Genomic DNA, 66,424 nt, shown 5'->3' with positions numbered 1-66,424 from the left:
ATGCAAAAATTTGTCCCTCAAATGACACCACATCTGCATTTGTCTTGGTTGAAGCTACTATGGAAACAGAGAAGAACAAAGGTGGGAGACCACCATTACAAACAGCATGGGTAGTTGCTGAGAGAAAGAAGAAGGAACAGAGAGCTGTTAGGAAGGTGGGATTCCTTCTTTTATTATTCATTTTTCATGCTCATCTAAACTACTCTAAACTAACACAAAGTTCCTTTGTTTCCATTCACAGAAAGCAGTAGGAGCTGGCCCATCTAGCATAGCAAACAAGAGCTTCCCTCAAGAACAAGCTAAGTCAGCACCTCCACCTCCTACAGCAAATACTCCTACACCAACAGCTGCAACAACATCAAAACCTACCTCAAGATCATCTCAGCAAAGGGCAAAAAGCCAAGCATCAACTGCACAAACTGCTGGACCAAGAACCAGATCAACTCAGAATAGAGAGAAGCTGAAACCAATTAGAGGACTGTAGTGATTTATTCAAAGAATGGTTTTGTAATTCTGTCATTTTAAAAACAGTAGCATTAAGTTTGTGTACCTAGATTTTGCACATTTTGGACAACAATTACCAATGCAATATGACAGATTTATGGCAAAATGTATTCCATTTCATTCCAAACTTCAAGGTTTACATTACTAACCATTAATAACCATAGTGTATTAATGTCTTAACCATTAATAACCTAATTCGTGACTACATTTTTCTGAAAAATACAATCATTCCTAGCAGCATCAACATAAAACAAAGCAGAGCAACAATTAGGAAGTAGTTTGAAGTTGGAGTAGGGTTCAATTGCTGACAATTGTTGCTCATTTTCTTCCTATCACCACTTAAAGCCTTGCACTTTAACTTCAAGTTGTCAATTTCATTCAACAAGCATCTTCTCTGTCCACTAATGTCCTCCACCTCTCTTTGTAGTAAGTTAACCTCAGCCTTCATCAGCTTCTTGTCAAGCAACAATTGGTTAATAACATCCTTTTGCCATTCTATTTCGTCTTCTTCATCGACCCATTCAAAGCATTTACAGCCCCTACTTTCAGTTGTAGGATCATAAAACTTACAAGCCTTAAACTTCCTTCCTGGATTCTCTCGAGTCCATGAAGTTAACCTTGCAAAGGGCACACCACAGTCACATCTCTTTTGTTTTGATGGAGATGCTCGTAAGATGGACATAATGTCTGCACATACCATGGAAACCAACTCCCTAAGTAATTTACTAATAGCATACATGAACCCTAACTACATCCCCAATTTCATAAACATGAACCATTACTTACCCAACTATTGCAATTACCTACCCCTAGTAACAACAATTAAGTAATTACGTACTCCAATTAACAATAATTCAAGTATGACTTCATGAATTTACTGCAATTTACGAAATTATTTGCCCACAAATTGGCAAATAATTGCCCAATTTCAACAACAATATGAATCGAAGAAAAAGGGTTTTGAATCGCATTTGCAATTGACTTACCTGGCTATCAATTCAATTGAAGAGCAATTTAATGGGTTCCCTGCAGAGGAATTCGAATTTTAACACAAACTTTGGGGAAAAAATTGGGACTCAGAAGGTTTTTTGGATGAAAGAGAATAAAAAATCGAGGGCAGGAGTTTTTAACAGCAAAGTATAGCCGTTATTAAGGGCCCACAATCGGAAAAATGGCCGGAAACAGGCTATAGGTGGTGATATCAATATTTTTAGCCTTTTACAGGTGGTTATTTAAAATTATGAAAAAATAGGTGGTAAAATCAATTTTAGGTGCTTTGACAGGTGGTTATTTACAATTTTTCCTTTTTTTTTTACATATTTACATACGTTTATCGAATTTATTGTGTGACCCCAGTTAATAGTGCTTTATTATTAATTTTGATGTTTTGTTAAGCAATGTGGGGTTGAGTTGAGTTAGTAGTTGTTGAGATTAGCTAGTATGTTAGTTGGCTCCACCTTGTTGAGTGTTTTGATGTGGGAGACTTTCATGAGTTGCAAGTTAATCTGGAACATGCATATGGTGCTCCTATAATTAATTAGTCATGTTTTATCTGAAATTCTGAATTAATATGTATTATACTCAGTTTGACCATTGCTTGAGAACAGAATTATAGTAATTTGTGAATAGGTCCGCTAGTTAGAGCCTCGTTAATTTTGTTGAAGCTAGCTTACCGGTAATTGATATGTTTATGACCTTTTCTATATTGCTTTAACCTAAAATCTCACCCATTATAGTAATTTATGAATATGTACTCTAAATGTATTCTCATTTTTTTACTGTCTACAGCTGTATATCATATAGCTCGCTTGAATATGTTTCGACTAATATGCATGGTAATGATTGAGAATGTTCAGTCTCGACTCTCTCGAGACTCGATTATTATTGATACGAAAGTTTCTTAAACTTATGTTTTCCTTTACAGGGCTTTAGAACTTAAATTTGTCACGAGAGAATATTTCACTTGAATAAGTTTTTTTTTTAGTTTTGATTTTTTTTTCTCTCAACCCACAATTACATTCTATATTTGCATTTTTTACCCCATCATGACTTCACGAGAAAACCATGCCTAGCTTTTACCTACTTACTTCTGCCATTTTATTGTTCCATTGATACATTGTGTTTTATTATGGAATTTGTTATATGTACTATCCTTCATAGCATGTTTATTTAGCGTTTATCTGACCTTTGGAGTATGAGCTAAGTTTTATCTTGTGTATTTTCATATTAGTTTGACTCTATAAAGGAGTTTAGAGTTATTAGTTTTAATTCTTGTGAACTTACCCTTTTATTGAACTTGAAATGTATATAATAGCTAGAGGTGTAGCATTTAAGCTTTTAGCTGCTGGTCTAGATGAAACCGATATTTTTCATATGCTTGCAGAAGTGAAAGATAGGCTTAGAAATGGAGCAATAACGTTGTACAAAGTCAAATGTGAGTGTACTCCACACGAGGTAAGGATGAGATTTTAGATTTCATGTCTTAAATATTTTGTTGTTCATGCAGATAATATGTTCACCCAAGTTGTTAGAATGAGTCTGTCATATTTATTCCCCTGTAGTATATATATGATGTGGGGATTTTAACTATGAAAAAACAAATTCATTTTCTATAAGTGTCTCACGTAAGGCATAAAGGCATGTAGAGCTATGGGTGACATATGTGATGAATTACTACTAAGTTCTACGTGAATGACCTTGATAAGTTGAATCATGTGAAGTATTGTAAGAATGATTTTTCCGCTGACATGACTTGTAAGTAACCTTATAAGTAGATTATATATTATAAAACATACTGACATGATTTCAATGTTGGAATATTGATTGATGTATGACTTAAATAGATTATATTTGATATTATATATCTACATAAAGTTGGTTTACAATAATGATGAGTAAATTAAACATGAAATACTCATACATGTGGACTAGTAGTTCTTATTTTATAAAGGGCCAGAAACCTTCAAAAAAATAATAATAATATGAAGATACATATTAAGATACATACATGACAATTTCTATTAGTTTTTAAGATATGTTTCTTATTTAGTCTACCATTCACAATACTAATGTTATTTTATAAGCACTATATGGCATGAATAAGAGAATATACAAAATATTCTGAATATATTCTGAATAGTGCAAGTAAGAGTTTTAAGAATAATTTTACTTTGCTTGATACATTACATTGCCATAAGAATTAATGGCTTAAAATGTGCAAAGGGATTTTAAAGATTGTTGGATTTCTTCCATACCCCCATATGCAAGGATTAGAGGGAGATAATATTTATATCATTATTATATGCAATCCTTGCACATGAATAATAAAATGCATTGATGATGGTCAGTTTGATACATACATTAGCTTTAATATCAATGATTAATTTAATAGATGCGCCACTTAATTATTAAATATATTTACAATGACACCATCCTAGAGATGGATATGAATAATTGTCATTGACTATATACCAACTATATATAAATGCTCCTATTAAATTTGATGTCCCGGAATGACAACATTAGTTGTTAATGAATCTATAAGCTAAAGCATGCTTGAAGCGTGATAGTCTAATAGGTTCCAAAGATAACAAACTTCTATCGGGAAAAGAACAATAATTGACAATAGCATATTTAAGAAAGTGATACATTGTGATAGATCTCTATAAGAGATTATGTTTAGTAAAATTAATATGTACCATGATTATATAAAATACTCCACAAGTGTATAAAATGTTCAACAAGCTTAACATGTCACTACTACATTTTTGACCTATTGCAACCCCTAATTCCGTTGCATTAGGTGTCAAAATCCGTGGCATTAGGCCTATTGCAACGGCCATGTACCGTGGCATCTGCTGGCGTTGCAGTAGGTCTAATGCCACGGCATATGACACCTAATGCCACGGTATCTATGTTCCGTTGCATTAGCTCAACACCTAATGCAACGACATAAATTATCCGTGGCAATAGATTACCGACTAATAATTATGATGAAATTGGTACCTATTGCAACGGTTGTTGTATACAACGATATATGGAGAGTGTATCTATTACAACGGCATTATTATTATTATTATTATTATTATTATTATTATTATTATTATATTATATTATTATTATTTTTTTTTTTTTTAATGGAACGCTAAAATAATATTATATGAGTTAGTTAAATTAGTTGTAAATTAAATCACTAATTATATATATTAGTCACTACAAATCTAAATATACTAACAAGCTAAGAGAAACAAAAATTCATTAAATTTATATACAATAATTATAATGCTAAATACGTACATTACAAAAAATTACTTACTTGTTTTCGGTATGACACCCTTCTAATAAACTAAAGTTATATAATTAATTTGATCGTCCAAAATACAAATTCCAACATATATATAAGCCGGATTTTTCAATTCTTCACAACTTGAACTAATATATAGGAGTAGCCAAAATATTTGCACCATTTGTTAGATGACTAGCTAGTCATGTAGTCACTATACTTCATCTCCATTTTGCTCACCATGCACCTACACGTAAAAAAGAATAAAATAATAGAACTAAACAATAGAAAAATAATGTGACTAAATAATTTAACTAAATAATAGAACCGAATTAAGGAAACTCATAAAAGCACAACAAAATTGTAGTATTCATAAAGCACAACAATAAAAATAAACAACTATAGCTTTTGACATATTATTATAAGAAAGTGGTGTAATGAATCAAGAGCACAGACCCACCATTGGGTTCAAAAGTGGACAATTTCTGTCCAGAAACTATGCAAAAATCCTACTATTTTAATTTACTTGGTACTATCATTTCTTTGGAAAGAAAATGAGCTTTCATAACTCAAAATCAGCAAAATCTGAGGTTTTTACATAACTCAAAATCTGAGGTTTTTGCAGACTCTGGGAGCTCTGAGTCAGATCAGGTCCTCCGGGGTTTGAGCAAGAACAGGACAATCAGCAGGCCTTTAATTCAGATATATGCAATGTTGTCAACACATAGACAATATACAATTGGTTACAGGAGCTGGGGTTTGTAGCACTATCACATTAGGTATTTCTCACAATCGAAGGAATGGGAAGAAAAGAAAATGGGACTGGCTCCTGAATTCTGATGGTGTCACTTTAGGGGAAAGTCAGCAGCAACAACTGAACTGTGAAGCTGAAATTTTGAGTGTGATTCTCAGAGGCCTAGAAGAAGCTCAAAGACTGCAGCTTTTATGTGATAACTACTTAACTTTGGGTTATTTCCATTGTTGAGTCATGTTGGCTAGGGAGGTATTTGTGATGTTTCACAGAACAATGTTTAATTATGAGAATTTTTATGAATATTGGAATAATAAGAGGTTGCAGACAGGAGACTTCTCAAGTGGGTGCAAAGTGATCATATTAGTATGCTAGGGGATAGGATGATAAAAAAAAAAAATTGATGACATTGTACCCTATTTTCATTGTATATTTCTGTTAGATTCACTAAGTTTAGGGATTAACCTTCCTTTTCTAGTTGTAAAGAAAAAAAAAATTCTTGGTACAAATAAATCATCAAGAATTATTAGAGATTACAACAGGTTTACAACACTCAACACCAACTGATGATATAAGAGATTCAGTATCAGCATCATCAACACCAAAAAAAATAATATATGGTTGTACACTTGACAGATCAACACCAAAAAAATAATAAATGCTTATGCTTATGATCGTGCAGCCTATATATTCTGAGGCGAGTGAAGAAAAATACACCACTAAGGGGGTGAGCATGAACATCAACAACAGCAACAGAAACATACATGAACAACAACAATATTTCAGCAGTAAAGTGTACAACCATATAAGTGAAAAAAGGGGGGAAACGTAAGGCAGACAAAACCAACCAAAAGCAATAAAGGAATAAAGCAAAAGCGTGCATCAGAAAAATACTGAACAACAACAATATTTCAGCAGTAGCTATGGCAGAATCAGGTCAATAGCATAAACTAAATTTAGACAGAAGCAATAGAAAATAATATATGTTACCTGATTGATTGTGGCTCCAGATTTAGAAGATTGCCCATTTTGGTCAGCGAGAAGATGTGGCGCACTAGATGCATCCTTTGGAGCCGATGGAATTACAAAATCAGGAATGACAAGATTGATCCCGGGGTTAGCATCCCGAATTTGAGTCAAAACTGCAGTTGTTACACTTGGTGCAAGTTGTTGTACTAATTGAGCTTGCATGTTTTCTAAGAATTCCGTCGGGAATATGAAATCTGACTTGTTTTCCTTTTTCTTCAAATCTGACTTTTTCACACCTTTTCCTAGTAGGCGTACACGGCTTTTGCGCTTAGGTTCTGGAATCACTTCGGAATATGGGTCCTTAGAGTTACTACCATCTTCATGTTGGGAAGACTCCAAAGCATCCATTTTAGCCTATATTAGGAAAATAAAGCCACCTACTTATTATTTATCAAAACTAAACAAATATAACATAAATCTAACACGTTAACTCACAATATTCTCTGCTACTTTTTCATGGTTGGTAAGGTATGTCCTTCCCTCTGTTCTCTTTCTTGACTCCTTATAGACCCTTGCTTGAGAAGGCTCTTTCTTATCAGGATCTTGTTGTTGCTGTGAAACATTATACATAAAATAGAAGTGATTACAAATAATTAAAGGCCAGAGGTGAAAGCCTCATGTAGTACATGTAATGATTGTGAAATAAAGATTATAATGATAATAAAATTGTCTAGAAATGAGATGAATTATTTTACCAACTCATGGCGTAAAATTGCATAAGAGTTACAGCCTATAGTGTGCATATCATCTAAAATTAGGCGATTGTCTTTGTTGATCTTACTGATTTCCTATGCGACAACACAATCAAGATTTATAAATTTGAACCAAGTAAGTAATTCATAAAAACAGTAAAATGAAAGAGGTTATTTAGTTCATGAAACTATGTAAATATTGTACAAATCAATTCAAAACCATATACATAATACCTCGGCCTCTTTAGAATGCCAATATTGCAAAAGCTCTCTGAATTGAGGTTTTGAAATTGTGTCTGGCTTATGAAACCATCTTAAAGCATCAGTGGGATATGCATAGAAGTAGTTCTTCTTAGTCAAGCATTTATGAGCTTTCCAGCTTCCATTGATAGCCTGCATCACCCATTCTCTTCCAGCTTCAGGAACCATATACTTTTCCTAAACAAATCATGAATATATAATTAATTAATGGTCTAGTAACAAAATATGAAGCATTTTTTTAAAATGAAATCAAACAAACTGAAGCTAAAGAATTATATAACTACATACTTGGAAATATATATTTAATTTGAAAATAAAAATATATCATAAATCGTCAACAAATTACCAATATACCCCAACAAACAAAGCTGCCAGAACCAACAACTGACAGAAACCTTTCATTATCAGAACCAGCAACAAAGTACCTAAGAGTCCTTCATGTACATAATCAATTCCAAAGTTCGAAAGAAATTGATACCTTTCTTTATTCAGCAATATATATTAAATAGATTTGTATCCTTAGTGTATAATAATAATCAAAATTAGTGGCTTTATTTTAAAATCAGAATATCTAATTCAGATCATGGATCAAGTGAACTAAAAATGCATAGAATGTAGGATATTAACCAGAATATTCTTTCATAATATTTTCCAAATCAGAAACATATATAAACAAATGAACAGGACTCTGTTCAGATTAGAAACATATATAAACGGATATCTGCAACTATAGTTACCAACTGTTCTAATGATATGCTAATAGATGAGTATTTATGTGCGTATTTTTTAATCTTAATGTGACTCACATCAGTATCTTATCAATATATTTTAAACACTGATGTGAACTAGTGTTATAAGTGTTATAATTCGTATACTGCAATTTCAAGTTAGGCTTTGGAAAGGCTCATGAAAAAAAAGGGTCAGTTCTCTCTTAAGTTTTTAGATAGGATGTTTTTCTTCTTGAATGAATTGCTTGATGTCATCCTTTGTTTTGCCTCATTTCATGTCAGCAATAACAGTCATCCTAAGTAGTTGTTCAGAGTAATTAATTATGCTATATAATACAGTCAGACTTTACAGGCAGATTAAAAAGAAAAGCAGAGAACTTAACAATGAAATTGATAATTAATTATACTCATTTCACCAAACAATGAAAATGAAACAAATCACCAACTTCTCCTAGTAACAAAATTACTCGTGATTTTTCTATTTAAAGGAATATTTTAGCTCAACAAAATTAAAATACCCTATTCAAACCACCTTTCAGACAAGTGAAGACAATGAAATTCAACCAGATTTCTCATCAATTTCAGAAATTCAGCTAAATTTAAAGATACCCAAAAAAATCATCAAAAACCCAATTCATATTACTCTCCAATGAATTCAAATATCAAAGATTAACAATGAAAACCTGACATACCCACAATTGAATAAAGAAAAAGTAGACGAAATAGAAAACCCCAGGAACAAACTAGAGCAATATTCGGTTTTAATTATCCATTTATATGAAATTCCCCCAAAAAAAAATCCATTACACTCAAAAACAAAAACGTAAAATTCAATTAAGAATCTTAAAAACGAAAATTTGTTGTATACCTTAAACAGATTTTCGACCAATCAGTTCAAAGAAGGGACATGCAAGAAGAAATTCGACCGCCTAAGTGCCTCTGTCAGCCACCACTGTCGTCTGAGTGCCGTTATCAGCCACCACCGTCGTCTGAGTGCCGCCTTAATCTACTTCTTGAGTGCCGCCTTAATCTACTTCCTGAGTGCCGATTTCTTTGCTTTTTTCTTGTTAGAATTTTTGAGTATTTTTTTTTTAGTAATTTTCCTCTCACAATTTGGTGGTAATATGGAGAATTAGGGAAAAATGAAGAATTGGGGAAAACATGAAGAATTGGGGAAAATGGGTGTGAGAAAATGGGTGTACACTGTACATACAGAATTCTACTTTTCCATTTTTCTTTTCATTTTTTTTTAATTTTAAGGGTTTAAATTCTTCAAAATATTTGGGCAAAAAGAAATAGAGGGAACTCCTGAAATTTTCCGCGCCCTTCTAAATTTTTCATTATACCGTTGCATCAGCTCCCTTGTTTTATTAAAACAGCTAGGCTATTGCAACGGTTCTTTAAAGCCGTGGCATTAGCTCTACCTTTAAGAACATTAGTGTTAAATCCGTGGCATTAGCCTAATCTATTGCAACGGAAATTAAAATACCGTTGTAATAGCCTATAATAAGCCGTTACATTAAGTAAAAAATGTAGTAGTGTGTATCAAGATTAGAGTCAAAACTTCAGCATAGCATGAGGAATTATTGGATAAAATATTAGTTTATTGTCTTGCTAATTGTATAAAGAAACACATGTTGTTGTTCTAATATCACATCATATTCATGGCCATGCATAAAATAAATTTAATAAAGTGATCACTAGTGTTGGAAAACTGACCATAATTTAAAGTTAGATAAAAGATTGGATGTGATAATTAAATTAGGCCATCCGGATTTAATAATTAACCGTTATGAAAACCTGAAGTTTCATTTGATAATGTGTTGACACTCTCTCAATGTTAGAGATATGAAATAAATTGAATGGCAAGACATAACATTGAGATTGAGCAATAATTATTTGTGTTGATGAAAATTTCAAGAGTTAATAGGTTTTGATTTTTATATATACGAAAAAGTAATAGGTGATCAAAAGTTCACCAGGATAACTTATATTATTGTCAAGTGTTACGTGACTAGAAGCACACCAAATGCACTATTTAAGTTTTCAAAGATCCAGAAGATCACCACCTAGTAGAATTACAAGCAAGTGATATACGCTTGAATACCAATTCGTTTAATTAGGGCTATTATATGTCAGCACATAAGAAATAGGAGAAGGAAAAACGTATAACTACACAACACAAGTCTCTCCATTGACATTGATCTGATCTCCAAAAGAGAACATATTATGGATAATGTAATAATAAATACATATGCAATGTAAAGTTAATGAAGAAATGATTCTTCATTGAAATTCCTCTCCGGAAGAGATGGAACTTGTTTGATACAAATCTTTTGAGAAACAAACTTTGATTGTGATCCTCCTAATGAAGTGAATTTTATTAATGCAAATTTGTCTACTAAGTTGGTATAACCCCTATAAATGAGATATTTTACCAACTTAGGGGGAGAAGAACGAATTAACAAAAGTTGGAAAAACAAAATAAATAAATAAATAAATAAATAATAATTATGATCCCTATAATGGTAGTTTGAAAGTTATATGCCAACTTTTGTCCATATATTATCAAGATATGCTGCACATTTATGATGTGATTTGTATTCAGTTATGACTCATGTTGCATAGCGTTGAAGATACATTTTGGTCATATTAATTATGTGTATACATTGAGATAAAATCTTGCCAATTATACTTGAATCACTACACCTGAAGTGTAGGTTGTATGATCGGTTCCAAAATAAAGATATGTCTAATAAATATGATATATGGCAAGATAATGCAGTTAACACTAATAGTGTAATAGTATATAAATACCATATTGTATGAAATACCCTAAAAGTGGTACAGATATCTGAATTATTTCAATAGATGGTCTATGATGTAAGAAAGTTATGATGGTACCAATAAGAAATGTATTCAGATATCATAGTGTAGGGAATATTTCAAGCATTACCCCAAACTTGAACCCCACTGTGATCATACACTTAAGCATGGTGGCGTCCAAAGGGAGGAAGCTAGAGCAAAAGACTCGCCAACAAGTTTTAGGAACTTGTAAACCGTTCACAAGGTGAAGATTACACCCCTTAACGATCCAGGAGATCGTCAACTCCAAAAGGTCTTGAACCAAATAGGGTTCGGGGATGAAGGTACAAATCCAACCTAAAAGAGACTGAACCTGCCCTAAAAATAGGCCTCTACTTCATTCTTCTCGTATTCATGTGCGCTTTCTGACTAACATGCAAACAATAGATTTACCCTAAACCTGTTTATCTATGTTGGTTGAATTTAATGCACAAGCAAAACTATTATTGGCGATCACTTGAATTATAATCATATTAGCCTAAACAAGATTATTAATTATCTTATTAAGCGTGATTACAAGTACAAATTCCCTTTAAACATGCATAAAATGTGTGATCAAGCAATAACAATAATAAAATATATCAAGCAACATAATAATAATCATCATAATAATAATCATTATAACAATCATAATAATCATAATTATCATAATCATGTTAATAATAAAGCTTAAATATAATAGCAAGATTCTAAGCATGATACTAACAAGATTAATAACAAACCCTAGCATGTCACTAAGCAATAAAAATCAAAGCTTTGGACCTAACATGATATTAATATGCTATTGATATGATATTAGAAAGCATAGAAAGCACCCTAAACATGATACTAGAAAGCAATAATAACATCCTAACATGATACTAGGAATTAAACAAATTTAAACATGTTTTCTACAAGAATAGAGCAATAAGATTACATACTTTGATGCCTCATACCTCTTTCTAATAACAAAATACACGCATTAGTAACTTCAAGGAAAATATAAAATCAAAACAATCAAATCAAATAATTGAAATAGAGATTAGGGACCAAACCCTCAGAAATTATAACCTTTCACGTCTAGGGCGAAGACAAATTCGAACTTGGCTAGGTGTTTCTAGATCTCGTGAATGCGGAATTTTGTTTGTGAAAAGCTAGAGAGATGAGAGCATAGAGAGAATAGACTAATTGTAGATAATTGATGATTGTGAATTGTTGATTGATTGTGAATGAATAAAAACGGAGGTTTAGGACCCTATTTATAAGAAAACAGTCCGGAAATAGGTAGAATTTGATAAGGAATAAAACTCCACTCTGTCGCTGCAAAACCGACTTTATCGCTAGGCGACAGGGTCTGTCGTTTGGCGACAAGGCTTGTCGTTTGGCGACAGGCCTGTCGTTTGGCGACAACCTGGATTTCTACGCGCTTTCAACCACGGAGTCAACATATGAATCAAAATTGATTTGTAAAGTCCGTATGAAAATCGAAATCGTATTTTTCATAAAATAATATTTTATTCCAAATAAAACTTATCAAAATATAATTATTAATTCTAATTCTATTAGGATTAAAGAGAACCTTCTAAAGAATTCTAGAAGACTATCATTAATTCCAATAACTTTAGGAATAATAATTAACATTGGGCCCTCCCCTAGATCATTGGGCCGCATGTAAAGATCAAACCGGGCCCAGTTTAGTATTTTGGTCATAACTTCCTCATTATTCATCGGAATTGGGCTTATAATATATCGTTGGAAAGCTCTTTGCAAGCCTCATCCAACTACACCATTATTGGTCCCTTGTCGTGGACCAAACTAATCTGGATTGGCTGTTTTCATAAAATTGAGTTGTTTTTTCGAAAACAGAAAGAAAGAATTTTAATAAAAACCAACCGCAACACTAGACCTTTCACACTTTCACCTTGTTCGATTATCATTCGACGCAAAAGGTATTCATCACTGGGTTTGGTTTTGGGGAGACACATTTGGGTGTCTACACATAGTAAAATAGCATGCGAAACATACGTTAAAAGAATTTTATGATACCGGTACACTATGGAACCAATGAATAATATGCATATGCATAATAGAGTAGACTAGTGAATAAGGGATCTGAAATATATGTCCATTTTGATGTTGACATAATGATAATATCATAAGTTTATCATGGACCAGAATTCCAATGAAATATGGATTTTTAAATCCACACTGCACAGTGTCTTGCATTATTTAGAGTCTTATATATGTTCATATACATGTGTGAGTCATAGGTTAATGGATTATTCATTGCATATGTCGGAAGTTGTTAGATGCATTACTCATTGTAATTTTTGTTTAATAGGTTATCATGTTTTCTATATCTCAAATTGCATGCATTAGTTTCTATATAATATTTGTGGTATATGTAAATGTTCTTTATATATATAGTAAGGCATATTAACAACTTTGATAGAAAAGTAGAAAGATTATCTAGGTAATCTATCTTTTCGTTTATTAGTTGTTATCAAATTGAAACCCTAAACCCTAAATTCAATTTAATTGAAATCCCCCAAATTAATCCTAAATCGTAAATTAGTAATAAAATTCTCAATTAAAAACCCTAAACCGGTAATTAAATTCTCAAAGTGAAAACCCTAAACCCTTAATTCAACTGAAAACCCCCAAATTTAGGACCTAAACCCAGCAATTAAGCAAAAATATCTTTTTTCGTGCAATCATTGGAGTGGCAAAGTAAAAGAAAGTATTATTAAAACCTAAATTTTGTTTTTAGCAATTCGATTTCAAGCTACGCCCTAATTTAGATAGAAGTGGAAGAAGATGAAAGTGAGGATCGAGAGAAGAAAAAAAAACCCAGCAATTAAGCAAACATACCTTTTTCGTGGAATCATTGGAGTGGCAAAGTAAAAGAAAGTATTATTAAAACCTAAATTTTGTTTCTAGCAATTCGATTCAAGCTATGCCCTAATTTAGATAGAAGTGGAAGAAGATGAAAGTGAGGATCGAGAGAAGAAGAAAGAAAACGGAAGAAAATAGCAAAGATGACGTCATCTTTGAGGAGTTGGGCAAAGTGGTGGAAAGTTTTAGTGTTTTGAAAAAATGTAGGTGGTAAATTAAAAAAAAAAAAAAAAAACAACAACAACAACAACAATTGTTGGTGGTTATTACTAAAAACACCAATAATTGCTGGTAGTTATTGTCAAAAAAAATTTGTCTTAGGTTATTTCATCTAATAGATTTGGGGTAGCTTTGCCGATTCTTCCACTTTCCTTCCCAATTACAGAATCTCCGTAAGTTCGTATTAACATCCGTCTCAAATATTTGCTTTATTTAAATAATATTTTATTGGCTTTTCCGTATTATATAATTTTCTTATGAGTTAGCTATCACATGTAACAGCTCAAGTAAATTGTGACGAATAGATAAAATAAATCTAAAGATTACAAGTTCAAAATAATTCTCTATATGAGAGGGACAAACGTGGATAAATTAGTATGTTTGGTAATACTATTTAATGGATATCTAACTTACAATGTTCATTATAAATTCAAGTCTTAGCGTTTAACAAATCACTATTTAGTATTTACTGCATATATGTCTAATTATGAAAGGGTTTCTTTTTTTTTTTTTTTTTTTTTTTTTTTGACAGTAAGAACTAAGAAAGGAAAAACAAACAACTTAAAAAGACCAAAAAAGAAACTCCCGAACACGAGTCTTCCCAGCCAACCAATGCGCTGGAGATACCCATTGCCTTGGAACTTTCTGAATCTTGCAGGCCTCAACAGTAGTCAAAAGAGCCCGAATATCCTGAATTAACCAGCAGAGAGAAATGTCGTCACGTTGTTTCTGGGCCAACGTCATACAAAGAGGTTCGCAATCAGAGAAAATGAGGATTCTACGAAAACCCCTTGCGCATACATGTCTTAACCCCCAGTAACAAGCCTGTAACTCAGAATGGAGAGCTGAAGAGGAGAAAGAAGCACGGGCACCCCCTCCTCGCACTACAGGCGAATCACAATCTCGAAAAATCCAACCCGCACCAGCCGAATTGTTCAAGGACGACCAAGCCCCATCAAAAATCAAACAGATATCAAATTTTAAAGCAATCTCCCCACAAAGAGTGGCCACCATACCTGAACTAGGTATCCTAGGCCGAAGATCCCCCGAGAAAGGACGGTTGTGGAAATCCTGAGCTTGTTGACCCCGCATAAACCACTGAGAAGCAAGAAGCAGAACATCATCTGGCGAGACTACCTGATGCCGAAACCTGATATTATTACGCGAAAGCCAAATAGCCCATAAAAGAGCGAAAAAACGCATCAAGTTTTCCCAGTCCTTAGCAACCCTCAACAGTGAAATCATCGAGGAAAACCAATGAGGAAAAGGAAGGCGAAGAAGACCCCGACTATTAAACCGAAAAGAACTACCGACCCATAAAGAGACAACAAAGTTACAATCTCTGAACAAATGGTCCACCGTCTCCAGCTCCCTATGGCAAAAGCAGCAAACAGGATCAACAGACAGGCCACGAACAACTAGAGCTGCCGCCACCGGAAGACCAGACTGAATTATTTTCCAGCCAAAGATCTTCCATTTAGGAAGGAGAGGAAGCCCCCAGAATTTCGCCCACCAGGAAGAGGGAATAGATCCCCCATAAGAGTGCCTAGAAGTCTGCATGAGCAAGAGGGCATAAGCAGACTTCGTAGAAAAGGAGCCGTCTTTAGTAAATTTCCAATACACAAAGTCATCCATGAGCTTCAATGGACGATCTAAACTTAAAATCCGATTAGCCGTTGGGCTGTCGAAAAACCGATGGACCTTCGAGGGGTCCCACGCGTTAGAACGCAGATCAATGATATCAGACACATGAGTCGGAAGTTCCGACTGGGATAAACCAGAATTAAACAAAACCGGACCACCAGGAGCCCAGTCGTCAGCTGTAATACTAACACTCCTACCACCACCTACCTTCCACCGGACACCCGAAACTACTGCAGACATCGCCATCTGTAAACCCCGACACCCCCAAGAGGGCCGAGACACTCGAGCGCCCGAAACAGAAGCAAGAGAAGGGTACTTAGAAAACATGAGGCGAGAAACCATCAACTGAGGATTATGTATCATCCGCCATCCAGTTCCAGCAAGGAGGGCTGAGTTAAAACAGGCAACATTGCGTAAACCTAGACCGCCCAAGCCTTTTGGCAAATGCAAAAGAGAAGCTGAGCGTAAGGCCAAGCCCTTAGTAGAGCCAGAAGATCTCCACCAGAAACTAGCTAACATACTGTCAATCTGGGAAGCAACAGAAGACGGAATCTTGAAGACCGATAAAATGTGATTAAAGGAAGCCACCAACACCGAGTTTATAATGACCAGTTTAGCAGCAGCTGACAATTGTAGGGAAGCAAAAGCGGACAGACGATTAGCAACCTTATCAATCAAGAACCTGAACTCCGAGACCTTACTTCGCCCTATATCAACCGGCAAGCCAAGATAAGTCCCAAGTGAATCCTTTGATTGAAGTCGAAGACTGCGGGACAAGAAATCCCAAAAGTCAGGGGGAGTATTTGGGCTGAACTTGACAAAGGATTTCTGAAGATTAATCATCTGGCCTGAAGCTGAACAAAAATCAGAAAGGATAGCCAGTACATTATCACAAGCCTGCGGCGAAACCTGGAAAAACAACAGCGAGTCATCTGCAAAAAAGAGGTGGGAAACCGAAGGGCCACCTCTAGAAACACGGAGACCAGAAAACAATGACTGTTGTTCCGCCCGACGAAGAGATGCTGATAGCACTTCCATACACAGAACAAACAGATATGGCGACAGTGGATCTCCTTGCCGAAGACCACACTGTGGACGAAAGGAAGGCGTAAGACTCCCATTCACCAGAACCTGATAAGAAACGGTTGTAACACATTGCTCAATAATATGAACCCAATACGGGGGAAAACCAAAGGCCCGTAAAACCTGACTCATGAAGTCCCACCGCACTATGTCATACGCCTTATTCATGTCTAACTTTAGGGCCGCATAAAACCGCTTCCGAGCCTTTGAATTATTCATAAAGGTGAGCAGCTCATGAGCTACCAGAGCGTTATCAGAGATCAGGCGGCCTGGAAAAAAAGCATTTTGAAATCCAGAAACCAGAGAAGGGAGGACCACCCGCAGCCGTCCCGTGATACATTTGGCAATACATTTATACAAAACATTGCATAACCCAATCGGCCGAAACTAAGACACCAACTCCGGTTGAGAAATCTTAGGAAGAAGAACCAAGAAAGTTCTATTCCAATCCTTTAACATATAACCATGAGCAAAAAAGTACTGCACCGCCGAGATCACAAAATGTCCTGTATCCTCCCAGTGTGTCTTGAAAAAAGCCGAGGTAAAACCATCCGGGCCCAGGGGATTTATCATTTGCGATGTGAAACAGTGCTGATTTAATTTCAAAAGCCGAGAAAGGAGCCATTAACAAATTCTTTTGAGACAAAGATAATATCGGAAGGTCAAGATTTTCCCACTGTAAAGGAAGACCGTTCCCAGATTGAGACACAGGAGTATACAGATCTGGGTAAAAAGTCTGAATAAGAGCACGAAGACCATCAGAATCAGATACCCAATGTCCAGCATCATCCTTCAGGCTAACTATCAAATTTCGGCGACGTCTAGCCTGTACAACCGAGAACAGTAGGCGGGAGTGAGATTCTCCAACTACATCCCATTTAACCTTAGCCCGTTGTTTCCAGTAAAGAAAAGCTGCTGTGGCTTCCGCAACCCGTTCTTCCCTTGTATTAAGGAAAAGGACTCGCGCCACCTGGGATTGCAACTGAGTAGAACAAGATGATAATTCAGAACTTAAGGCCTTCCAGTTGATACCCCAAGATTTCCCGTGTTCAAGGCACCAGTCTTTTAGTTTCCCGCGAATAATACCAAGTCTACGGGATAAGGAAAACAACGGAGAGCCCGCAAATTGTAGAAGACATCCTTCTTTAACAATCCCTGGAGCAGATAAACACCAATTCTCAATCCTATAAGGTCTTCGAATTGTATCTCGACATACCGAGTCCGAGAAAATAATAGCAGCATGATCTGAAAATAAAATGGGTTGATGATGCACTCGTGAATCCGGAAAATCAACAAACCAATCATGAGATGCATATGCCCTGTCCAGGCGTTCAAAAGTGGGGTCCACTTCTATCCTATTATTTGTCCAAGTGTAAGCAGGACCTGAAAAAGGAACATCCACTAATCCCAAACCCAAACGCCACTGAATAAAATCCAATCTACCCGGTATAAACGAAGACCCACCTAGTTTGTCTGAGAGATACTCAACTTGGTTAAAATCACCAATCAACAAAATATTCGGAAAGGTTTGGACAAAAGTAGTTATAGACGCCCACACCCCCATTCTATCAACTATATGAGGCGCACCATACACAAATATCACATATTTTATTGCTTCACCAACTGATATCTTACAAACTACAAAGTTTGGGGATATAAACAACGGGACTACACTAAAAGGAGCTAGCCAAAAGATAAACAAACCACCACTTAAGCCCATAGCATTCACACCACAACAACCCGAAAAAGGAATAGAAGCTAAACTATGAACAACATTATCTACAGAAACCATTGTTTCCATCAAAAACACAACATCCAAGTTCTGAGAGCGGACTAAAGAGCTAAGATACGGAACTTTAGGGGAGTCCGCTTGTCCAAGACCCCTACAGTTCCAAGCTGCAATCCTCATCTCGACCGTGGTGGCTCTAAGGGTGCCACCAAACCCGCAACAGAAATAGTCGAAGTAGAGACCGAACCTTCCTGACCTTTCCTCTTCTTGAAGGGTAAAAGGCATTGCAGACAACCAGATGAACCAGAACTAATAGTGGTAGAGAAAGTTTTACAAGTAACAACCACTCCTCTCAATCTCTTCCTCTTCTTTGAAGGAGTAAAGCAAGAGAAACACCTAGTTGAATTAATTGCAGGAGGCGCTGTCGTATCAGAAACTGATGCTCGACGATTTGAAGGGAATATTTCCTTAGCCCAATTCCAACCTATATCTTTATTACAAGCCATCTTGAGAAAAGGAGGTTTTGGTCGCTTAAGAGGATGAAATCGTTTATGTAACCTTGAGGATCGGGGAGATGGAGTAGATGGACTAGGCTTGGAGAGTGGTATTGGAAAGGAGCCATGACAATGCTGCTTCTTTTTTGGAACGCATAGAGATATTTTGTGGAATGAGAAAGTGGGCTGGGTTTGTGTTTGGCTCGGATCATTTGGAACAAGGTTAATTTGTGTTCTAGGTTCTGATTGAAATTTTCTCTTTTTCAAAGGTGAGAGGGATGGAGTAACAAACTCAGGGGGTCTTTTGTTGGATTTAATGTTCTGGGGTTGGTATGGGTTGATACCTTTGAAAAGACTTCTGAGATTTACTGTAGTTGTTCTAAATTTTTCAGTTCTCTTTAAACCAATATTCATATTTGAGAGATTATGGGCAGGCAAAGAAGCAGACCTACTCAACCCACGCCCATCAACAAGACAAGGAGCAGTCATACAAGAATTCAAAGAGCAAGAATTCTGCTTATGGCCAATTTTATTACACTTAGAGCACAAAATAATCCACTTAAACTCCGAATGTCCAAGGTTCAAGTAAAAACCAGAAAATAACGGCTCCAAAACATGAACTTGAATTTTTACTCTAACCAAACATCTTATTGAACCTGGAAGGGGTTCATCAACACTCAGAAAGTTTCCAACCAGATTAAGCATAGGATTAACGATGTTAATATCACATAAGTCCAGGGGAACCTCATCTAGATGAACCCAAATAGCAGCCTTGTCAAATTTTATATCTCTTATTGACTCACCCTGATTCCAAGGTTTAAAGATTAGAAGAGCACCTTGATATGCCGCAGAGCTCTGTTGTAGCAGAGCGTCTCTATCACGGACATCCTCACAAAGAAACAGGAAGAAGCAATCGAACTTCTGGACTTTAATTTCCCCAAATTTAATCCACTGGTTTACTACCCACTTTTGAATTCGGGCCTCTGAGAAATTTCTATAGTCTATAAACTTACCAAGAACAAGATGATGGTGAAAACAAGGGTAATCGCTAGAGGTTGTGCGTCTCCGGCCCTGATGAGCGAAATAATTAAATCCAGCCATCGCAATTGAAACAGGAGAAATAAATTAGGGATTTTTTTTTTTTTTTTTTTTTTTTAAAGTAGGATCACTAACTCACGAAGAGAACTAGAAATTTGAAGTTTAAAGTAGTATTAATGAACAAGAATTTTTTCATGAAGTAGTATTTGAGGTAGATGGATGACGGTGGAGGAAGGTTGAAGAAGAGGCTCTAGTTTTCCTAGAGAGATAAGCTCTCTGTTAAGAGAGAGAAAGTTTATTGACCTGCTAGGTTGATATGAGAACCTTTAAATTATGAAAGGTTGTAGCTTGTAATGTCTCATATATCTAGACCCTTAGCAATTTTTATCGTTGAACTGCATATATGTATGTTAGTTGTAAGGTTGTAATGTCTCACACATATCAACCCTTAGCAATTTTAATCGTTGAATTACAATTAAACCAAAGTTTGAATAATCGAATTGTAATAAAATATCTTAATTTTTGACTTAAACACAAATTCATACACATTTTTTCACCATCCTTTAAATATGACATGTAAGAGAGCTAGATTCTTCTTAAATTGTTTATCCTCATTTTTTTATCCATATATAGTTTAGAAAAGAAAAATAAAACAATTGTGTTTCTTATAAATGAGAACTAGCCTTCTGTCCCGTGCAATGCACGGGTTGTTCATAGATAATTGTATTGAGAGATGAGTGATGAAATATCAATAAATTAGTATGGGTGTAATGTGTAACAAAAACCATGATTAAAGAAATTTATCTTTTTAGACTTTGATTCAAAATGAAGCTTTGTGAAAAAGAAGGTGAGGGGAACTAAAATTAAATAAGAAAAGGAAATGGTTGAATTGAAGAGGGGAGATGAAGATGAAGGGTTTAATGAAAGAGTGAAGAAAGATATTGTAATAAAAAAAAAAATTAAACATATAAGATGACATGTGGCACATTGGCTTGGAAAAGAAGATGGAGAAATGTAATAGGATGATGACACATGTCTTTTTGGTTTGAGTTTTTAAATACTAAGTATAGATAAATACTAAGTATAGATGTGTTGGTTTAATTAGTTCATCCTCTCTCTAATCCATCCAAATCCATAAAGAAAATTATTTGAGATATTGAATAGTAGTGCTTGATATTTCTCATTAAAGTTTATAACTTTAACGTTCAATTAAAATTTAGCTAAGTCGTAAACCAAAGTTATTTAAATTAGATTTAATCAAAACAAATTTACGACTAATGTTGATCTTTCAAACAATCTTAGTTGACACGATATAGACTTGAAGTCTACAAGACCCATACAATCCAATTCAAATCGAATAACTCATCAATCAAACACGACCTAAACCGAACCTTATCAGAACATCCTAGAATGCTAAAGCCAATATAGTGTTTTTCATACCCGACACAAATAAGTTACAATAATTATGCCAGACAAGTGTTTAAAAAGCAAAACACAATTTTTCGTGGGAAAAACCCTCTTAAGAGAGTAGTACAAAAATAGAAATAATGGATTAGAGAGATTGTGGGTAGGTCGTAGAAACTCCAATCATGATAAGTCGATATCGCTCCCAAATAATGTCTAACATACACCTTATATATAAGTGATGTATGGAGGTCGAAAAAGTGAGTGAAAACTTCTACACATTCTTTTTAAGTTATCCACGTAGATCTTGATTTTTCACGAGCATTCACCAATTTCATATTCTTTCACAATCCTCCGTCAATTTCTGGAGAAATGAAGTCATAATTAGTTGAGCATATGAAATTTGGGCGACATTAACCAATAATATAGTATTACGTTACAGTTAAACCTGCAGATTAAGATCAGATTAAGAGGTGTGAAAAGAAACATGAAGAGTGATAGAAACCACTTAGTTTTTTTGATAGGATGTAATAAAGCAGTGATCATGAAGGTACTAGACAAAGCCTCCATTTGAAGCAAGCTTTTGTAAAGGTCATTCTTTGATGTAAACCATGTGCAGAAAAGCAATTCAACATAGAATAAAATGGCAAAATGTAAAAGAAACATAAAAGTGACAAATTAAATTAATACACTTATGATTCCACCTTTTGTTCCCCACAAAGGATATTTTTTTAAAAAAAAATTACCATCGTATATTAGGTCACGATCTAAATTTAGCAAATTAAACTCATAACAATCTGTTAGAACTTAACAAAGAATTTACGATAATATAAATCAAAATAAATCACAAGGGTACAGTCGATTGTGACCAAGGGAGTACAATATTATTTAGCAACAAAGAGACTATTTACTTATAACCTTCTTTCAAAAAAACTAAAATTATTAATCATTAACTTCACTTAATTATGTATTATTTACTTGTTGTCCAGCTCTAAAGTTCTGAGACCCTGCAAGATCATCATACAAGCAGCAAATTTCTCTATTAAATGTTAATTAATTAATACTAGTATGCTTTTGTGATGAAGCATAAAATCAAATTTAGATCTCCACCAATCAGTTTACATTTTTGTTCACTAATCACGTGTAGTACTATATTGATTAACTAGCCTAAACTTTAGATAATATTCCCAGATAATACATAAATTCCCTTCTGTTTAATTTGCTACGTTTTAATTTTTACACTTATTATCAATGTACTACTTTGATCATTAATACCTCTATTCATGTATTAATAAAATCCATTGGGTATAAAAACTACAAGGTATTTCTTCAAAAAAAAAAAAACAAAAAAAAACTATAGGGTATTAAAAAGTTTTATATTTACTGAGATTAATTTAAGCTAACAATCTTGTGAAAATTCACATTTATTTTAATAAATAATAGTAAAAATAAATATTGTTAAAATAGGGTATGTATTATGTAAATAGTACAAAAGTTAAAATGTCGGGATTAAAAGAAACGGGAAGCATTAAAGTATAAAAAAAAGGGATGATGGGTAGTACATCTCATATAGCTTAAGCTTTTGGGGTTGAAAGATTCCCTCCAATCTCATGGCTTACATCTTTATAAGGTATAAATAATTAACAATAAATCATAATTCTGTTTTCTAGTTTCTTGCTCTTGAAGCATGGAAAGTATATGTAATTATAAGTAAATACTTGCTAATATTAGTGGAAAATAAGCACATTAACTACAAGAATGGGCATCACAGGGGAGCTAGTTAGGAGTGTCTTCTCCAAGAGCAGGTCCATTAAGACTCATGAAACTAATGTAAGTCATTTGTTTCTTAAACACACACTCGAAACCCCGGATTTCAGGGGTAAATGGAATTATGTTTGTTAACTGATATCATTTTTATAGATGAAATTCAATGCTGGAGAAAAGAAAAGATGGAAAACATCAGTAAAGTCATACCTGTGTGGGGATGAATTATTCGACTCGGTTATAGCAGAAGAGGATTCAGCTTCTGTTAAGAGTTCAGAAGCCACTGTTATGCAGATGCTTCCAGAAGATGGCCATTCAACTGAAGACATTCAAAGCCAAGATACATTTGATACCTTCAACCATAATAATTCAGACCGAGATCACTATAGTGTTAGTCACAGATCATTCGACGAAGATGCTGCAGCAACCATCATACAGTCAGTGTTTCGAGGCTTTAAGGTAAGTTCAACCTGCTACAGTTTCTGTCATCAAGACTTTACTGTTATCATTAACCGAGTCTAGAGTATGTGGCATAAGTGAACTTGTACATGTTTTGTATATGCAGGTCAGGTGTCTGAAGGAGACTGCAGGTTTTCAGAATGACTTTGGCGAGGGAATGAAGAGTCCTAGCAGGGAATCTTTGGCGACATCTATTGAAGTTCAAACCGGGAATTCAACTGGGGTCGTTTCAGTGCAGGAAGAGGATCAATCTGTTTCTACCAAACTTCAGTATAAACCCAAATATTCAGCTTATAAACCTAAGGTTACGCGATTTTAACCCTACTGCATACCTCTGAGTTTACAGAATATTTATACTTACCACCATGCTGAAATTAACTGGTGATTTTAGTGTCAGTTCAGTACTTTAAGTTTTACTAATCCAAGAATGGTTTCCAAAACTGCATTATATCTTTGGCACTTGAAAATCTTACTTTTTGTTGCACATGGAATAAACAGGAAGATTGGGATGACAGCATATTAGACAGTACCAAATCGAAAATGAGGTATCAGAACAGACAAGAAGCAATGACACGGCGAGAGAGAGCACTGGCATATGCCTTCTCCCAACAGGTACAATGCCTTCCAAAGTTCCAATAAAGACTCAATTGTATTGCTATGCACATTACTCCCTCCATCCCATACACCCATAGTACTAATTCATACATCAAGGATATTTATGCATAAAGATTAAGGAGATTGAAAGAGTTCAGGGATCCAAAGGTTGTAACACAACTGTCCTGTGTCTTGACTTTTGACGAAAATAATTTGCTCTGGTAACATTCGTTCAGTTAAGAATCTGCTCAAAGAAGAAGCATACAAAATCTGATGACACTGAACCAAACATGGGTTGGAGCTGGCTTGAACGATGGATGGCCACTCGCCAAGTAGAAGTTTCCCCTGTGGAAGACTACACCAACAAGCAGCTGATCAACAGTGAAGCAGCAATTTCTACAAAAATAAGGCCTTTCCCAAGGAAAAAATTTCTAGACCTGTCATTTGATGAAAAGGAGAGCTGTGGTTCCAATGAGGTACCTTTCCCAGTTGACAATTCACCAAATCCAGAGAGTGAAGATAAACATGGTCGCGAGTCATCTAAAAATAGGCTGAAGGCTCCAAGAAGTATTTCCAGAAGAAAAACTGCACCAACCTACCACTTGCAGACAGAGTATTCTAAGGTATCATTTATCTATTCCTAAATCTTAAGCTAATGACACAATTGAGAGAGACACAAATTTTGTTCTTTTGGTGGTGGAGAACAAAGGAATCCCAACTCATAAAGAAACTCTAAGGCGATTTACCAAAAGGTAACAACAACTATAGCATCCAACCATGAGAGTGATGGAGGTGAGAATCAAACCTCCAGCCTTTTGGTTGGGAAGCAGGACATTTGATTCTCACATAATAAGACATTCAATTTAAGCCCAAAATATGACATGATTAATTTTAGTTTTGCATTTGGTGATATTTCAAACACTGATTAAGTTTGTCCGTCCATTTGTGAAACAGGTAAGCAAGAAATATGGATCAAAAGAAGCTGAAAAGAACAGAAAGCAGAAGGCCAAGCAATCAAAAAGCAGCAGTGTTTGCAACGATGATGCATCTTGGTTACCATCTGATCATTCCATGTCTGGTCAGAACTCCAAATCAGAACCCTAAAAAGCTGGCAGTAGTGTGTTGTGGGTGTGTGTATATCAGAATGCAAGCATTTTCAAGTATTGTAACTATAGATTAAGTCCTCTTGTAAATTGTACATTGGAAGTATGATACACTTCTTGCAGTATTGTATAAGAATAGCCAACCATATGGCATTTCATTTGTGTGCTTAAACTGATAAATGTCATGCAGTGACTAGGACTAGGAAAGAGACAGAGCTAGAGTTCAGTATTGCTCTAAGCAAATAAGACAATAATAAGGTGAGGAAAACTTAACGCGTTTAATTTCAGACAACCTATTAAGGTAACTAAAACATATATATATGAAAGGAAGAGATCGAGTATCTAATTAATTTAACAAACAAAAAACTGCTAATGAACTGAGCTATAAGTTGTTGAAAGTACACCTCTAGAGTTCCAGGTTTTAGTTCCTTGATTTTGAGCCAAGTCAGTGCAGGCAAGACATTTCTTCCTCATAACTATCATGGTTAAGAGAGCAGAAGTTACTGGCTTGGAAACTCCTCAAACATCAGAAAGTCCTCACAGTATAGAAAAATATGTGACTACAGATTGACAATTTTTTAAATGTCTGAGACGATTAAGAAGAGGAGCGTCAGCAGTAACGCTTAGCCCGCTTGCACAACTGCATTATCACAAAATTGATTATCAGTGTATCACAATGGCATACTCAAGCAGTTTCTACGTATAAAGTCTGGACTCGAATGTGGCAATTGCCAAATTCTTTTTATTCACATATACAGCTTTTAACAAATTCAAGATAACATTACCAATAAATAGAGAAATAAGATACACCTCAGGAAGGGAACTAGCCCAATAAGCATCGATAAGAATAATATGTTTCTGTATACAGAACTATTTGTAAAATGGATATGAATATTCACTTTTACTTAAAGAATGTCGTGAGCCAAAGAAATTCCAACTGGATAGGACCTGTGTATTCTTGTTTTCACTTTCGCAGAAGAAACAGTTTTCAGACCAACTGAATCAAGATCATCTACCTTGGAGCTTGTAATTGGTTTCTTCACAACACTTTCAAACATAGTTGAGTCCGTTAAGAATTGCAAGCCCTGCAAATTAGTGGCAAAATATATCAGAAATGCAAATTCATCAAAAGAGTACATTGGAAACTTCGAAACTTCACAAACCTTCCGAGAATTGTCTTCACATGTAACTTTTGGTGGGTCAAGCTTTGATCCGACGTCCTACCAAAAAAAGAAGAAAATAAAGATCAAACATTGAAATGGAACTGTGTATTTCTAGTTTAATATAGCTCTGATAAGAATTAAAAAAATAAATAAATAAATAAAAACCCTTCAAATTCCCTCCTGGTGGTTCAAATTTATATATGTAGGTGAAGGCCTATATATTTAGAGCTTAAGTAAAAGCAGACCTCTGTCAGAAAATATTGCCCAAAGGTATGTAATCTGTGCCAATTTGAGACCAAAACCCAGAGTGAAGTTGCATACTTCGTATATAACAAGGAGAACACAGATACATGAGCTACAGGAATTTTGCCATTATTTTGCAGTCACTGAAAGTTAATTCCCCTCCCTCACCAATTCATAAAGAAGGGAGTTGGCAAAATCAGCCACTTCTAAAGGCTAAAGATCAAAGGTAAAAGGAGGAACCCTCTAACCTGAACAAGTTTAGCATTCAGTCCTCCTTTGATTCCTCCAGCTACTTGGCATAAATAGTATACACCTGAATTAGTCAAGTCCTGTGGCATAGGAAGAAGACAGGGGCCATAAATTATTCCAGGATCATTATAAAATAAAAATAAAAATAAATGTAAATAAAAACTAAAAACAAGCAATTTAACATTAAGCACAGACGCCCGAAATGAGAAATGCACATACCTGTTTACTTTCAAGAAGTTCAAGCTTTCCTTCCTGTCAACACATGACCACAAATTTTCCATGAGATGAAAGCAATTTGGTGGAAACCAGGTACACTACAAGATAATATAGGAAATCAAAAGGAAAATGAACTAGTACAATATTGAACTTTTGTAATAAAGTGAAGCAGCTTATATAACCACAGAGGTTGGCTATGTTTTGGCAAGCTTTATGCTTACATCTTAGTAGAAGTATTACTTCATCACGTCTCATCCAAGTCACCAATTTTGATTATTTATTCCCTTTATACTCTAGAAGTAGAATGTAACTCTTTAGTTGCCCTACTAATTGGTACTCCATACTTGACAATACTAACTAGTATAGATTGCAGCATTTGTCAGTATATTACATGGAAAATTTCAATGCCACATCCATGAAAAATATACGATCTCATCACATAAAACCCAATATCCCACAATTTTCAATTTATAGTGTCAGCATCCCACATGAATTAACAATGCTTTTAAAAATGAGCTGTTCAATCCCATTTTCTTCATCTTGCATGATCAAGGATCTCTCAAACTTTGGGACTTTTCTGAATCTATAATGAGTTCATTAAATTAAAGTTAGAGATCACAGTTGTTAGAAGTTGCTGGGTGCAGCATTGAAAGATTAGAGTTCCAGGAAAGCAATATTCAGTGAGGATATGTCTAGTCACACAAAGAGAATACAGTATGAGATATAGTGATAATACAAGGGCCTAAAGATTTCAAAGAGCTCCTTCAAGAAACTTAAAAACTTCCAAAAGGGTTATTAAAAATATATGAGTATATATAAATCAAAAAGTGGATATACCAAAGTCATTACATGATTACTAGTCCTCAATTTTACATCCTATCATAGCTACAGCATCCAATAAAGTTGTAATCAACTAATCATAAGAAAATTAAATAGAAGATGTTCAAAAATAGCATAGGTTGTAACCGATGGATCAGCCTACTTCCAAGTTCCAACAATCCCTCTTAAGACAACATGTGGAAGAATCCCTGATAATAAGGGAGTTTCTCTCCAAGGTACACTCACTATTGTTTACTTTAGCAAAATTGTTCATCTCAAATTCTAATAAAATTTACAAATCTTCACGAACATAAACATTATATTTTGCACAAGCAAGGCACTGAAACTCAAGTACTTTAGGCTTTAACCACTTCCCACTAAGATCACCCAAGATGCAACTTTAGAGACAGTTTACTTAAAAAATCAGGTCTGTGACAAAACAGATTTCAATTAGCAGGGTTATCAACTAAAGGAGATCGCCTTACCAGTCCATTTACCATCTCCCGGATTGAGTCAATGTCCAAACCAATTTGGGAAATATTTGACCTGACACCAATTACCTACATATGCACAAAAAGTGAACAGAAAGTAAGACCATCATGCGAGCCAAAGAAAATTTATGATGGTCCAGATAACTACAAGGTACTTCATATTTTATAATAAAGTTATCTACTTACAGCCAAATTCAACCATAAAAAAGGTCTTGTTCTCTTCATCTTATTTCACTTATTAAGTCCAAATAAGTTCAAACAAAACAAGTTCCAATAGGTTTAGACATAATAAGTTCTTTCCAGAACATATTGCACACAAATAAGACTTTTCCAATGAAAGTAAGTTGAAGAGAACAGAGCCCAAGTCCCAGTAAAACGTTATACTCAACAATTGTAATATTTGAAGGCATTTTGTGTTTAAATATCCTCACAATCTTATAATATTTGTCAGGTGAAAACGGGTTCGATCAGGTTCAACTCAGTTTTTTTTCAAGCTTATTCAAGTTCAGGAAATTAACCAGGAGAAAACGGGTTTTGGATCATGAAATCTTGTTCATGAACCACTTTTTCAGGCCACGTCAAATTTTGTATTGGTTTGAGCTACATTACTAAAATAAATAATTTAATTGAAAATCCATACATCATTATGTATTTGACCAGAGATCTCTTTCTGCTCTTCCAGCTTCCAATCCAAGGTCTCCAGCCTTTTTGATAAATGCTTTTTTGTCGTCTACAAGTGCCAGCAAGTAGGAGTTAAAATAAAAGCATGGGAAGAAATTCGAAAGCATATAACTCTAAACTGTCTAAAGTCTAAATATTGACCAAGTGGAGATGAAACTAACTGCCAATGCATCAGTCAAGTTGTCCAGCTGTTTCGAAACACTAGCAACAGCATTTGCCATATTTTTCTTTGTAACAAACATGACATCTGAAAATGACAATCCCTGCAATGATGGCAAAGTACACATTATAGGAGAAAAAGACATAAAAATATCTCAAAAGATATAGAGTTTATGAAAGAACTTGAAAATAATTCAAAATAAAGAAAAGATTATCAACTGACACTAAAAGCTCATAAGTTTGACAGCATGGGTAATTAATCTGATAAACAAGTCTACAGCAAGTAGAAAAACATTATAACAATGAATTATAATGGCATGTAGGATATTGAGTAAAAAATAGACCTTCCACCACATGTAACAGTATCCCATTGCTCCAACGGCAGCAGCTGGCACCAAATAGGAACCATAGCCCCCTAAATTCAGCAAGAAGAAATGAGGGTATAATACATTAGTCGCAGAAAAAGGTGAAATGACATCTTAGGAAATAAAACTCAGAAGAGTTCTCTATGCTATTATGCACAATGTATACCTATTACTAAAAGATGTGTCAACTTTTCATTAAATAAAATCCCGCCTAGACTACTGATGACATCATCTCTTTTTCCCCCCTAAATTTGTCCTTCCAAGTTCTAAGACTGGCAAATTTGTAACTAAAATAAATGAAATTGTGACTACACGTTTCCCAAATAAAGAGTAACTCACCTCTTTCCAAAAAAAAAATAATAAAATCATGCAACGCAAGGGGCTAACCTAGCCAGTGACTATAATAGGTCGTAATCAAATAACATGAAAATCTAATAAAAGTAGAGAAATGACAGTCCAAATGGATGGCTCTCTTGCATCAATAATGTCCTTTATTGATCTAACACAGTGAGAAAGAACTGCACTGCCTACTGAAGAAATTAAACAAGTCAAGCAGATTCTCAGAAGATAGCAAAGAATCATAAAAGAGAATCAACTTACCGCTAGAACCAGAGCTCCCATTCATAATAGTAATGGGATTTGATAGGGATAACTCCCTAATCTCCTGAGCCAATTGCCGAACCTGAAGGTAACAAGAACAGCAAGTAAATCGCTATAGAAATTTATACACTATTATCAACAGTTAATCGAATCATTTCCATGGAATTAATTATTACTTGTTGGTGTTCTTTATAGCTAAAATAACCTTCTTTGTAGATGAAAACCAACAAAATTTCAAAAGAAAGCAATTAAAGCCACATGATGCATTTTGACCAACTTATACAGGCAGCTTAACTTGGTGAAAACCAAAAATTTTAATCATCTCTCTTATGTTACAATATTCATTGCATAAAGCTTGGTACATAGGTGATCCCATAAGTAAAAAAGGGCCCCCAAAAAAAGTTACTTTCTCAAATCTTATCTACATCTTAGGAAAACCAATGATACCTGTGCTGCAAGAAGTGCGGGATCAATTGTGGTTGAAGAGATATCAACATCATTGATGCCTTTTATGAATTCCTGAAGTTGCAGAAGGACATCAGATAATTGTCCATTCTTCAAAATTACTGAACCAGTCAAACCTATAGTGCAAGTAGAAAAATATAAGGCCGATAAAGTGTATAGAAACGTTCAACAGAAATTATTCGAGCATTATAGTCTTGGCAATGAATTTATACTTAATGATAATTGCATCAGACAAATTTCCTCATGTACAGAAGTCTACACTCAACCTGATCATTAGCTCAAAAAAAAAATATTTCCATTCAATGCATATTTTAATAACATAAACACAACAACGATACAAATACATTCTTCTTTGAGTCCTAGATTAGGCCAGAACATGCTTTACACCCTTGTCCCTTAGGGGCCTGAGTGATAGCCCTGCACATGGATTAATATGTTTTTCTTCATTGCACTAAGCAGAAGAAAGAACATTCTGATTTTAAGCTATTGCGTACTCACAATCACAAGCTTCAAGCAAGCATGAAGCACCCATCAACAGAATTTCTGGATCAAAAGTAGCAACAACAGCAATAATATAAAAAATAATAAAGAACTCCATTGGATTGACCAGAACATACATATAGACCACATCTAACCCCCACCAGAAAGACAAAAAAGTGTTAATATCAGCTGTCACTTTACAAATTCACGTAAAAACCATTTCTCCAAGCTCTAGTTCTTCCCACCACAAAAGAGCCCCCTTACAAACCATGCATCAGCTGCCATTCACAAGAAAGAAACATAACAGGCATCTAATTTTAGAAGGTTTGAGTGATATACATTGTCTTCAGTCCATCTACATATGCCAAGGCCATTCAGACCATTAATCTTACTCAAGTATTTGTGTAAGACACTCGATACTGATAGAGAATATCCATAGAATATTCTCATCTTAGGTTTAGGATATATTTTGTATAAGATTATCTTTGATATCTGTACATATCTTATAGTTACCTAATATGATTAGGTTTCTCATTGTAACCCTATAAATATTGATCAATGGAAATCACTCTTATTAAGGAGTTTATATTATCTGACATGGTATCACAGCTTAGGTGAGATCTTGGGATCATATATAAAAATTCTCACCCTGCCGGTGGGTTGGAAAATTAAACCCACCGGCGGGATATACACAAACTTTTTATGCTTCCGCAAACACACACATATAGATTTTTTTTTTTCCTTTTCTCAAAGTTTTTTTTTATAATCTTTATGTAACCTTGCGCCTCCCACCGATAGTAGCAACCGCGAAAGCCGCCTCCATCATTGGTGGCAATCGCATACACTACCGCCTCCCACTACTGGCAGTAACCAAATCTGCCAACCTTCTCCATGTGCCGCACTCTATTTCCACCTCCTCATGACCAACAATGATTCTTACATTGTTCCATTGGTTTTTCTACACATAATCACATAGATTTTGTTTTGGTGGTCGTATATCAAAAGAAGGTCAACTACTTTTGCACATCTCTTTTGCTATCAAGTTGGCTCCTCTTATTGTTGCAGCACTTGGAATCTTTGTGGAGTATTGATTCTTGCTACCTGGGTTTCTCTTTTGGATTATTTTCAAGCGGTGGAATTTAATCTTATCTTGCGCTATTTTATTTGTTTTTATTCAATTGTGATTTCACGTAGTAGTGTAGTGTCTTCTCCCCGATGATGGTTTGATCCCTTAGCTTCTTCTTCTCTGGATCTGCAACTTAGCCCAAGTCTGTGTGCGGCTCTTCTCCTTCTCCTTCTCCTCCGGCCTAGCAGTGCTTATCTCTACTCTATGTAGGTCGTGGCTGTTGCTTCTCATCGTCATCACCGGCACATGTCTACTACTTCTCTTTTGATCATGGGTTACCATACTATCCTTACCGCTCGATGCGTGATTCAGATCCAGTCTGAGCATCCGATTTTCTCCCGCTCTGACTGCGGGGGTATGATAGAGAATATCCATAGAATATTCTCATCTTAGGTTTAGGATATATTTTGTATAAGATTATCTTTGATATCTGTACATATCTTATAGTTACCTAATATGATTAGGTTTCTCATTGTAACCCTATAAATATTGATCAATGGAAATCACTCTGATTAAGGAGTTTATATTATCTGACAGATACACCTAACATTGATATGGACACTTTGTAATTTCATTTTACACAAACCAATAATTCAAATTTACACCAGGATACATATCTGTGTCACAACACAGTAGCCAACTAGCTATATCTATGTAACAGTGTAACACAACCTACTCCATCATCACCGTAACCATGATTAGTTTGTCTAATCTTCAAACAGTGCCAATAGCACAAAATAATATAATCTAGAACCAAGTTAAGTTCAATTTGCTACCTATAAACTTGAGAATTGTCCACTCCTTCAAAATAATCTACTTCAAACTGAAGATTAACCCATTTAAGCTTTCCTCTTCTAGAAAAGTAACTAGTAACTACAAACCACGACATAAAAATACCCACATCCAAAATTCCTGATTATCCGGTACTATCTACATCATTATCTCCAATTCTACCCCCTCCCCCAAGGACCCACCCACCCCACCCCAATAGTTCCTTCAGCACCTATATTCTCAGCTTTTACCTAATCTAGCCACCATGGGTGATAGGTGTTAATCTGATCACTCTAATAATACAATCACAAGTTTCATACAATAGTTCAAATTTCTAGCACAATCATTATTTTCATAACTTAAACAATTAAAAAAACATACACAACATTTCAAACAAATTGACTTTATTGGACATAAAACTATGAATTTTATCAAAAACCCAGAAATGAAAACAAGAAACTGGATTGAATTAATAGAGTAATTACAAAATTTAAGATGTGGGACAATCAGAATAATGAAAATTTGAATTAGGTTTGACAGAACAAAGAAATATGAAAAAGGGGTAATTCAAAAGATTAAGAAAGAGAGAAAGAAGAAACCTGCTCCCAAAAGAATAAGAACTTTGGAAGGGGCAACCCCAGTTTGCATCGCCATCGCCATCGCCGAAATTGAGCTCAGCTTTCAGGCATAATCTTGGTGGGGTTGAGAAAACCTGTAATGGCGTTTCGATCACAGCTTAAAGTAAAAGTAAAAGACCAAGCTTTGAAACAGTTGTTAAAAGTAAAGTATGACAATTGATGACATTGCTTTGTCCGAACATGAATCTATTTTTATCTCTACTTTATTTTGTCGAATTTAAATTATTTTTTCTCTAAAATTTATTGATTATTAAAATTAATTTACTTAAATTATTTTTAACTAATTATATATTAGGTCCGGTTAACTTCACCTTAAAAAAAATAATTTCAGTTCAGTAAAATAATTTCAGTTTAGTAAAAATAAGTTCAGTTCAGTAAAATCCAGTTTTCTTAATGAAAAATTATAATAGAAAATCAGTAAAAATAATTTCAGTTCAGCAAAATAATTTCAGTTCAGTAAAATTAATTTAAGTTCAGTAAAATTAATTTAAGTGCAGTAAAATTAATTTAAGTTCAGCAAATATAATTTTGTTTCAGTAAAAATAATTTCAGTTCAACAAAAATAAGGTGAAGTGAACGGGGCCTTACGAAGTATATATTTTTTCTCTATTCAAAAAAAGTATATATTTTTTCTTGTCCTAATAAAAAAAAGTATATTTTTTCTTTGTAATTGCTAATTATTACTCATACTAACTGTATTTACTGAAATTTAAATACAGTTAGTACAATATTGTTGAAATAAATTCCCATTATACATTGGTTTAAAAATAAATTTCCTATATATTGTCCACTTAAGATCAATGTTGGGCTTTAAATTTTCATCTTTTGGTTCACCTTAAATCCGCAAATGGTAATAGCAGTTGTTAATTTAAAACCGCTATCACTGTTAGCGATTTTATAAACGATACCGCCTCTAACTAGTAACAGGACTCTTTGAGTCCTTGGTCTAACTAAAAACAGGACTCTTTGCGTCCTTGGTCAATTCAACACTGACAGGTTCAAAGAGACCCCCTTCCAATAAAAACAGGTCTGTTGTCTCCTTAGTTAATTCACAAGTCTTGGCCTACAGCAAGAAATGAGAGCGCTGCCAATTACATATTTACACTAACAAGTTCAAAGAGACCACCTTTCAATTAAAACAGGTCTCTTTGACTTTATTTAAAAAAATTGCAAAACCTCTAATACTAATAGCGGTTTTAAGTTGAACCAAAAACCAATCCTACGTGGACAGTACTTTGGGAATTGGTTTTTAAAACGAAGCATAATGGGAATTTATTTCTATTTCGATATTATTGAGGGAAATCGTTCCAATACGAAGTTTGAAACAATTGCATCATAAACTCATATGGAATAATTTAAATTTAAGGAAAACTAGTTATTGGCTCAGATGATGCCCAAAATATTGTAACAAATAATTTTTAATCATATAGACCATTTCAAAATTGTCATGCTCAAATTAAGAGGATAAGGAATTATGTGCAAGTATATTAATACCCTTTCAAAATTATCATGCTCAAATTAAGAGTGTATTTATATTATTCTGTAATTTTTCAATAGTCTGTCAGTAATTAGATTCTAACTAAATGAAAACAATATCTAACAAAAATAATTAACAATTATATTCGACAATAAAAACATTATTTATAGTATGAAAGATATATAAATTAAAAATTAGTCACTCGTATTTTATCGATCAATAAACACATAGTTGTAAATTAATAAACAAACATAATTTTCTTTCAAAAAAAAATAAAAAATAAACAAACAAAATTGATCAATAAAAACGGAAAATTGAAAGAAATAACCAGAATAGACAACAATACAATGCTCTCAAAATTAAAAAAAAAAAAAGTCGTGACTTTGACATGTATACATGGTGTTGTGCACCAACTCTGCTTTTTCCAAAACTGTGCATATGGGTTTACATTTATTTAAATTTATTATCAATCGTTTTTCAAGGGTTTGTTCAATTAATTTCATGACTTGAACTCGAGACCAATAAGTATTAACTATTAAGTTACAAGTCTTATCATCTTAGTTATTCATTTATTGAACTTTTCCATCAAATTAAATTATAATTAACTTCGATAAGATAATTAGTGTTTATACATCTTTTTTCAAGTCATGGAATTTCAATATGATTATCATGAACATGATTAGCAAACTAAACAAGTACAAACTAACATCTTATAACAATTATAACAAATATTTAAACCTCTTCATCAGGCTCATTGGGGTCTAACCCCGTAATTATTTTAAGAGTTTATGGACATGAGGAATACATAGCCATTAGCCAGTTTTTTTTTTTTTTTTTTTTTTTTTTTTTTTTTTTTGTTTTTTTTTTTTTTTTTGACAAGAACATCCAATATTGATATAATGTCTTAGATATATATAGTTTCAAACATTCCATTAGAGGTTAAGTTTCAAAGTTTGGCCGTCCATATTTGTCGGTCCAAAATCCGCTACTAGTGTCAATCATATTGTTACAATTAAAAAAGATCTAAGAGATAATACAATTAATAATTTAGTATTCATAGTTTTTAATTGTTGGAATACGAAATCTATCGTGATTTTGACATATTTCCTCTATTCCAAATTAATTGTAAATTTTAATAACATTATTTTGACATATTTCCTCCATTCCAAATTAATTAACATACTAGATTCGTCTCGTTGATGATTTTTGTCAAGAGAAATCACATGCTAAACATAATAGACTTTGTTTAGAATGAACCTCCCTTAAATTAAATCAATACAGGTTATATAAATGAGTCTTTTCATGATATGTCCAATCATCCTCTCAAAATATATAGCTCAAAGATGTCATCACAAAATCACAAACGTGAGCAACTATTAACGATTCAATCGTTGAAAATGAAACCTATATGTGAACAAGCGACCAAAATTTCAACTAGAACTGACCACAAATGACCTTTGTTTGGAGTTATCTTTGGGACCACTCTTAGAAAAACTTGAATATAATAATTTTTCCAAAATATATTTTTTCTTCCTATCATACAATCTTTCGACCAATACCCAGCCGTTGTAAATAAATATTCATATTTAAAATTTAAATCAAGGAAAATTCTCATTGATAAATTTTATTTTTTTGGCACTATTTTGACCATTTGTATGAAATTTATACTAAAAATGTTTATGACTCAAATGACTTGGAAGTATGCAGTGCAAAAAATTTTCATGCCATGAGCCATATTTCCGAGATTCATGCATTTATTATTGAATAAATACCCAAATGTACGTGTGCCTTGAAACCGATTGTCTGAAGCTTTACAGTCACCTAAAAAAGAGTGATGCTCCTTCTACTGCCTTTGGACTAGTAGTCAATGACATCCTCCAGCTTACTCAACGCTGCCAGGGGTGTTCTTTTTCTTTTGTGAAGAGGGATGGTAATCGTGTTGCACACGAACTTGCTAAACTTAGTCCTAGTTTTGAGGAGCTTAGAGTTTGGATGGAAGAGATTCCTTCAAGTATCTCTACTTTTGTAATTGCAGATTTGCATTCTCTGGCTGATTAATAATATCTCTTTGCTCGGTTTTCGTCATAAAAAAAAAAAAAAAGAAAAAGAAAAAAACATATTTAGAAGTTTTGAAGTATTAAACCGAAATAAGCAATGTAAGATTGCACTTTCGCAATCCAATTAACCGTCTACTTGCCAATTAATCACGCGTACACGTCCTCTCTACCCCCTATAATCTCAATTCTAATTCCCCAAACAAACATAGAAAACACCAACTCTTTCTTTCCTTCCTTGAGTTACCGCCATCTCTCTGACTCTCTCTCCTTTGACTTTCCCATGAAAATCCCACCACCTCTCCTCTCTCTCCTCCTCCTCCTCCTCTCCTCCCTCCTCCTCCTCCTCCCACCGCCACCTTCCACCACCGCAACAACCACCACCTTCTCCGGCGAACCCTCATACTTCTCCTTCCTAATCTCAACCAAAGGTTTAAACTTTCTCAAAGACTTGCTAATTTCCAAAGCAATCACCACTTTAACCCCTCTTCAAATCCCCCAAATTGATCGATCCATCCAAATACCCTTTCTTGGGAATGTCTTTGTTCGATTATCCAACCTTTCTCTTCACCAAATCAGGGTTTCTAATTCCCATATTACCCCCGGAGACTCCGGTATCGCCTTTATTGTTTCTGGGGCTACTGCTAATATGAGTTTGGATTGGTATTACTCTTATTCTTCCGGTTGGTTTTTTCCTTTGCACTTTTCTGATCATGGGTTTGCTTCTATTCAGGTAATTTTTAATTTTTGGTTTTCTGCTTTTGGACTTGGAATTTGCTCTTTTTTCTTTGATTGGAATTGAATATTGCATGTATACTGTGTTTTATTTTGATTGATGTAATTGTTATGATACTGATCAATTATCATGCCCGGTAAGGCGGTAACCAAGCTTGCTTGGTGGAGCTGGTGGGGAACTCACCTTGTGACAAGTTCGAACCTCACCAACTATGTTTGTTTGGGAGTAGGAATTTACCTCCCTTTACTCTCAAGCGTCGTGGCTGATGGTTCAGTCGGGTCATTCTTCTTACCCCACAAAATAAAAATAAAATTATCATGTCCAGTGGTGGTCCTGTCTCCGGAAGGCGGTGTTTGAGGCGGTTGAGTGCATTTACATTGGATACATGATAGCTATAGTATAAGCCTTTGAATGTGGGATTTGCTGCTTTCTTTTGTTTTTATTGGAATAAAATACTGTATCTACTGTCGATTGGACTCAGTTTCTGTGTCCTTTCAGTCTCTATTCAAATTTTAGTGGAGGGTGGTACCTATGAAATCAGTGATTCATGGATTGAATTGAAGTATTTGTTACATTTGCATCGAGTCTTGTTTACGGCTAAAATGGTCTCAATGTCTCATAGTAGTTTAATTTCTCAGACATTGCTTTAATATGAATTGTTTTGGAAACTTTTCTGTTAGTTGTGTCCATCATATTTATTTGAAATGTTTGAGTGTGGGATTCGTGACTCCAGCATGTGGCCCGTAGAAAGTGTAAGGTGAAGTATTTTGTCATGCTAAGCATATTTTTAGGGACCTTAGGAAAACACTTGCAGCATTTTTTATCTTTTAATTCATGCTGTCTCCACCAAACAGTCTTCCTCTTGATTTGAAGCATGTTCTTAGATGCAATGAGCTCCATAATAAAATTACCTTTATATCAGTGTAGAAAAAGGTGCGCCTAGGCGCTGAGCACTTGGCGATTAGGGTAGAGTGCCTTTATTGCTCTAGGCGAGGCGCATTCAATGAGGTGTGCATAAGAAATTTATAAAAATTGTTTTATACCGTGTGCCTCACTTCAAAGAGGTGCACTGAAGCGCGCCTAGGCACAATAGGACCTTTATCGCCTTATTGCCCCTTGAACGAAGAAGAAGAAGGTGGTTGATGGAGGAAGTCAAACAGTTATCTTAAACTCAAAATGATTGAGAAGAAAGTTTTTGGACATCAAAATAGAGATTGGAAGAAAAATAAGGAATTGAAGTCGTAACTCATATCATATTCTAATTATTCTTTATATGATTTGACATATGTTGATGAGTGATAATAAATCTATACAAGCATCATCCATGAAGTCTTCCATTTTGGGCCAGTCTACTCACATCCAAAACACATTTTTTGAAGTTGACTTGCTTAAAATTTCCTGATTAGGTCAATTATCTAGTCCATACAACTATATGACTAGTAATTCCATATTAATTTTTCTGTAAATATTTTTTATGTAAAAGGTAGAAGGGATGCAAGTGGGCCTCACCTTGTATTTGGAGATCCAAGAAGGAAGACTGAAACTGTCGCCTGTTGAATGTGGTTGCTTTGTTGAAGATCTTTCTATCAAATTGGATGGAGGTGCATCTTGGCTTTATCAAGGGTATTTATCTTTTAACTTCTTCCGGTGGTATATTTAAGTGAAATTTGTCCATCATTTATATTCTTGTGCATCTAGATTTATTTATCAAATCATTAGTCATATGATAAATCTGTATGACTAACAAGTAACAACTACTACAACAATATCATATTGTTGATACCAGGTAGATAGAGTTGGTTGCAAAGGACAAGATGACATCTCCGTTATTTGTTTAAGCAAACCTTTCTCATTCATTCTCCCCTTTCCATTTTGGGCCAGTCCAGTAATGGAGTGGGGGCAGAAACAAATGTGAAGATGAGGGGTGATAATGGGAAAACAATAACAATAGAGGATAGTTACAAGCATTTGAGAGGATTGTTGTCTCACAAAATGTAAAACCAACCACTGTTATCTCTGAGCAATGTACTACATTCCCTATCTCTGTCAATCTACTATATTTAAAAGATGCAAGGCACAAAAGGTCCCTGGAGCCTGAGCGCAGTGTGTTAGGCAATTGTATAAGTCTAAATAAGTAAATTAGATTACTATAATACCTTTTTGAATTGAAAAAGATAGGGGGAAAAAAAAGAGAAGAGAAGAGAAGAGGGGAGGGGCAGCCATGCGACTATCTCAAATTATTAATTTTGTATGGCTCCCACTACCCAGATTAAAAATAAAAAAGAGAGATAGAGAAGAGGGGAGGGAGGGGAGGGAGGGGAGGGAGCAGCCACGTGACTATTTCAAATTATTAATTTTTTGTGGCACCCATTAGTCCATTACCCAGATTAAATTTTTTTTTTTTTTAAAAAGAATAAAGAGGAACAACACTAAAATCTTTGTAGAAGAAGTGATAACAAACGAAGAAAGCAGAAAAGGATGCCAGGAGGAGCAATGAAGAGAGAGAGAATAGAGATCGAAGAGAGAGAAAAAAAACCGAAGGGTGAGGGTAAAGTACCAACCTGAAATTGCTTCACTGGTGACCACCATATTTGATTCTTGAGGAAGAGGGTGGACCTTAGAGGGTTTTTTTTTTTTTTTTTTTTTTTTTTTTTTAAAAAAAAAAAAAAAAGCAAAATGATTTAAGCATTGAACTCCCTTTTTGGAATTTGGAGTCAATAGTGTAACAAGTTTTTGTTCTAGTAGCTAATCTCGTTTTGAAAGTAAAGTGTGTCTAGTCATTTTGCGCCGACGTCTTCCATAATCCATATCTTGAGAGTTACTTATTGGCTTGTCTCCACTTGAGAAATACGCTGACTGCACTTCTACTCTATGATTGCTAGCTCTCTACATTTAAATGTACTCTACATTTAAATGTAGAGACAACTCTGCTCTTAAGATCTGCTTTCTCTGTTTTTATTTAGGTGAAACACTTTTCTTTTCATGCTTGTCAATGCATAACTTTGACCAATAATTTCAATAAGAATATATTATAACAATTGAATATTGATTAACTATTCATTGAGACAATTCCTAGCAGTACCTACAAGACTATTTTTTTTTCTTATGTATAATTTCTAACATTAGTCAAAGTGGATTAGGTGAATAGTGCAAAAAGTCAAAAACTAACGAAGGGAGTATTTATTTTTTTTAATTATTTTTTCATTATGTGTAAGTCAGCAAAATTTAAGAAATTAATATGTGTGATTAGTGTAAAAATAGAATTGTTTCATTGAACAGAAAAAGCAGGAAGTTTATCTTCACACGAATGCCAAAATATCGGTCGATGTCGGATAATAAAGAGTTAATATGACCAGTTATAAATTAAATTTGCATCAGCGACTATCTGACAATATTAACTTCTCACTTCTTCACTCTTTCAAGGCTTGTAGATGTTTTTGCTGGACAAATTGAATCTGCAGTGGAGGAAGCTATTACCAAGAATCTTAACGAAGCAATTTTAAAGCTTGCTTTGTCTCTTGAAAGCTTACCAAAGCAGATACCAGTTGATGATGTTGCGTCCTTGAACGTCACTTTTGTAAATGATTTACTCCTGAGTAATTCTTCCATTGGATTTGAGATCAATGGTTTATTCACTCAAAGAGATCAAGCATTGGAATACAAATACAAGGACCATTTATTTCATAAAGAAGGTTCCTTCAGTCCAACAGATCAAAAGTGGAAATCGAATTTCTATGAGGAGCATGTGCAAGCCTTATCTTGTCGTGATTCATCAAGAATGGTAGGAATATCAATTGATGAAGCCATTTTTCACTCAGCTTCCAACTTGTACTTTGAGGTAAGCTCAAATTCAGATTGATTCACGTGTTAGTATTCAGCTTTTGTTTCCCCTTGCATTTCTCTATGTTGAATAGCAATGAAAACCTTGTGACTTCTCATCCCGGAGCTTGAAATATGACTTGAAAGCGGAAAAGTAGCATGACCTATATATGTTGATTTGAGCTTTCTACTTTTGATTGTAGAAAAATTAATTTGTCATCAATTTATTCTGAGTTGCTTGCCAATTTCAATTATCGATGATTATACAATTCTTACAATACAAATACGGCTCAAACAAAAGAACATTTCTTATTAATTTTATAATGAAAATCTCCTGGAAAATAGGTTGATTTTATTAACAGATTGAACTTGTGAAGGATTTTTCAATTCTGCATATAAACAAGCAAATATGAATGATGTCCTATCAAAGGGGTGCCTATAGCAGAAGTCAATTGAAAACCTTAGCTCCAGTGACTGGTGTTATGAAACTAAATGAAAATACCAGTGAATGAATCAGTTCAAGAGATAAAATGGGATGAGATAAATCATAAAAGTGATGTATGGCAAGTATTTTCCATGTGCAAATTGGTTATACATATGAATAGTGGCTTTGCTATGAATCTAGTATGTATTCTTTTGCTAACGTTTTGAATTGGCTTGGGTCAAAACAAATAAAATCAAGGAAATTTTCTACGTGATTACATATTTTGTTTCCAGCATGATGACAATAATGACAGCATTTTCTTAATTCAAGGGGATTTTAGTCAAGCCATTAAAGTGTTCAAAAAAGAACTTCAATGAGGTTTCTATTATATAAATTTCTAATACTAAACAAGGAGGGGAAATGAATGATATTTGTAAATGACTATGATAGTATGATAAGGAAAAATCCTTTTCCCCAGCAATGACAATTTTATTGTTGATATAAATGATTACTACTTCTTTTTGAGCTTATAAATTAATTCCCACATTACAGTAAGGGTGCTTTTGTCATTTTATGTGTGATTATAATCATTATATAGCATAAAAGGTTTTGAACAGCATAGGGGCAGTCTTTTCATTTAAAAGTTAAAACTTGTTGGCTGATCAAACTGATTAGATATGTATTTGTGGCTAGGCAGGTTGCTTGAAATGGATTGTGGATAAAATACCAGATCAGGCTCTCCTGAACACTGCTGGTTGGAGGTTTATTATTCCTCAGCTTTATAAGAAGTACCCAAAAGATGATATGAATTTGAATGTCTCGTTCGTTTCTCCTCCAATTGTAAGGATTTCCCCCCAAAACATCGACATTATTGCCAATGTGGACTTGATAATTGACGTCTTAGAAGGTGGGCAAGTAATACCAGTTGCATGCATATTACTGGTCAGTTTTTCCAACTTGGGCTAATTAGCTGACTATTTGTATGCTCTTTGTTCTATAGCGATTAGTTTTTTATTTTTATTTTATTTTCTATTTTCTATTTTTTTTTTATTGTTTGACAGTTGTAGGTGCATGACCTATTACTTTTATGTCATGCATATCGAAATCTGTTAGTTGCGTAATCTAGCAACCATGATTATAAAATGTTAACATGATGCTTAAGCACAGCTGTTGACCTAGTGTGATGTTTTCTTGAGCTACTGTATCTTATGGGGCTGGAGAGTTCAAATGGGCAAGAGTAGAGCTTCTGATCTTGGCAGGCACTTTGGTTGAGATTGTTTTTAGAAGCTCCTTTTTTTTGTAGTTTTAATGGTGTTTGATAGTCGTTACAGTTGGATTGAGGGGCTCTTTAAGCTAATTGGTACGTAGTGCCTTAGTGGCTGTGTTGGGAGGATGGGGGGGGGGGGGGGGGGAGGATATTGCAGGAGTTATGACTAATATGCATAGATCTTTAGAGGGTAGGTTTTTTTAGTTTCATTTGGAGGACATCTAAATAATTGATTATAATTTTTATTAATTGTATCCAAATAGGAGTGTTGTTACACTTTAAATGACCTGGCAGTTTTCTTAGTGCTAGTTCAGAGTATGGCTGCTTTAGATGAGTAATATGCATAGAGGCTTTTTTTGTTTCATTTGAAGGACATCTAAGCAAGTGATAATAATTCTTAATAATCAGATCCAAATAGGGGTGTAGAATTCTTGAGTACTACATTCTGTTTTGTCTTTTGCTTAATAACATGTGAATGTTGAAGATATCTTTGTTGCATGTGAAGCGTGAAATTCCTGTCTGTATCAATTTTGTGCACTTTCTAGATTAACCATTCAAGTTTATAAGCTTATTGATCATTTTGTTGAGCCCCTATAGTTGGGAGTCATTGCCTGCACTGTCACATCAGTTGCTTTAGATGGCTTTTTATTTCACATCATGAGTTATGTTGTTCACTTCACGTTGTGTATTTGTCTTAGGAAATTCATGCTTCTGGCTTTGTAAGAATAAGAGGTAATGATCTTGGGGGCAAGGTAAAAGTGGATGATTTCAAAATGGCATTAAAGTGGAGTAAGATTGGTAATCTGAAGATGTTTTTGATACAGGTAAATGTCATTCAACTTGTGTTTAGAGTTTTTTTAAAATTGTTTGCTTTCTGTTTTTCCTTTAGGTATTTGTGAATAAATAGTAGTTTCTAATGTTTCATCAAAATTGTATCTATTTATTGACTGGACAGATATCTAGAGGAAATTCAAACCTCTATGAATATTTGGCCCAAATTTGAAGTCTTTTTGTTGATCGAAACTTCATAATACTGAATATTGATATTGTGGTGTGTGCTAGTCATGCGTTCTGCTACGTGTTCTGCTATGCGTCTACTTTAGGATCTCCTTTTATTTTTGAAGACTTAAAATTTGAATTGAATTTTGGGTATCCTAAGATCTACATGATTATAAGGCTAGGATGACTGAAGCTTTTTTAGTCTGCATTTGGGACTTGACCGCTTTTTTTTTTGTTTTGTTTTGTTTGCAGCCTGTTATAAGGACAGTGGTTGAAACAGTTTTCGTACCATATGCCAACGCACGTCTTTGGAAAGGGTTTACGTTGCCCATGTTCCACGGTTTTACCCTTGAAAAGGCCATAACAAATTACCTAGACTCCAGTCTCGTTGTTTGCAGCGATGTAGCATATTCGGAGTCGGATGATCATGTCAGGCTTTGATAATTGATACAGATATCATAGAATTTTATGTCAACTCAGAGTCAAGAGGAATTGCTATTTGCTGCAGTGTATCGGGGTAATGGGTAAAGCTGCATATATTTTGATCCTGTATACAACCATCTGGGAGCCTTGCAGACTACGTAACCTAACATTGTGGATGAAAACAGAGGCAGCTTTGCTCTTTGTACTTCATATAACATACTGTATATATGGGTATGATGATACGATCAAGCTCCGCGAGTGTAATTTCTGTGTGTTATATGTAAATTATGCATAAGCTTTGTTCTCATAAAAAAGTAAGCATGTTACAGTTCTCAGTTCTTCATTAGAAGTACCATTCAAATTGTAAATACACTAAATAATGCTATGGAGTATCATTTGGAATTTTTTGAGGTAAATATATAGATACTAGATACTTTAATTTGGCAAGTTTTGGCACCAAGCATTTGTTAAACCTTACTCTTGACTCTTGAGTTCTGCTTCGAAAAGACTGAAACTTTTAAAGTAAAATACCTTGGACTATGGCTGTGCACCGGCCCAAAATCAGACCGGACCAGGACCGGAATCTCACACTTTCACGTACCGGAGACTGGACCGACCAGAATCTCACACTTTCTATATACTACCTCCGTTAAATGTTATGTGCAACTTTGGAATATTTTATATCTCACAAATAATACCCAAAGTTGCACATAACATTTAACGGAGGTAGTAGTTCATAATTAAAATAACAATCTCCAATCTTTGAATGAAACCACACTCCAACCCCATTGCAAGAAATCATAATTCACATAAACCTGTGCATCATATGTACAAAATCTTGGATACTGTTTGATCCTTGTGACGAAGAAAAATGATTTTTTTTAATGCCAACCTCTGAATTTTGCTCTATTGCATTACTGCTATCGTTTCTGTTCCAAAGGATTACTCCCTCTTCTTTATATTTGTTCTAACCACTTTAACTAATTTTGTTTCGCAAAAAGATTATAAGTGAGAAACTATATGAAACGGATGAAGGAATTTTTTTTATAACTCGCTACTATTTTTTATGCTAAGTATAGATAATTGTCAATGAATACGCAAATAGAGAAAATGTAGGCAAAGAACATGAAGAGTTGTCAAAAATGTCGATTTAAAGTCAATGGAGTCAATAAATTGAGCGTATTTGTATTTTGTTTCGTACTTCCTTAATTATTACTCGTATTTTTTTTTTTTTAATTTTATCTTTCTTCTTTTGTTTTTATTCCTTCTACGGCATAGAAAATTTTCACTTTTATCACTCCTTATCCCACCACATGGTTCACATAAAACTACGGAGTATATAATAATATCAATGTTTCTAAACACTTTTCTCTCAATAGATTAATGTAATTAGGTAGTCCATACATACATAGAAATATCAATGTAATCGATTGTTTGAGTTGTATTTCATAAATAATTTTATCTTATTTATGTATTGTAACACGACGCACATTCTTCGGGCATGACCGCATCCTCACTGGCGCCATGTAAATAGTATGCGGAATTGCAAGCTGCTCCAGTTATCAAGCAAATTTTAAAGTCGAAAATTCATATTTGGATATCATATCGGGCGTTCGATGTCTAATGTGTAACTTAGAACACCCAAATTCATTAATTCGGTTTATAAATATCATTTTTAGTATTGTCAGTTATCAGATACTCGGTTTGGTCACGATGATGGTTTGAGTACCCAACCCATGCCTTTTAATTAAATCCCATATTTGTTAGATTTTATTTACAGTTATTGATACTTAAAACCAACTAAAATTAAAGGTAATATAAATAGTACAAAAATTCAATTTGTGTCCATCTATCTACTTGAAAGTAAATAAAGTTAACCATCCATATGCTCGGCAGCTCGGGAGAAGAAAAAAAAAAAAAACACAAAAACAAAAAGTTAACCAAATACGATATTTACCAATAATAATTCGAATTCAAACGCGAACTTGACAAGCTAACCCGACCCGACTTAGGACATGTTCTCACTTCTCTTCAACTTAATTTCAGTTCATTTTAGTTCTTAATTTCCTTCTCTTATAAACCGTTCTCATTTCAGTAAATCAGACTACGCCCTTAAACTACGGAGTAAGTCGCAAATCTTGCAAGTAGCTATAACCCCTTAAAACGATAGAAAACCCCTCCAAAACCCTGTTCTCTCTCCCTCTCCCATTTTCTCCATAACCAGCATACCAAAATGCAAGTAATTCTAACAACACCATCACCAACCAACACACCACCTTATCTTCACACTTTCAATGACCCAATTTCACCATTTTCATCCCCAATTCAACCTCACAATCTCTCTCTAAACTACAAGCCAAAACTGGGTTTGGGTTTGGGTTCGGGTCGGGTTGAAGCAGTTAAAGGGTCTGGGTCTGGTGGTGGTACTGGATTATTCTCTGCAATTGGGCGTGCAATTGAAGAAGAAGAGTACAGAAAAGCTAGGGCTGAAGTTCAGAGAAAAGGGTTTGAAATTGAAGGTTATTCTGTTGAAGGTTTATCTGTTGGTGGCCATGAAACTTGTGTTATTATTCCTGAATTCAAGGTTGCTTTTGATATTGGGAGGTGCCCTTTACGCGCTGTTCATCAGAATTTTGTATGCATTACTCATGCTCATCTTGATCATATTGTAAGCTTCTATTTTATCCCAATTTTATTTCATTTTAAGTAAATTTATAGTGCAGGTTATATGCCCTTTTGAATTGAATTGGATTCATTAGCTGTGAAATTGGTGTTAGACTTGGCTAATTCTTGTGTTGTTTAGTTGATAATGGTACGAATAAGATGGGGTCGATTGCATGAACCAGGATTTTATCTGTGAATGTCAGGCACTCATTTCTCCTTAAAACCATTGAAAATCCTGAAAAACCATTGATTCATTGTCTTTTGCTTCTCATGAGCTACTCTCATACTTGATACTTCTCTTGTTCATTAGATTGCTATGGTTTATTCGACCGGTAATGTGGTAAACTCCTCTATGATAAGACTTGTTAGTAAGTAATTCAGATAGAGCTTGTTTGTTGAAACTGTGGGTTCCTCATGGCTGTGTGAAATGCTTCAAAACCATTTTTTGGTGACCTTTTCATTACTCGGATTGATTCCATTTCTTTAAATAACTTTAGAATTAAAGTCATTTGGTGTTCTTTCATCTTCAACTTAGTCGACGTGTTATAGGGCTGATGGTTGTGGGCTTCTAGTTAACCCTTTAATCTGGTGCATATGTATGCTTTATGATTGAATGTTAATGTCCCTATTCAAACATTCTTGTATTTAAGCTTTTCTTCCTTGTGTTGCTTGTGGTAATAACGTTTGACTTGGTGTTTTGATCTTTATAGAGTTGATGATAGTTCTAGACATCTAGTTTATAATCTTGTCAGTTACTGATTCGTCTTTAAGATAAATTGACTATGTTATCTCTGTTTCAATTATCCAAAAACATTAAAGTTATGCGATTCTGTTGTACCGTTTCTTGGTCTAATTCTCCTACCAATGGTATTTTCAGTGACAGTTCCACCTTAGAACCTGGTAAATACTACGTATTAAAGATGGAGACTAAATCTGAAAGAAGCATTACTTTTATGGTAATTATTAGAATGGGAGACATTAAGATTGCAAGTTAATGAATTTGTATCTTAAGTTGAGGCTAGTTTATGTTTTACTTAGACTCTAACTCCTCTTTTCTTAATGAAATATTGTCTGGGTTTCCAGGGAGGTTTACCAATGTATGTAGCAACTCGCGCTCTTTATAGCTTGAAACCACCGACCATCTTTGTGCCACCTAGCATTAAAGATGATGTAGAGGAGTTATTTGACATTCATAGATCCATGGGCCAAGTGGAGCTTGATTTCGATTTGGTAGCTCTTGATGTTGGTATGTTGATTTAGTGAATTTGCTTCTGCATATCTTTCTTTATACCTGTCAGAATTTCCCTTCCCTTATAATCTATTGTACTTGTGATTAAGGGGAAACATATGAATTACGGAACGACCTTGTTGTGCGACCATTCAAGACTCATCATGTTATACCCAGCCAGGTATGCTTTCCTTGATCCATTTCAGCAGTCTCATTCTCCAGCAGACTTGTAACCTCCTGAACTTTGGCAGTAACCTGCAGCTTTTCAGTAACAGTAACCCTCTTCGAATCATATGGCTAATAATTCGTTCTAACTTAATGTTTTGTAATGTCAATTGTTAAAGTGCTGGCCAATCCGTTGTCAGACATGCTAAAGCTTTATAATTTTAAATCTAGATTTATTTTTTTTTCTTTTTGGTATTTCCAGGGATATGTTATATACTCAATTAGAAAAAAGTTGAAGAAACAATACATTCATTTAAAAGGAAAGCAAATTGAAAAGCTGAAGAAGTCTGGTGTTGAGGTTAGCTTTTGTCATGATTTTCCTCCTTCCCATTTTCAGATAGTATTTTGACTCTTAATTTTCTTAGATCACAGACAAGATATTGTCTCCAGAGGTGGCATTCTCTGGAGATACAACATCTGATTTTTTGCTTGAGCCACGTAATGCAGATGCACTGAGGGCAAAACTTCTTATTACTGAGGTAATTGTCTTCACCCTTTTCTTTTTGCAACCTATTAATTCTTTGGCTTACTCGCTTCTTGAGCCATGTGTCTGTATATTATATTATTATGTACCATACAGTTCAAATCAATTTCTCAATTGTGTACCATGTACGATTGTTCCTTCTGTCATTGATGCAATCATGAAATTGTATACATGTACCTTTGATATATCATATCTCTCATCAAGATTACTTTTAACAGGCAACTTTTCTAGATGATGGATTTAGCGTTGAAGATGCTCGCCAGCGCGGTCACACTCATTTATTTGAGGTACAATGTGCATGCAAAACCAACTGCCAACTCTCTTTGACCTTCCAATAAATTTGAGAATACAGAACTGCAAAATGGAATTTTTTGTGCAAATGTGTAGTAAAGTCCATTGACAAGCAACTTTTTGGGGATGTGACAAGAAGCTGTCCAAAAAAAAAAAAACAAAAATACCTCCTTCAGGCCCATTCATATTTACGTGGCAGTAGAGGGAATAAAAAGGGTTGTGTTTTTCCGGTGAAAAAAAACGTAAATTTGAAGCCCTTAGAACTTTGGGGTTGATTATGTGGCAGGAAACTTTTTTTAGAACTCTATAAAAAATGAAGGGATCTAAGTTATCAACGGTAATTTTTAGCATCTATATTTGCATGTTTTTTTAAAGGATGTCGTACTCCAAATGATAACAGAAATAAGGAAATCACATGGAGGAGGAATGTTAAAACAATATACTTCGTTTATATATTTTTTTTCAACACAGACCAAGTGGAGGGAGTAATTATCTGTTGCATTCAGCTATTTTGTTTTGAAATCCAAATTTCTGAAGTATGTTTTAACTGCAGCTTATTGAACACGCCCAATGGATACGAAACAAAACTGTTATGTTGACGCATTTCTCTTCCCGCTATCATCTTGAGGTAATCACCTTGCGAAGTTTGCTCTAAAATGCACTCATTTTGTTGTTTGCATCCTGGCTTTGTAACTCTGTACAATCTGTCATACTAGAGTAGACCTGGCAAATGGGTCATCGGGTCGGGTCACTTTTGGGTCGGGTCGTTTCGAGTCAGCTAACATTCGGGTCGGGTATGGGTCGATTTGGGTTTCGGGTCAACTTCAGGTCTAGTTCGGGTCGGGTCAATTTCGGGTTGGGTTAATTTCTGGTGAAGTATGTTTGGGTCATATTCGGGTCAGCTCAAAATCTGTTCGGGTTGTTTCATTTGTGAATCAAGCTCAAATCAATAATTTTATACGCTGTATATATTTTGTCATTGTTATAACAACACTACCAATTTAGTTTATGAGCTTATCTACGATTAAAGATGAACAATTTGAGATATTTGTGGTACAAGACATTTTAAGTTCAATTATAAGGTAATTTTAGTTCAGGATATTTCGGGTATCGGGTTAGTTCGGGTCAATTTCGGGTATCGGGTATGTTCGGGTCAAACAATTCGGGTCAATTTCGGGTCGGGTCAACTTCGGGTCGGGTGTCGGGTCAGGATCGGGTCAACTCCATTTTTGGGTCGGGTATGGGTCGGGTCGAGTCAATTTCGGGTTTCAGGTCATTTTTGGGTTTTGGGTCATTTTCGGGTCAATGTTTTTGGGTCATGGGTTGGGTCATTCAGGTCGGGTCATCGGGTCTGGGTCAAGATTGCCAGGTCTATACTAGAGGCATTATAGATCAATCTTAATACAGCTAAATTCTCATCCGTTTTTGTGTTAACTAATCTTTGAGAGCCCTTTCCCCCAAATTTCAGGATATTCGTCAAGCTGTATCAAAGTTGCAGGCCAAGGTATCAGCAAAAGTAGTCCCCCTTACAGAAGGCTTTAAGTCTATGTATTCATAAACTTGGGAATGGATTTGTTTTCAGGGCTTTGTAATTATCCCCATTGTAACTATATAATTGATGTTTTAGAATTTACTAATCAGACAGTCCCCTTTTTTAGCTGAGTTCTTTATCTGACCCCATTTCAGTGGGTTTCTAAACTACTTTGTATTTTATGGTGGTGTTAACTGTTAAATGTATATATGTATAAATATAGTAAATGGGGAAAAATAGCACCATGTAATGGTCCTTGTACAAAGCTTTTTATGCGAACTAAAGACGAAAAGCCCAAGTGTTGGGACCAACATCACAATTCGCAAGGGTTAGCTACACGATTTGCTCTTATAGTACAAATTCATACAGCTTTAACCACATTCAAGTAAAAGTAAAAGTAAAAACAAAGTGAAGAAAATAAACCAACTGAAATATACAGTGAACTATTACAACATGCCAGTATTGTTCTTAAGCTACATCTCAATTTTCAAAATTTTCTAAACGATACAAGATTAACCCCTTCTGACATGAGGTTGTAATCCAAAACAAGAAAAAATGTAACTTAAAAAACATTGTCAAAATCTCAAGACACTTTGGTAAACAACAAAGATGTATTTGTTCCTCCAAAGCCAAATGAATTTGACATAGCTGCTGTAATATTCATTTGTTTTGATGCAGTCAATGGCATGAAGGCATCAGAAAATACAAGGTCTGGCTGGGAAAGATTGAGAGTCAATGGCGCAACTCCCTGCAACAATGCAACCATTACAAATATTCTAATGAGTATAAATGTTTCTTGTTTGGCTTTTCAGAGTAACATGTTAAGTGGAAACAGATATTTGGACTCCTTGGACAGAACTGTATTACAGCAACTTATTGAACAAATCCAAATTCGTCATGCATCAAGAAAGATAGCTCTACATAGTTTGTATTAAAGAATAAGTAGATACTGCCTCAACAATAGATGTGCTCTATTTTCATCAATTTTTCTTTAGTTGCATTTCACAAATCTATGCATTATGTGTCATTTTAATAAATTCAACAGTAAATAGACAATGTCGTGTGAATTTTTATCAAGAGTTAACATAGAACTATAGCAACAAATAAAAAGAAAACACTTACATGATGAATAGCCAAGACACTGAATATAGCCTCCACAGCTCCAGCTGCGCCTAAAAGGTGTCCAATTGCACCCTGATATTGTGCATACAGTAGCGCATAAATATATCATACCGAAAAGCAGACCATGTGTAATTTTCAAGAACTTTCAACTGAACATTAGCAGTATCATCCACTTCAGAGTGCATGAAACATATCTTCAAATACATCACAAAGTCAAGAAAACATTTTCATCAGATCTACTCTCAAGTTTACCTTTGTTGAAGAGAATGCTAAAGCACCAGACTTTGCATGCTCACCAAATGTTACTTTGAGTGCAGCAGCTTCTATGGCATCACCTGAGCATACATGCAAATTAAATATGACAGGACCGAAGACACTACTAGTTTACTACTCCAAAGAACCAGAGAGTTAATTCATTATGAACTGATCCAACAACTTACCTAAAGGTGTTGATGTAGCATGAGCATTCACATAATCCACTTGGTTAGAATGAAGACCTGACTGAAAATATTAGATGAGCAAGTAGTATACTGTTATATGAAGTGTGAGTTTGACGAAATTAAAATCTAAATTAGGATTTTATCAATCTCTTGGCCCAGGTTTTTGGAGATGAAAACGAAGGTCTTTGAGTCTGAATTGCCACAAAGCTCGCAATTATTTTTGCATGAAGGCAATAGCTTCAACCCATTGACATGAATGAATCAAAGACAAATTAAGGCACTAATTTATTGATGTTGTACACTAAATCGAAAACATGAATTGGAAATAATTGAAACTTTAAGAATGTTTTCTTCTACTCATACCACTACTACAGTATTGCCCACTGAAGCTTTACACTGCATTTCATGTGCACTATGCATCCAACACATGTTTAATTCATGTGCACTGTGCATCAAGCCATCAAATATTATCAAACTAAATAGCACTTGCAGATTGCATGACATACATAAATGGTGGAGTTTCAATTTTTAACAGGGAAAAAGGCACATGACAGGCGCCATGACCTCCCCCTCTCTCAATCTGTATCACTTATGCCATCAATTAGAAAGATGTAGAAAGGAAACCTTTACAGACAGCAACTTTACCTGTTTTAAAGCACTTGTCATAGCCAGGATGGCACCTCTTCCATCATTATGAGGTTGAGTTATGTGATACGCATCACCTACAAGCTAAAAACGTCAAGAAATCTCATAAAGAAAGATCCCAATTTTTGTAATGAATGTAGTTTGAGAAATTACCTGACATCCCATAGCCACAAAGCTCCGCATAAATTTTTGCACCGCGTTCCTTAGCATGTTCAAGTTCCTTCAACACAAGGATATACGCTTTAGATGGTAGTAGATGAAGGAATAGCAACATTCAGACTAGGTTACTGAAAGGAACTGAGAAGTAGTGAGGGAAATTTAAGTTTCAATTACATGTAAGAAACAGTACAACTTTAAGTGACAGCATAAAAGATAACATGATATCAAAAATAAACCTTAGTGAACAACTAAGCAATGCAGAGACATAACAAAACTGATCAACTTACTTCCAATACTACAACACCACAACCTTCACCGATTCTGCAGACAAAACAAGTCAATCCAATTAAGAAGCAACATAGATACCAAAGGAATAAAGATATCCTTAAAATTTTACACTTTTATGCCAATTTATTTACAATAACACCTCAAAGAAGCTGCAAGCATCATCTTACACAAATCCATCGCGTTCAACATCAAAAGGTCGAGAAGCTTCACAAGGGGAAGAATTGTACTTTGTGGACAAAGCTTTCAACCTGCAGGTTACAAGAATTTACTCACTTTTAATTTTGAACAATTTATATTACTTTAGCTGCACACGTTATCTCAAGTGAATGAAATGTAGATAAGGATGTCAGGGATGGAAGTATATAAGACACATTATGGAGTTAACGATACCTTTTAGGATAACAGACCATTAGAAGCAGGAAATGGAAAGAGTTCAATGTAATGGAAAACATATGACTTAAGCAGGAAAGGCTAACTAAACATAGCAACTGAAAGCAATAAAAGAAATACTGTAGCATTTAGCCTATAATTATATAATTAATGTATAACCATCATATGACGTGTTCAAGATCAACAACGGCATCAACCTTAATAACAACAAGCTCAATGATTTTTGCCTCGATTAACTTTCAGAATTTAGTCTGACATCTTTTTTACAAATAAAACCTTTTATCTTTGAGGAAGACCGGGAGGGGGGAACATCTTCCTGAATTTTAGACTTTTTGAACCAACAATGCTTCTCATGTAAGAGTGATACACTGATACCTGCAAAAACCTGCAATGGATAAGGCATCTATGCTGGCCTCTGTTCCTCCAGCCACCATGACATCTGCATCTCCAAATAGAATCATACGAGCAGCATCTCCAATGGAATGCGCCCCAGTTGCACAAGCTGTCACTGCAGCATGGTTTGGTCCCTAGATTCAAAAATAAGACTATGCATGCATATTCGCTTTCAATATTCCAACAGTGAACAAACATGTTGATATGGGATAAAATCAACCGAGAGAATCATCACTTTAAATACAATAAGCCATCAGATTCAATATTCCAACACTGATCCCAGCCAGTAATCACTATCACAGTCTAATTTCCAATCTTCATCACTCTCAATGGCTAAGATGAACTTTAGAGGTGATGATTCTAGGTCAGTGAGAATTGTTAGTAGTGCTTTCATGGTTAAGTACTGAAAGAGCTAGAATATTCAGATCTCCCTGCACATTTTGATTCAGAGGTTTAAGGTTCCTCATAAGGCATGCTTTTTTGACTGGGAAGTGATTAAAGGGAAGGTTCTTACCAACCAATGACATTCAAATTTTTCGAAATAAATCTCACCTAAGAGATTAGGTGCAACCTCAGGAAGAGGAAGAACCAGGAGAAAACCTCTTACTTTCTCCCATGGGTTCTCTATGCCTCTTGCTTAAGCTTTTCATTTCAATTGACCCAGATTATAAATGTTTTGATAGTATGAAACAAGGCGAATGCATATGTCAGTGTTACCTAATACTCTACCTCCCCCCCCCCCCCCCCCAACCCGCATACCACATATAGGAAAAGGACAATTATAACACACAAGTGGTAATTTTTGGCCCAATGTAAAAGCACCAAATCAATATTGTAACAACAATCATCATATACAACTCTGCATAAATGAAGCACAAAGCTGATTACACAAATTCATAGGCAGCATGTTCAAGGTTCACCAGAGACAAAGGAAAGTTCAGAAGATACAGAGAAAACATATAGATCCAAAATAAAAAAAAAAATAATAAAAAATTAAAATGCAAGAATACCTGGAATCCATACTTCATGCTCACATGACCTGAAGCCATATTGATTAATATCCTAGGAACAAAGAATGGACTGAGACGTCGAAGACGCTGCAAACAATGTACAAACTTTTAGTGTCAACCACTGATTTCCCTTTTTTCTTTCAGATAGTAGTTAATTTCTAACCTAAACAAAAATAATATGTAAAACTTCCGGCAGACTAGGGTATATATAGTGAGATTTTTTTAAAAATAGGGTAATATATCACTTTAAAACAACAAACCAAAAGTATAAAGCTGATAGAGTAGACAGAAATTATATTTTGGTTCTAAATGCTGATCAACTTTTTGCCTTTGGCCCATTACCTCTGGCAGGAAAAAATTATCCTACTTGTATGCTTTTCTATAGATCACTTGGAACATTTTTGTGTTGATAAAGAAAAAAATCATTGAAAGCCTAATGTATAGTATCTTCTGCAAAGAACCAAATATCTACCTTTTCACAAATCAGCTGAGCAGCATCGACAATATCACTCATGCTACCAATACCACCACCAATGGATACTCCCTGTTGCCTTCTCATTAGCAAACAATATATAGTCCAATACTTGACTAAGACTACAAACGCATTTTTTTTAGCCACCTAAAGAGCAAAAGAATCCTTACAGTTCTTTCTTTCTCATCCTGCTTCGTCGGAATCCAATTTGCATCTTTAAGGGCCTCATCTGCAGCACATAGTGCATAGCCTATAAACCTCGAAATTGACCTATGCTCCTGGTTATACAAAAATAACCGGACCATTGTTCTGTTAATATATGTTCATCAATTGATCAATAAGGCCAATACCAATGCAGCACAAATTTCCAAACTTAAAAGTTTTGAGTGGGACTCAACAGAAACTGCAATAGTAACACACACGCATAAACAACTTATTCATTGGAAAATTTATAATTGTAACTTCTGATCAAAATCGAATACGGCCAAGTATATAAAATTAAAAAAAATAAAAAAATAAAAAAAAACATATACAGTAAAAAGAGTTCAAACATAGTAGTTCCAAGTTACATTAATGACTCAACCAACATTATGTAAAAATTCTAAATTCGGATCAAAACGGTATGCAGCCATGTATTGGTCTGTCAATAACTTTTCGTCCACTGATTTATAAGGACAATACTAATAGAGTATGAGGAGTTCAAACAAAGAAGTTACGGCCTACATTAACAGAATCATAGCATGAACAGGTACTATTCATCAGGACAATTTCGAGATTGGATTGAATCAAAACACAAGTTGGTAGTTGTTTTCGAACCATCAACTCAAACTGATAAAAATCACTAAAACACCAGTTTAAAAGACCAGGCTAAGTTATTAATATTGCATAGTTCAGTTGATCATTAAACTTCTCTAATCTCTTCCTTAAATTACGTCCAAAAGAGTACGTTACAAGTTAAAAATAACGGAGGAAGTATTAAGTTTATTAAGCTAATTGATAAAAATCAAGAATAAACTATCACTAAATACCAAATTCCAATGTAATTTAAACTAAGAAGCAAAAATTCATAAGAATAAAAACCTTGAACCACAAGAGGTCGTTGAATTGGCCAGAATCAGTTCCAGAAGGAACAACAGCAGCAACTTTAGACGATATTTGATCAAAAACATGATTCTGCGTTTCGACATCGAAATTATCCAACCTAAGATCCTTAATAGTTAATGCTCGAATTCCACATTCACCTTCAATTAATCTCTTCCAAGTTGTTCCAACTCCACAACCAAGAGGCGTTACCATGCCTAACCCTAAACAACATTCCGCCATAGAAATTAATCAAATTGATAACAGCGAAAATGAGGACAGAGAAAGAGATGAGAATTGGTACCAGTTACGACGACGCGGCGGCGATGCGAGGAAGATGAAGATGAGGTTGTTGTTGTTGTTGAAGAGGAGAGGAGACGGGTAAGGTGGAAGCGAGAAGGTAGTGTACGACGCCATTGATGAATCGCCATTGTTGGGGTGGAGGTCTGAAAAGGTGAGGTTTTACATTCACCTTAAACCCCTGCTCAGTGCTCAAACCATCAAAGCTGACGAAATGACGCATTTAACCTCGTATAAACGCGCCTTGTTAAATTTTTTATTTTTTTTTTAAAGATTAAGTGTTTAGATACCTAGGGGCTAGGGATTGCAACGATCGGACTCGGAGCAAATTATGCTAAATTCGACTCCGACTCTACAGGAAGTCGGAGGCTTAATCCAACTCTGACTTTAATATCCGACCTCTAACTCCGACTCCGATCCAACCTGATTTTGAGTTTTTATTTTTCGTTATTCAATATGTTTTGAGAAATTGGACTATTTGGGCCAAACCCACACCCAATGACACCATGACCCACACCAAAATCCACGATTATTGGAGTCGGAGTTTGATAATCCGTCAGAGTCGGCATTTGTCGGAGTCGGATTTTTTTTCTCGAATTTTTTGTAGGATCCGACTCCGACCCTCCTCCAACTCGGAGTCGGATTATTTTAATGGAGTCGAATTCGGATTACTTTTTTCTCGGACTCGGAGCGGATTTTTTACCTCGGATTGGAGTGGATTGCCACCCCTATCGATACCTAAACTATCTTGTAAAAGAAAAAGGGAAATTTGCTATCTAAAAAGACAAGCCTTGTTAATATGGCATATTAACGAGTATTTTCTTAGATGGAATTATGTACTACTCCCTTCGTTCCTTATTTTTTGCCCTATTGCAAATATATGTGTCAAACTAATATTCTCGTTAACCTAAAAGTTATAATATATATTCAAGTGAGATTTTGTTAGAATCGCCTCATTGTATATTTTATTAATATCAAGTTTATGTAATTTTACGCGTATAGAAATTGAGATATATACGGTTAAAGACACGTCTTGTAGACCGTAAAAAGTCAAATGAGAATACGTAGTTTAAAAATAAGGGTATTTTAGTCCTTTCATTAAAGTCGCTCAACTTAGCCGATTCAACTCCTGCGCTTCAATTTCTTATAAAAAAAAAAAAAAAAAAAAAAAAAAAAAAAAAAAAAAAAACTCCTACGCTTCAACTCCATTGACTCATTGAGGCGTACTCTGTAATCTGAATTCCTCCATTGAAGCAGCTTCTAACCTTCTCGCTCCTCCATTGAAACAGGTGATGTTAAGACTTTATTTTTTTATTTATATTTTTTTATAATTATCATTGAATATTTATTTTGAAAAAAAAAAATTATCATCGAATATCAATTTCACAGTCTAGGGTTTAATTTCATACTATCGTTGATTTAATTGTCAATTTAGGGTTTTTTAAAACGAGCAGTTTTGTTTCTAGAATGTTCTTTGTGCAATTTAAATAGATTATCTAAAGCGAGAATAATTTTATGCGTTTTTAGCTGAATTTAATAATTGAGTCAATTTGGTTGTTAATGTGTTGCAGGCTTATGCTTATAGTGCTTAATCTTTGGGTGAATTTAATAAATTTACAGTATTGAATGATAGTTTAGATATTTTTTCTTTTTAGTGAAGGATGACAATTGATTTACTAAAAAAAAAAAAAAAAGATAATTGATCGCTTCTAAACATGAAAAATGTTCGAATTAAATTGCAGTTTTAAAATTTATTACTAGTGATTTGAATTTTGGATTGTGTTATTGGATTCAAATGTTGAACACGATGAATATGTTCCTTATTGTGCTGATATGTAATCTTATACAGAATTGTTAATTCTTCTATTCCTTTATTTTTATTGATAGGTTTACGATGTCAGAGACCATGGATGAGATCAAATTTATTGGAAATAATCATCCTGACGATGTCAAATGGCTTTGTTCACTATCTGAGTCGGAACTTGTAAGCTTGACCTTATGTTATGACTTATGATCAATAGGCTCATATTCCCCTTATAGGATGTCATGAATTCATGTTTAATTAGGCCAAGTAATACAAATTCTTATATTGAAAAGTTTGCACCAAGAGCTTTAATGGCAAGGCTGGCAACAACTGTCTTTCTTTGATTTTGTAGATAGGATCAAGCATGATTCTATAAACTGAGAGCATTTGTTACCGCTCATCAGCATAAGTGTTGCGGTTCATTACTTAGTCAGAAAACTAATATTTGGTTGATGTTTAGATAGTGGTATAGTGGGCATACAAATTTAATTGTTGATAATCAACAGATTAAACCAAATTTTCTATTTTTTTTTACGTCCTATGCCGCAGTATATTTTCTCTCTCTGTAATCTAAAAGCATTGAGATACCCATGTCATAATTTTCTACACTAGCGCTTATTCCAAACTTTAAAAGCATACTATTCAATGTGGTGCCATTGGGGTGGAGGGGCTATTGTTGTAGACATTTAGTTCTGCATATTCATTATAGATCTGCAACAATCTGTTGGTTTCAAATGTAAAGACTGATCTGACTAATATTGTAAGGCTATTGTTTATAATCTAGTTGTGGCTGGAAGCTGGATGATAGCTTATGTTAATCATGTATCTCCTTATGTTTATACATATGTGAAGCCCATTGATAAAACGCAAGTTAATTAATTTGTTGATGCATAATTCATTGCCAAAACTTTATAACTGACTTGATGGTAATACAATGTTGACAGGACCTGCTTATCAGCCTAAAGAAGCTTGCCCTTCAACGAGCTCAAGCCGTAGGACATGAAAATCTAGCCCAGAAATTTGATCTGAAAATGCTCCGAGCACTTGGCAAGTTCCTAAGTTTTTTTTTTTTTTTACCTTTTAAAAAAAAAAATATATATATATAGAATGGCATAAGCATTTGGCATGTTGTTTTATGATGAGTGTTCTTTTTTTTTGTCTTTTTCCTCCTTTTTATTTCTCCTAGAAATCTCATATTCAGTAAAATGTTCACCCATTTGAAACTTTGACTCTGAGGCTCTGTGCCCATTATTTATGTTATACTGCCTATCCTGAATTTTAAATGAGTTATTTGGTCAAATTAAGAAATGGCATACCTATGTGGTTATGCACCTTTTGGGTGACAGCTAGGACCAAGAAATCTGAATGATTTATATGCATTGTTTTGCTTTTTGTCTGCTATTTTGTTTGAAACTCAAATGTGCCAAGTTTTATAATTACTCAGCTTTCAATGGATGTATTGAACAAAGAAAACTGGAGTCTGCAGATTGGCACAACTGATTTATCTCCTCATCTGCATGGTTTTGCAGGATTTATATTGATGCAACACATCAAAGGAGAAGTAAATGAATTGCAATTGACAGGATTAACTGGGTTGGCAGATTTGGTTAATGGATGTAATCTATTGAAATTGGATTTGGAGGATAGAGTAGAGACGGGAGAGCAATTAAACACAGGAGAACAATCAGACACTAGAAGTCAAGCAAATGCAAAGACTAGAGGTCAAGCAAAGGCGAGGTATAATAGCCCTTGGAACTGTGCCCTTGGAACTGTATTACTAATGTTGGCCAGTTTGTCAACTGGATGTTATTAACCTTCACGGGTAGAAACTAGTGCTTGCCTCCTTATGATAGATACCAACTTACATAAAAACATAAGGCATACATATGCTTATAATTTTATACAATTTGGAGAAGGGTGGTACGTTTATATATCATTCCCAATCCACTCTCCCCAAAAGCCAGGGTAACGAATTTTTTTTTTTAAAAAAAAAAAAATTAGCAGATTGTCTCCAATGTGCTGATGAAACCCACTTGTTACTTGACAATGAACAGAGCAATTTGGTTGGTCAAAATTACCTTTCTTACAAACCGTTAATAGCTGAGCAAAAAGCTCTTTACCAAACCTGGCCTTTTGAGTTGTGAATACTTCTCTGCATGTCTGAAACTAATAGGCCGTTTGATCCAGAGGCTGATAAATTATTGGAGGCTTCAAAACTTCTGTCACATCTCTGACTATCACCAAAGGTTTTTAAGTCACTGCATCTTCTCTTTGTCTGCCCCAATAATTGCTTACCTTCCCTGCTAATGATTATTGAAATCTTAGCTGACATTTTGCCCTGTATGATTTTTTTGTCTGTGCTAAAAAAAAAAAAGAAAAAAGAAAGAAAACAAATGTCTAGGTTATGGCTGCATTGTGTTCCAGTGTTAATTACTTAAGGAAATATGAATATCATGTTGAAGAATCCATTAAAGAACATTAAAACCAAAAGATACCCAATATTTTAGCTGCACCTGTCTTTATGCTGGAAACTGAAAAAATCATACAATTCTCATTATTTCTTCCTTCTAGAGAATGGAGAATGCATTTTGATTTTTTCTTTCTTTTGTTGTAAATATCTGATAAACAAGGTAACTAAGACTGCAAAGAAAAAATGAATTCCAGGGTAGCCGTGTGGACATAAAGTAACATCTAATCAGAGTGAACTCTTACGCCATTCAGTATTTGGCATGTAGTGTAACCTCTTGGTGTTGGTGTAAGGTTTTCAACAGTGTTGTCTGCTTTTCTCTATTTAGTGATACAAGTTATTAGTATTGTCCTTATTGTTCTATCATTTGCATAACTGGCTTTTTTTGCAGATCAGGTAAGGTGGGACCTAAGTTAAAAAGAAAGAAAACTGATATGAGAACTCTGTAGACCAAGACTAACACAGAGTTAGAAGAGGTTTTTGGTAATTTTCTATTGCTGGATGATTTGATCTGTGAACTTGTACATTTAGCTTTGCTACTTGCTATAATTATTTCTTCAAATATTTTCATGCTCAAGTAGTTGCTAACATAGATGTATTTTTATTTGTTAAGACTTAGGGTACCTTTTACTCCTTGCAACCTACATTTTCCTGGTGTGCCTTATGTGAAAGGTAGGCTCTGGTTGTGGAAAGGTTAGCTGCAGTCTTTTTATTAGAATGTGTTTATCGGTGATATTTCCATGTGGTTTGGAGATCAATAATGTCTTGCTATGTGAAATGTGGTTAGCTCCGGCTGTCGGAGGATCATTGTATCAATAATTTTAGAATATTTTTGTTGGTAATTTTTCCTTGGGGCCTGTTCACATCCTTGTGAAGTTTTGAGTGTTAGGATACTTTATTATTTATCTTGGATGTGGATTATGATGTTGCATGTTTCTCCTTCGTGGTCAATGGCTCAATGTCATGTCAGTCCTCATGTCTCTGGCAAAACTAGAATGGAATGGATAGCAAAATTTACAAAAGATTCACTTTTCATTCTATATAAGGGATCATTTTTTTTATTCTGCCATCGTTGTTGTTATGCTTACCTTGCCAATTATGATGTCAGTGGTATTATAATGAGAGCCTGATGAAGTATTTAAGAAATGTTCATTGTTGGTGTTTGGTTTCTATACTCTAGGTCCAAATCATAATAAGGCCCTTGAAGTTGCAGTAGTAGTTGCCGTTGGGGTAGTGGGGAACTGAGTTTCATTAATTATACTTGGAGGAAAAAATTGAAGGATTCTAGAAGGGTGATCAAGGTCCTGATTGTCCTGTTATATTTTCAGTCACAAGGTTGTTATTGGTGAGGGATGATCATCTTGGGATTAATGTTTCATTTTCATGCTAATAGGATATCTTCTTCTAGCTTGTTAGCTCATGAAAAAACCTCTTTTTTTTTTTTTAGAAGGAAAGACAAGGCTGTCTGTTGAATCAGGTATTTTTAGTGCATGATTTATGTTCTACATTTCCTACATAATTTACACTTGAACTTTTCGTTCTGCAGGTGGACACAAAAGCTGCATGCCTGCAACCTATCTATTGTGGGTCTGCGGTAGCCGGTAGGAGGTTGTATCAGATCAAGGGCTTTGTAGGTTAAGTTGCAACTCATGCACTGTACAATCTTTTGTACCTAGTAAAGTCCAATCGGTTTTAAAATTTGCTCATTTGACTTAAATGAGCAAAATTTGTACGTATTATGAGTTAGTGATATAAAAATATAGCTTTGCTCATTTCTATTTAAACGAGTAAAAATAACTTTTTTTTTTGATTAAGTGAAAAACTTTATGTTGAAATTTGAAATTATTATTGTTGTTGGATTTAAAAGCTTTTGTCTATTTATGGTCCGTAAGTTGAAATAGAGAAAAACGAAAGGAAGAATTTTATGACTTAGAGATACAAGTTTTATAGCAAGAAATTTAAAAGTGAAGAGAGAAAAAAATAAGTTTTTATATGTTTATAAAGTGATATTGGACTATAAAAGGGGGAATGCCTGCTTTAGTAAATTCTAAAACATCAACAGTATAGTTACAATGTGGATAATTACAAAGCCCTAAAAACAAATCCATTCCCGAGTTTATGAATACATAGACTTGAAGCCTTCTGTAAGGGGTAGAGGTGTCCACCGTGCGAGTCGTGCGAGCTGGGTTAGGGTTAGGTGGGTCGCGGGTTGGGGTTTCATGACACACGACACGACACACGTTAGGTAGGGTGGGCCGGGTCGTGGGTTGGGTCGGAGAAGTTGGACACACTAGGGTTAGGTTCGTGGGTTAGATGGGTCGTGGGTGGGTCGAGCTGGGTTCGTGGGTTAGACGGGTCGTGGGTGGGTCGAGGTGGGTTCGTGGGTTAGGGTGGGTCAAAGGGTGGGTCGAGGTGGGTTAGGGTGGGTCGAGGTGGGTTCATGGGTTAGGGTGGGTCAAAGGGTGGGTTTGGGTTGAGTTGGGTTAGTGTGTTAGGGTCGGGTGGGTTCGTGTGTTAGGGTCGGGTGGGTGAAACGGCTAAATGGGGTGTGTGATGTTTTAATTTTTACAAAATTAACAATTTGATGGCTTGCTCTTAATTAAGATGCCTACGTATCCTTATATCACAAAATAAGGAATCAAAGCCAACGTAGTTCTTATATTGTACTTATTTTGGAATTTGGGGGAGGAAGGGGGGCTTGGACCTATCTTTAGAAAATTAAAATTTAATTTTTCAATTAAATTCTAATTTTCGAAAAATAAGTTGCCTACGTATCCCGAAAGAATCAAAGCCCACGTAGTTCTTAGCGTACCTGATTAAGACTTTTCTAGCCACCCATGTTTGTTGCATCATCATCCCCGGAAGCTGCATCATCCGTTGACGACTCCAATATCATCACAGGATCATCTTCATCGTCTTCGTCTTGCTTTAAACCTTGAGTTCTTCTTTCAGCTTGATCCCAATCTTTCTTACAAACACAAATTTGAATGCTTTCCGGAGTTAAGCGAGATCTTTTTTCATCTAACACTCTTCTACCTGCACTAAAAGCAGACTCGGAAGCAACTGATGAAGCGGGAACTGCAAGTATATCTTTTGCAATTCTCGCTAATATAGGAAAACTTTTTTGATGTTCTTGCCACCATTTTATAATTTGAAAGCTGTTGTTGGTCTCATGTTGATATGACAAATAATCATTAATAGCAAGTGTTGAAGAAGATGATGATGAGAATGATGTAGATGCTTTGTGTTTTTTTTTCATAACTTTATCAAGAAAACCAAATCTAGAATCGGAAGTACTAGTATTAGTTGGTGTAGCTAAATCAAAACCATAAATAGATGCATAATGATCATAAAGGTCTCCCAAAACAGATTTGCATTTGTTAATATATTCACTAACATCATAATCGATTCCTAAACTTGTATAATAAAATTCTAAAAGATTTTCCAAACCTTCAGCTTTGACACCGGGGTCAAGAATAGCAGCAATTCCATAAATAATTGGAAATTCACTAAAATAAGTATGCCACTTACGTTTCATGCTATCAAGAACGGGACGAAGTTCATCAATCTTCATATGCTCTTCGATGGTGTGAACAACTTTAACACACTCAATTACTACTAAATGAATGTTAGGCTCGTAGATATAAGAGAAAATATGAGTTGCACTATCAAAAGCATTTAAAACATCACGAACAAAAGAAGCATTAGTCCATTGACTTTCGGTTAATAACTCAGTAGGATCAACACGAGTCTCGTTGTAAAGTTGGGTCAAAATATCACGATACTTTATAGCATCATTCAACAAATTGAAAGTAGAATTCCAACGGGTAGGGGTATCAATAGACCATTGTCTTTTCTTAAGACCTCTTTCTTTACACATAGCTATGTACTTTCGTCTAACTGACTGAGTTATCCTAATCCATTTTATAACTGTTCTAATTGGGTTTAGCAATGGTTGCAACTCAGCGAGACCCTCTTGAACAGACAAATTCAAAATATGAGCACAACATCTAACATGCAAGAGACTACCACCCAACAACAAATGCAACTCGGAGTCATTTTTCAAATAGTCAATACACTTTGTGTTTGCAGTTGCATTATCAAGAGACAAAGAAAAAACTTTATTATTCAAGTGAAATTCTTTTAAACAATCCAAAATACGAACTTTGATGTTAAAACCGGTATGCCTTTCTTCCATAGCTTGAAAACATAGTATACGTTTTTGAATAAACCAATCATCATCCACCCA

At 34.8% G+C, this 66,424-nt stretch overlaps 7 protein-coding genes across 9 annotated transcripts; 4 read left to right on the top strand and 3 right to left on the bottom strand.

Annotated features, from left to right (window-relative positions):
• Positions 1 to 6,070: 6,070 nt before the first annotated feature.
• Positions 6,071 to 18,841, bottom strand: LOC145590225 (uncharacterized). Its single transcript, XM_081646973.1, has 9 exons — positions 17,419 to 18,841; positions 14,777 to 17,201; positions 7,866 to 7,953; positions 7,493 to 7,696; positions 7,262 to 7,354; positions 7,002 to 7,118; positions 6,528 to 6,920; positions 6,377 to 6,430; positions 6,071 to 6,100 (listed from the first exon to the last, which is right to left on the bottom strand). The coding sequence occupies exons 1-9, from the start codon at positions 18,839 to 18,841 to the stop codon at positions 6,071 to 6,073; spliced, it is 4,827 nt and encodes a 1,608-aa protein (XP_081503099.1).
• Positions 18,842 to 23,215: 4,374 nt separating this feature from the next.
• Positions 23,216 to 25,671, top strand: LOC145587401 (protein IQ-DOMAIN 33-like). Its single transcript, XM_081644139.1, has 6 exons — positions 23,216 to 23,427; positions 23,518 to 23,820; positions 23,927 to 24,124; positions 24,319 to 24,432; positions 24,651 to 25,037; positions 25,369 to 25,671. The coding sequence occupies exons 1-6, from the start codon at positions 23,356 to 23,358 to the stop codon at positions 25,516 to 25,518; spliced, it is 1,224 nt and encodes a 407-aa protein (XP_081500265.1). The 5' UTR covers positions 23,216 to 23,355; the 3' UTR covers positions 25,519 to 25,671.
• A 570-nt stretch (positions 25,672 to 26,241) lies between these two features.
• Positions 26,242 to 34,131, bottom strand: LOC145587400 (uncharacterized). Its single transcript, XM_081644138.1, has 11 exons — positions 33,945 to 34,131; positions 30,951 to 31,084; positions 30,504 to 30,585; positions 29,883 to 29,953; positions 29,541 to 29,642; positions 29,339 to 29,428; positions 28,693 to 28,767; positions 27,392 to 27,424; positions 27,172 to 27,252; positions 26,681 to 26,737; positions 26,242 to 26,602 (listed from the first exon to the last, which is right to left on the bottom strand). Exons 1-11 carry the CDS (start codon positions 34,003 to 34,005, stop codon positions 26,423 to 26,425), a joined length of 966 nt encoding a protein of 321 aa, XP_081500264.1. The 5' UTR covers positions 34,006 to 34,131; the 3' UTR covers positions 26,242 to 26,422.
• Positions 34,132 to 37,602: 3,471 nt separating this feature from the next.
• Positions 37,603 to 45,629, top strand: LOC145587399 (putative BPI/LBP family protein At1g04970). The gene is made up of 6 exons (XM_081644137.1): positions 37,603 to 38,247; positions 39,734 to 39,873; positions 41,674 to 42,088; positions 43,187 to 43,435; positions 44,459 to 44,584; positions 45,012 to 45,629. Exons 1-6 carry the CDS (start codon positions 37,798 to 37,800, stop codon positions 45,198 to 45,200), a joined length of 1,569 nt encoding a protein of 522 aa, XP_081500263.1. The 5' UTR covers positions 37,603 to 37,797; the 3' UTR covers positions 45,201 to 45,629.
• A 1,702-nt stretch (positions 45,630 to 47,331) lies between these two features.
• LOC145587398 (tRNase Z TRZ2, chloroplastic-like) lies at positions 47,332 to 51,891 on the top strand. Its single transcript, XM_081644136.1, has 8 exons — positions 47,332 to 47,850; positions 48,930 to 49,092; positions 49,185 to 49,255; positions 49,502 to 49,597; positions 49,665 to 49,778; positions 50,002 to 50,070; positions 50,628 to 50,702; positions 51,543 to 51,891. Exons 1-8 carry the CDS (start codon positions 47,416 to 47,418, stop codon positions 51,630 to 51,632), a joined length of 1,113 nt encoding a protein of 370 aa, XP_081500262.1. The 5' UTR covers positions 47,332 to 47,415; the 3' UTR covers positions 51,633 to 51,891.
• A 106-nt stretch (positions 51,892 to 51,997) lies between these two features.
• LOC145587397 (3-oxoacyl-[acyl-carrier-protein] synthase, mitochondrial-like) lies at positions 51,998 to 58,042 on the bottom strand. Of its 2 annotated transcripts, XM_081644134.1 has the most exons (14): positions 57,909 to 58,042; positions 57,605 to 57,828; positions 56,695 to 56,802; positions 56,525 to 56,596; positions 56,053 to 56,139; positions 55,025 to 55,176; positions 54,427 to 54,507; positions 54,259 to 54,292; positions 53,966 to 54,032; positions 53,813 to 53,889; positions 53,168 to 53,228; positions 52,980 to 53,062; positions 52,728 to 52,799; positions 51,998 to 52,353 (listed from the first exon to the last, which is right to left on the bottom strand). In XM_081644134.1, the coding sequence occupies exons 1-14, from the start codon at positions 58,033 to 58,035 to the stop codon at positions 52,189 to 52,191; spliced, it is 1,410 nt and encodes a 469-aa protein (XP_081500260.1). In that variant the 5' UTR covers positions 58,036 to 58,042; the 3' UTR covers positions 51,998 to 52,188. The 2 variants fall into 2 exon arrangements, with proteins under 2 accessions (XP_081500260.1, XP_081500261.1); XM_081644135.1 differs by lacking the exon at positions 56,525 to 56,596.
• A 1,036-nt stretch (positions 58,043 to 59,078) lies between these two features.
• LOC145587396 (uncharacterized) lies at positions 59,079 to 64,111 on the top strand. 2 transcript variants are annotated; one of them, XR_014101257.1, is made up of 7 exons: positions 59,079 to 59,193; positions 59,792 to 59,888; positions 60,653 to 60,755; positions 61,238 to 61,445; positions 62,567 to 62,658; positions 62,789 to 62,847; positions 63,722 to 64,111. XR_014101257.1 is itself a non-coding variant. In XM_081644132.1 (6 exons), exons 2-5 carry the CDS (start codon positions 59,799 to 59,801, stop codon positions 62,622 to 62,624), a joined length of 459 nt encoding a protein of 152 aa, XP_081500258.1. In that variant the 5' UTR covers positions 59,079 to 59,193; positions 59,792 to 59,798; the 3' UTR covers positions 62,625 to 62,658; positions 63,722 to 64,111. The 2 variants fall into 2 exon arrangements, 1 of the variants encoding a protein (XP_081500258.1); XM_081644132.1 differs by lacking the exon at positions 62,789 to 62,847.
• Positions 64,112 to 66,424: the final 2,313 nt, after the last annotated feature.

This window comes from Chenopodium album, chromosome 17 (assembly GCF_948465745.1).
Source record: "Chenopodium album chromosome 17, dcCheAlbu1.1, whole genome shotgun sequence".
In the NCBI taxonomy this organism is placed as follows: Eukaryota; Viridiplantae; Streptophyta; class Magnoliopsida; order Caryophyllales; family Amaranthaceae; genus Chenopodium; species Chenopodium album.
The sequence above is the reverse complement of the archived record's forward strand: the minus strand, read 5'-3'. Positions and strand labels throughout refer to the sequence as shown.

Excerpts from the sequence above, each read along its gene's own strand:
- LOC145590225 (XM_081646973.1), bottom strand. The coding sequence starts at position 18,841 with ATGAGGATTGCAGCTTGGAACTGTAGGGGTCTTGGACAAGCGGACTCC. Across the intron at positions 7,954-14,776 it reads GTTCGGGAGTTTCTTTTTTG|GACTCTTAGGTACTTTGTTG; the intron begins GTCTTTTTAAGT and ends ATGTACATGAAG. Across the intron at positions 6,921-7,001 it reads AAAAAGTAGCAGAGAATATT|GCTAAAATGGATGCTTTGGA; the intron begins GTGAGTTAACGT and ends TTCCTAATATAG.
- LOC145587401 (XM_081644139.1), top strand. The coding sequence starts at position 23,356 with ATGGGCATCACAGGGGAGCTAGTTAGGAGTGTCTTCTCCAAGAGCAGG. Across the intron at positions 23,428-23,517 it reads TTAAGACTCATGAAACTAAT|ATGAAATTCAATGCTGGAGA; the intron begins GTAAGTCATTTG and ends TCATTTTTATAG. Across the intron at positions 25,038-25,368 it reads TGCAGACAGAGTATTCTAAG|GTAAGCAAGAAATATGGATC; the intron begins GTATCATTTATC and ends TTTGTGAAACAG.
- LOC145587400 (XM_081644138.1), bottom strand. The coding sequence starts at position 34,005 with ATGGCGATGGCGATGCAAACTGGGGTTGCCCCTTCCAAAGTTCTTATT. Across the intron at positions 30,586-30,950 it reads CCGCACTTCTTGCAGCACAG|GTTCGGCAATTGGCTCAGGA; the intron begins GTATCATTGGTT and ends TGTTACCTTCAG. Across the intron at positions 27,253-27,391 it reads AACTTCTTGAAAGTAAACAG|GACTTGACTAATTCAGGTGT; the intron begins GTATGTGCATTT and ends CCTATGCCACAG.
- LOC145587399 (XM_081644137.1), top strand. The coding sequence starts at position 37,798 with ATGAAAATCCCACCACCTCTCCTCTCTCTCCTCCTCCTCCTCCTCTCC. Across the intron at positions 42,089-43,186 it reads CTTCCAACTTGTACTTTGAG|GCAGGTTGCTTGAAATGGAT; the intron begins GTAAGCTCAAAT and ends ATTTGTGGCTAG. Across the intron at positions 43,436-44,458 it reads CAGTTGCATGCATATTACTG|GAAATTCATGCTTCTGGCTT; the intron begins GTCAGTTTTTCC and ends TATTTGTCTTAG.
- LOC145587398 (XM_081644136.1), top strand. The coding sequence starts at position 47,416 with ATGCAAGTAATTCTAACAACACCATCACCAACCAACACACCACCTTAT. Across the intron at positions 49,093-49,184 it reads TTTGGTAGCTCTTGATGTTG|GGGAAACATATGAATTACGG; the intron begins GTATGTTGATTT and ends CTTGTGATTAAG. Across the intron at positions 49,256-49,501 it reads ATCATGTTATACCCAGCCAG|GGATATGTTATATACTCAAT; the intron begins GTATGCTTTCCT and ends TGGTATTTCCAG.
- LOC145587397 (XM_081644134.1), bottom strand. The coding sequence starts at position 58,035 with ATGGCGATTCATCAATGGCGTCGTACACTACCTTCTCGCTTCCACCTT. Across the intron at positions 56,803-57,604 it reads ACGACCTCTTGTGGTTCAAG|GAGCATAGGTCAATTTCGAG; the intron begins GTTTTTATTCTT and ends TTGTATAACCAG. Across the intron at positions 53,063-53,167 it reads TGCTACATCAACACCTTTAG|GTGATGCCATAGAAGCTGCT; the intron begins GTAAGTTGTTGG and ends ATGTATGCTCAG.
- LOC145587396 (XM_081644132.1), top strand. The coding sequence starts at position 59,799 with ATGTCAGAGACCATGGATGAGATCAAATTTATTGGAAATAATCATCCT. Across the intron at positions 59,889-60,652 it reads CACTATCTGAGTCGGAACTT|GACCTGCTTATCAGCCTAAA; the intron begins GTAAGCTTGACC and ends CAATGTTGACAG. Across the intron at positions 61,446-62,566 it reads AGAGGTCAAGCAAAGGCGAG|ATCAGGTAAGGTGGGACCTA; the intron begins GTATAATAGCCC and ends CTTTTTTTGCAG.